Raw genomic sequence first — 72,089 nt, 5'->3', positions numbered from 1 at the left:
TTTAAATGGCCCTCTGATAGAGGAGCCACTCCAAGGACTCACAGTCTCACCTCAGCGCTTGTGAAATGAAATGTACACTAAAGGTTCTGCTTCTTTATATGCATTTACTACTTACTTTAGAGCTTACCTTACTACATTTACTACTTGCTTTAGAGCATACTTTCCATTGAGACTACGGTAAAGAATTCATAATCACAAATTCACACAAACCCCACAGCAGCCCTGTGAGGAAGATACAGTCATCATCTCCATTTTACACATTAGGAAGCTGGGATTCAGAGAACAGAGTCTAACTCAGGTTGTATGTCTCAGAAGTGGCAGAGACAGGATTTGAGCCTAAGCTTGCCTGGCTTTTAAACCACTTTGTTCTACTGTCTTTCTTTTGATGTTCTCTGTGCCCACTCATATTCTGGCATTGATATGTCCTAATTGGTTATTTGTTGATCTTATTGACCCAATAATGAGTCACTAGTGAACATTCATAGCCATGCAGGTGGTATGATCAGTAGTTTTAGACTTCACGTTGCAACATGTTTTATATTTTACCTGTTACTGTCAGTTGCTCTCCTGCGTGTCAGCGTGGCTGCTGAGGTCTCATGGAATGTTCCATGATGCCCTGGGTATGTAAACCATGCCTTGACCTCAGAGCAATGCCACCCCAATACATAAGAGCTGACATTGCTTTAAGGAGACATCTAACAATGTCCAGTGGGTTCTGTAGATGAAATGCTCCCACACCCGCACAACCCCTAGAATATAAGATGAGAGAGGATGCACATTCAATACTGGCCAACAAGGGAAAGACATAATTGTGCAGAAATATGTTGGCAAGCAATCTAAAACTGAGTGTTCCTCCTTGGTATTTCGGGAGCTCTCTGGTGTTCTCCTGGGGCCTTTCACTAGAGGAACACCTCTCACCAGCAAGCTCAGTGCTGCCTCAGTTTGACCACTCATAACCATTGTCGGTGGGAGGTGCTGAGGTCAGAAGAGCTGTCAGAGTCCATATATTTCCAAATGCCAGCCCCACAGAGTGTCACTTCCCAGGCCTGAGTTGGCTGCCCCTACATGTCTACCGTACATGGTCCTCCATGGGAGGCAGCAGAAGTGGTACTTGAGAGTGAGCAGGAACAAAAAAATCTCTCTTCTGAAATGTTATGCATTAATGTGAGAGCAGCTTCTAGCCCGGAAGCCAAGGACTCAAAGCCTTTGATTGGTGTGTGACCTCAGGAACCCAGGGCTGCCTGGGCTGGGTGAGGCTTACTCATCACAGACATTGTCACCGAAATCACATCCAAAAGGACACGGTTCTCTTCTAAGAACACCAGGTCATAGAGCCTGCAGAGCGTATGGTAAAACAGATTAAGAGGGTGTGAAAAATTTCCTGTGCCAAGACATTGGCCTCATTTTACATGGATTTGTACCCATGACTGAAGTCATTTCCTCTCAGTTTTGGCTGAGGAACTTGAAGACCAGAGCAGGGACCAGGGCAAGACTTCGGGAGAAGGGGCAAATTACATCTCATGATTTTCTCTGGTTGCTTGCTGATAAGCAAAAATCCATGCGTTCTGATAGTGCCCCAAAGAAAGGGATGTCTGGGGATGCCTGCAGGGCTGGGCGACAGGGAAGCCATCACGTGGTGCATAGCCTGGTTGGAGTAACAGGGCACAGGGGTGCAGACTGAGCCACGTTACTCTGCCACCGACTTCCCATCTCATCTATAAGGTGGGGTTGCTGCTGCTGCTGCTGCTAAGTCGCTTCAGTCATGTCCGACTCTGTGACCCCATAGACAACAGCCCACCAGGCTCCCCCATCCCTGGGATTCTCCAGGCAAGAACACTGGAGTGGGTTGCCATTTCCTTCTCCAATACACGAAAGTGAAAAGTGAAAGTGAAGTCGCTCAGTTGTATCCAACTCTTAACAACCCCATGGACTGCAGCCTACCAGGCTCCTCCATCCATGGGATTTCCCAGGCAAGAGTACTGGAGTGGGGTGTCATTGCCTTCTCCAGTAAAGTGGGGTGCAGTGAGTTGAATAGTAGCTTCCAACAATGTCAGGTCTTCATCCCTAGAACCTCTGACTGTTGCCTCATTTGGTGAAGCTTTCGCAGATGTGATTAAATTAAGGACCTTGAGATGAGGAGCTTATCCTGGATTGTCCTGGTGAGCTCTAAGGGCCATCATAAGTGTACTCATAGGGAGCTTTTATTTGACTCAGACACAAACGGAAGAGGAGAAGGTGATGTGACCACAGAAGCAGAGGCTAGAATGTATGGCTATAAGCCAAGGGATGCCGGCAGCTGGAAGCCTCCAAGGTTGGAACAGAAAAGGAAAATACCCTCATCTGAAGTCTTAGCAGGAACACAGCCCTCCAAAACCTTGATTTCAGACTCTGACTTCCAGAACTGTGAGAGAATACATTTCTGTTGTTTTAAGCCACCAAGCTTCGGTGATTTCTTAAAGCAGCCTCAGGAAATTAATACGTGGGGATTCTATTTGCTACCCCTAAGGGCTATTGTAAGAATTAAATGATTCAGTATGTCTACAGAGTTTGTAACAGTACCTGACACATTAAAGTGCTATAACAGCCTTTACCAGGTAAGTATCAACACTATTATTTTTAAATGGAGAAGAAACCAAGTCTCAGGGAGGTCCATGCAATACAAAAGTCTAATGCTCTTAATTGAGTTCAAGTCTCAGAACCCTAAACTCCAGCAGGAGCTTGAGGAGGTTCCAAGAGCCAAAGGTCAGAATAAAATCACACAGTCATACTTAAAACAGGCCAGGGGGCAGTCACCAATCACAGCCCCGAACTCCTGCTTCTGCATCGTCGTTCCTTCCATGGGAGCCGGGTCAAGAGCAGGGACCTTTCCTTCCTCTGAGCTCAACCACATCCTACCATCTGCTCTAGTCACATCTGAGGCCTGCCCTAGCCAGGTCCATAACAATAATAACTGCAGTAATAATAACAATAATAGCAGCCAGGCCCATAACAATAATAAAAATTTTTACTTTTACTTAAAGTGTGCCAGAATTTGAACTAAGTACTTTAGACCTTTTAATACACCTAACCCTTAATTGCTGTACCCATTTTACAGATGAAGAACTTGAGGTTCTGATGAGTTAAATGCCCTGCCCAAGACTGAATGGAATTCAAATCCAGGTTCATCTCTCCACCTGCCTTTCAGCACAGCAATCTTCCTCATCATGAGGACAGCTTAGAATATGGCAGGCACCTTGCCAGGGTCTCCACTTCTACTTTCTGAGTCCTCTTAGGATCCCTGTTTCACAGACGGGGACACTGATGTGCTATCAACACAAGCTGCCCAAGGTCGCCCAGAAGACTCCAAACACTTGACTCTAGAGCCCCAGCTCAACCTCTGGCAGGCTCCTTCCTCCTCCATTATAGCACCGGCTCCTGTGCAATCAGCAGCTCAGAATCGCAGAGGAACACTAAATTCATTCTCAAATCAGCCTTCTTCCCTCAAGATGAGTGTAGGCCAGCTAAATGGGAAGTCATAAGGCTGAGCGTGCAGAGAGTATTTCTAACTTTCAAGGACATTAAGTCCTTGAAATTTGCAGAACCAGGAAAGGCTTTGCAGGAACCAGCAATGATGGGTCCTCATGGGGCTGGTCAGGGCTTTCTCTGTGTTTCATCATAGAAGCAGCTCGTGGTGGTCGTCTTCATAGGAGAAGGTCACTCACCATGCTCCTTTCCCAACCCTCATAAGCCCAACTCCGGTGGGGATCCCCCAGCCCACTGGGATATCCATGCCCCTTGGACTTGAGCTTGAGGTTTCTCTTTTCGGCAGCCCTGAATTTCTACCTACTGACTGAAGCTTCTTTTAATCTTTCTCACACTTTTGTCTTTCCCAACTAAGACTAGAGCAGCTTAAGAGTGTATGGCTGGGTTTTTTATTTATTTATTTATTTATTTTAGTACCAGAAGAGGCTTGTAGAACTAGCTGGAGAAGAGTTGATGAGAGTTTGCTGATTCACCTGCGGGGTCATTGAGCATCTGCTATGTGCTAGCGCAGCTTACGGCATTTTGCATACATTGTCTCACTTCATCCCCATAGCAAACCTGTGAAGGAAGTATTATCCCCGTTTTCTGGCTCCAAGTCCTTTCAATGATGCTGAAGAATAAGGATGATGATGCTAATTACAAAGCCACTCGACACTGACCTCTGACTCTACAGCAGACACTGTTGTACAAGTTCTTCCTACTTGAACTCACTTAATCATCACAACTACTTCATTGGATATTACAATTATGATGATTAGTATGAATTATTGCTAGTCCCAATTTACTGATGAGGAAACTGAGGCCCAGGTGGGTTAAATAAGGTCCTACAGCTGGTAACTGGAAAAGGAATGAGTCATACTCAGGTTATTGACTTCTGGGATTGACTAATCATTGCACCCTGGCTGATTGCCTGTTTGTGTAAATAAAGTTGACTGGAACACAGCCATGCCCATTTGTTTTCTTACTGTCTGTGGCTGCTTTCCTGTTATAATAGCAGAGTTGAGTAGTTGAAGCAGAGATTATTGGTCTGCAAAACCTAAATACTTACCATCTGGCCCTTTACAGAAAGTTTGCTGACCCCTGGTCTAGCCCTGGAAAAGGAGGGCTGTGGCATTCTCTAAAAAAGCCGAATGCCACCTCCATCAGCATGTTTTTCCAAAACCCAAGTGGGTGGAGGCAAACCCTCAAGCCTCAGCATCAATTACATCTGCGCTGAAATCCTCTAGCTGATATATTGTCTCACAGCACCTTGAGTTGATTTATAAACTTAAGGATGACTGTTTCTTTCCTGGGGTAGAGGCAGGAGGTGGGGCATTTCTGTGTATGAAGGCCATTGTATGAAATACCACAGAACAGAGAAACCATCTCTGTCTCAGGTGAAGTGGGAGACTCTATCACCTCTCCTTCATCCCCAAAGAATTGTCAGCTCCATCCTCCATCATCCATGGAGAAATAACACTTGTTATGCCTCTAAAGTTCAAAGCATTTCCCATCTATTTCACATTTGCAGGTGATCATCAATATGCTGCTTCAGCTTAGCAGATACAGAGAGAATGCTTGGCTCTCCAGCATAGCCAGCTGCCTCCCTGGTGGGCAAGGAGGAGGGGGAGAAGGAGACTGAGGAGGGAAAGAGAGGGGGGACAAGGTGAGGGAAGAGGGGGAGGAGGAAGAGTGAGGGAATGAAATGGAGCTAAGACTCAATGCCTCTTCTGAAAACTGGGGGCCTCTTTGCTGTTTTTCAGTCACAAAGTTATGTCTGACTCTTTGCAACCCCATGGACTGCAGTGTCCTGTCCTTCACTATCTCCCAGAGTTTGTTCAAAATCATATCCATTGAGTTGGTGATGCCATCCAACCATCTCATCCTCTGCTGACCCCTTCCCCTTTTGCCTTCAACCATTCCCAGCATCAGGGTCTTTTCCAATGAGTCAACTCTTCACATCAGATGGCAAAAATATTGGAGCTTCAGCTTCAGCATCAGTCCTTCTAATGAATATTCAGGGGTTTATTTCCTTTAGGATTGACTGGTTTGATCTCCTTTCAGTTCAAGGGACTCTCAAGAGTCTTCTCTAGCACCACAATTCAAAATCAATTCTTCAAACTTTTTTAAGGTCAAATGCTCACATTCAGTATATAACTACTGGAAAAACCGTAGTTTGACTATATGGACCTTTGTTGGCAAAGTGATGTCTCTGCCTTTTAAAATGCTGTCTAGGTTTGTCATAGTTTTCCTTCCAAGGAGGAGGCTTCTATCACTATCAAATCCCTTATTATTATACACAGGAAGTGACAAATAGATTCAAGGGGTTAGATCTGGTTGACAGGGTGCCTGAAGAAATAAAGATGGAAGTTCATAACATTGTACAGGAGGCAGTGACCAAAAGCATCTCAAAGAAAACGAAATGTAAGAAGACAAAATGGTTGTCTAAGGAGGCTTTACAAATAGCTAAGGAAAGAGGAGAAGCAAAAGACAAGGGAGAAAGGGAAAGATATACCCAACTGAAATGCAGAGTTCCAGAGAACAACAAGAAGAGACAAGAAGACATTCTTAAGTGAACAAGGCAAACAAATAGAGGAAAACAATAGAATGGGGAAGACTAGAGACGTCTTCAAGAAAATTGGAGATATCAAGAAAACATTTTATGCAAGGATGGGCATGATAAAAGACAGAAACAGTAAGGACCTAACAGAAGCAGAAGAAATTAAGAAGAGGTGGCAAGAATACATGGAATAACTATACAAAAAAGATCTTAATGACCCAGATAACCCTGATGGTGTGATCACTCATCTAGAGCCAGACATCCTGGAGTGAGACATCAAGGGGGCCTTAGGAAGCATTACTTTGAACAAAGCTAGGGGAAGTGATAGAATTCCAGCTGAGCTATTTCAAGTCCTAAAAGATGATGCCATTTCAAATCCTTTAAGTGCTTAACTCAATATGCCAGGAAATTTGGAAAACTCAGAATGGCCACAGGATTGGAAAATGTCAGTTTTCACTCCAATCTCAAAGAAGGTGATACCAAAGAATGTGCAAACTACCATACAATTGTGCTCATTTCACATGCTAGTAAGTTTATGCTCAGAATCCTTCAAGAAAGACTTCATCAATACATGAACTGAGAACTTGCAGATGTACAGGTTGGGTTGAAAAAGGCAGAGGAATCAGAGATCAAACTGCCAACATTCACTGGATCATGGAAAGAGCAAGGAAATTCCAAGAAAACATCTACTTCTGCTTCATTGGCTATGCTAAAACCATTGACTGTGTGGATCACAACAAACAGTGGAAAACTCTTAAAGAGATGAGAGTACCAGGCTACCTTACCTGTCTCTTGAGAAATCTGTATGCAGTTCAAAAAGCAACAGTTAGAACTGGACATGGAACAATGGACTGGTTCCAAATTGGGAAAGGAGTATGATAAGGCTGTATGTTGTCACCCTGCTTATTTAACTTACATGCAGAGTACATCATGAGAAATGCCAGGCTGGATGAATCACAAGCTAGAATCGAGATTGCAGGGAGAAATATCAACAACCTCATATGCAGCGATACCACTCTAATGGCAGAAAATTAAGAGGAACTAAAGAGCCTCTTGATGAGGGTGAAAGAGGAAAATGAAAAGGCTGGCTTAAAACTCAACATTAAAAAAACTGAGATCATGGCAGCCACTCCCATCATGTTATGGCAAATAGAAGGGGAAACAGTAGAAGTAGTGATAGAATTTATTTTGAGGGGGCTCCAAAATCATTGTGGACAGTGACTGCATCCATGAAATTAAAAGACACTTGCTCCTTGGAAGTCTTTGCAACCCCATGGACTGTAGCCCTCCAGGCTCCTCTGTCCATGAGATTCTCCAGGCGACAATACAAGAGTGGGTTGCCACATTCTCTTCCAGGGGATTTTTTCCATCCAGGGATCAAATTCACGTCTCTTATATTGCAGGTAGATTCTTTAACTCTGAGCCACTGGGGAAGCCCTGACAAACCTAGACAGCATATTAAAAAGCAGAGTCATCATTTTCCAACAAAGGTCCATATAGTCAAAGTCACAGCTTTTCCAGTAGTCATGTATGGATATGAGAATTGGACCATAAGGAAGGTTGAAGAATGAATGATTTTGAATTGTGGTGCTGGAAAAGACTCTTGAGAGTCCCTTGGACCCAAGGAGATAAAACTAGTCAACCCTAAAGGAAATAAATCCTGAATCGTCATTGGAAAGACTGTTACTGAAACCCAAAGCTCCAATTCTTTGGCCACCTGATGTGAAGAGCCGACACACTGGAAAAGCCCCTGATTCTGGTAAAGATTGAAGACAAAAGGAGAAGGGGATGACAGAAGATGAGATGGGTGGATAGCATCACCGAGTCAATGGACGTGAATCTGAGCGTGAATCTGAGACTCTGGGAGATAGTGAGGGACCGGGAAGCCTGGTGCACTGCAATCCCTGGGGTTGCAGAGTTGGATGCGACTTTGTGAGTGAACCACAACAATCACCCCCCTGACTTCCTCAGAGTCAAGTGGTCCCACCTCCAAGTTCAACAAAGAGCCTTTTAGAACCTGGAGATAGAGTTCTCAGACTCCCAGAGCAAATTGTTTCCACAGAGTGTTTTAATAATGGAAGTTCTGCACATGACAAAAAGACTCTAATCTGCCTGCAGGGTCCATCTCCCACCCTTCTCTGGAACTGTCAAGGTGAGAGAAAATCAGATGTGCTATTAAAGGCTGACTTCCCTGAACAACTTCCCAGGGGCACCTCCAGGAGGGCAGTACCATCTAACAGCATGGACTTAGTGAGCACTCACCATTTAATACCATAATAACCCTGTGAGGAAGGACTGTAATCTCCACTTTACAAAGTAGGATGCTGAGGCACAAAAGGTAGAAGATCCAGCACTGTGAGAGAATACCTTTCCATTGTTTCAAGTCACCCAAGCTTGCAATTTGTTATAGCAGCCACATGAAACTAACACAAGGGTTTCACGCATAATCTGGCATGTAGTAGGGAAGGCCATTAAATCTCACCACACCAGACCAATTCAGATCAATTGGTAACACCTGAAAGTACTGAGTCTAGGCTCCTTGGGAAAGAAAAGCATAGCTGATTGTGTCACAAGTAAAGAAATAAGTGATCAAAGTGAAAGAGGAGAGTGAAAAAGTTGGCTCAAAACTCAACATTCAGAAAACTAAAATCATGGCATCTGGTCCCATCACTTCATGGCAAATAGATGGGGAAACAATGGAAACAGTGACAGACTTTATTTTCTTGAGCTCCAAAGTCACTGCAGATGGTGACTGCAGCCATGAAATTAAAAGACGCTTGCTCCATGGAAGAAAAGCTATGACCAAACTAGACAGCATATTAAAAAGGAGAGATATTACTTTGCTGTCAAAGGTCCGTCTAGTTAAAGCTATGGTTTTTCCAGTAGCCATGTGTGGATGTGAGAGTTGGACTATAAAGAAAGCTGAGCACAGAACTGATGCTTTTGAACTGTGGTGTTGGAGAAGACTCTTGAGAGTTCCTTGGACTGCAAGAGATCCAACCAGTCCATCCTAAAGGAGATCAGTCCTGGGTGTTCATTGGAAGGACTGATGCTGAAGCTGAAACTCTAATACTTTGGCCACCTGATGCAAAGAAATGACTCATTGGAAGAGACTCTGATGCCGGGAAAGATTGAAGGTGGGAGAAGGGTGAGACAGTTGGATGGCATCACCGACTCAATGGACATAGGTTTGAGTAAGCTCCAGGAGTTGTTGATGGACAGGAAAGCCTGGCATGCTGCAGTCCATGGGCTCGCAAAGAGTCAGACATGACTGAGCAACTGAACTGAACTGAAGGAAATAAGGGCTGCCATAGGTAACAAAAAAAGGCCTGTTAACATGAATACTATGTATTTATATTTCCTATAAGAATGCACACTAAAAAACTATTAAATTAAAAAACAAACAAGACTTCTGCAAACAGACTCCTCCTGAGATAGAGTATTGAGATTGCCAGAGGCTCATCTCCAGTCTTTCAGTGACCCTGGGAAGCTCCACCAGAGATTAGAAGCTCAGGTCTCTTCCTGCCCCACGGTTTCTGGTGGGGGCAGGGGATGGGGAAGAGACCAGTGCATTTCTCAGATCAATTCCTTTCTTTCCTCACCGTCCCTACAGTCATCATCTCAGCCCATCATCATCATCCACACCCTCACCATGGCATCAGCCCAGCCAGGCCTCCTCCTCCCAGGGTTTTCCCTTCTTCCCCTGCAGCTTCTCCCACACAAGGCTGCTGCTGCTTGTGTGAAATACCACCATCCTGCTGTTACTTTGCTCACAAACTCTTTACAGCCTACTCACTGCCTTCAGTATAAAACCTAAACCTTTCCACTTGTTATTAAATACCTTCATTCTCCCTTTATCCTAGTTCACCTCTACTTCAGACAAGCTGAGCTGACAAGATGAATGACTTGGGTGAAAGAGTCCAGGTATTTGACAAGGAATGACCCCAAGATGCCCAGTATAGTTTTTCCTGGTGTGTGTTTGAGAAAGTACCAACTATGAAGATGTCAGCTGAGAGAGAGAATTCAGGACTCCAACTGGCTTCCAAGACTGAGAAAAGTACCATCTCCCTGCAGATTGTCTGAAGAAAGTGGACTTCAGGAGTGCTTGATTCAGCCACTCAGAAATGTTATCAAGGACCCAGGTTCTTGTCAATTCTCCTTTCAGTCACTGTCAGGGCTGGTGTCCCCAGGTTGGTGTTACTTTATTTTCAGATGACAAACATTCAGAACAAGAAGAGAGGTCATTTCTTCTCATTACTCTAATTTAGGATCTGTAAGCTTTAACCAGAAGTCCATAGCAAATTTTCTTTCACCTCCTCTTGGCTACTTTGGTGTCACAAACCATTCTCTGATCTGGGAGCGGGATTACCCCTGGACCAGTCAGATTCACTCCTTATGGTGAGGCCATGTTCAGCTTCCCTTCAGGTTGATGCCTGGGTTGGGGAAGGGAAGGTAATCAAAAGCAGGGGTCTGTTAGGAAGATGCACATGAATGCTGGTGAAGGTTGAGGTGGGAGTTCAGGGTAGGCGGCAGCCAGTGGTACTCATTCAGTTCAGTTCAGTTGCTCAGTTGTGTCTGACTGTTTGTGACTCCACGCACTGCAGCACACCAGGCTTCCCTGTCCATCACCAACTCTTGGAGCTTGCTAGAACTCATGCCCATTGAGTCGGTGAGCCATCCAACCATCTCATCCTCTTCTGTCCCCTTCTGCTCCTGCCTTCAATCTTTCCCAGCATCAGGGTCTTTTCCAATGAGTCAGTTCTTCCCATCAGGTGGCCAAAGTTTTGGAGATGCAGCTTCAGCATCAGCCCTTCCATTGAATATTCAGGAGCAATTTCCTTTAGGGTGGACTGGTGTGATTTTCTTGCAGTCCAAGAGACTCTCAAGAGTCTTTTCCAACACCACAGCTCAAAAGAATCAACTCTTTGGCACTCAGCTTTTTTTATGGTCCAACTCTGACATCCATACATGATTACTGGATAAGCCATAGCTTTGACTAGACTGACATTTGTCAGCAAAGTAATGTCTGCTTTTTAATATGCTGTCTAGGTTGGTCATAGCTTTTCTTCCATGGAGCAAGCGTCTTTGAATTTCATGGCTGCAGTCACCATCTGCAGTGATTTTTGGAGCCCAAGAAAATAAAATCTGTCGCTGTTTCCATTGTTTCCCCATCTATTTGCCATGAAGTGATGCGACCAGATGCCATGATTTTAGTTTTCTGAATGTTGAGGTTTTTTTTCCATTTATTTTTATTAGTTGGAGGCTAATTACTTTACAATATTGTAGTGGTTTTTGCCATACATTGACATGAATCCGCCATGGATCTACATGTATTCCCCATCCCGATCCCCCCTCCGACCTCCCTCTCCACCCGATCCCTCTGGGAGAAGGCAAGGGTAGGATGTTTCAAGAGAACAGCATTGAATGTTGAGTTTTAAGCCAGCTTTTTCACTCTCCTCTTTCACTTTCATTAAGAGGTTCTTCAGTTCTTCTTGCTTTCTGCCATAAGGGTGATGTCATCTGTGTATCTAAAGTTATTGATATTTCTCCCGGCAATCTTGATTCCAGCTTGTGCTTCATCCAGCTGGGCATTTCACATGATGCACTCTGCATATAAGTTAAATATGCAGGGTGACAATATATAGCTGTGATGTACTCCTTTTCTAATTTGGATCCAGTTTGTTGTTCCATGTCTGGTTCTAATTGTTGCTTCTTGACCTGAATACAGATTTCTCGGGAGGCAGGACAAGTGGTCTGGTATTCCCACCTTTTGAAGAATTTTCCACAGTTTGTTGTGATCCACACAGTAAAAGGCTTTGTCATAGTCAATAAAGCAAAAGTAGATGTTTCCCTGGAACTCTATTGCTTTTTCTATGACCCAATGGGCAATTAATGGCACTCATTACAGAAGAATTAAAGGCAGAGCCTTGTTTTACATCTTTGAGAAGCTGCCCCATCTCAGCCACATCCATGCCAGTCTAAGGCACCATCTTCTCTTGACCTAGCCATTGCAATAGCTCTTCTGTTTTCCCCACATTCTCTCTTTACGCTCCCCCCTCCAATCCATTCTTTACTGACATCAAGTCACATTTTAAAAATGTACACTGAATCTTGCCCAAAAGCCCTGCATGGTTTTCCATTGCTCCTAAGACAAAACCCAAACCTACACTGACTTAAATGGACCTAAAGGATCTGGCTTCTGCCCACTGCCAACATCAGCTTTGGTCACTTTCTTCCCTCCCTCACTTGCTGTATCTTTATGCCTTGAAATCTGTTCTCTCAACTACCTTCAACCTTGAGGGAACTCCTTTCCTTCTTGAGCCCTTTCATAAGCTGTTTCTCCTTCCAGTCTGCTATCTTTGCTTTACAAACTCTCACTGAATGTAATGCTTTATGTCCAGAGTCAGTTTCTTCTGGTATTTGTTCTTGGAGTATTTGTTCCTTTGTCTCATTGATCACAATTGTAATTACAAAGATTTTTGTGCAATTATTGATTGACTTTAGAAATTGAAAGTGTCAGTTGTTCAGTTGTGTCTGACTCTTTGTGATCCCATGAACTATAGCCCGCCAGGCTCCTCTGTCCATGGGATTCTCTAGGCAAGAATACTGGAGTGGGTTGCCATTCCCTTCTCCAGGGAACCTTTCAGACCCAGGGGTTGAACCTGGGTCTCCCACATTGCAGGCAGATTCTTTACTGTCTGAGTCACTAGGGAAACCCATTGTAACCATTATGAAGGCAGGGACAGGTTTGTTTCCTTCTTTGCTGTATCCTCCAGAATCTGGCATGCAGAAGATGCTCAATAAATAATGGAATTATTTAGGACTCTTGAGGTGGCAAGCAATAGAAACTCACTGCATTATTTAGATTATAACCTCAGCTGTTATACTAGATAGCCAGAGTCCCAGAGTCTCAATAAAACAAAAACTTCTTTCTCTCACATGTCTTGGTGTAAACATCCATGGGCTGACGTGGCAACTCCATGATGTTACACACCCAGGCTCTTTAGGTCTTTGCTCTACCACCCCCTTGAATGCTGCCCCTATCTTTCTGATGTGAGGGAGCTTATGGCCTCATCAATATTCCTGTAAGCAGGAAGAGAGAAAAGTAAAGGGGCAGGGGAAGATTTATTCCTTTTGTTCAGGGATACCACCCAGAAGTTACAAGTTTTCTGCTTACATCCATTGACCAGAGTGTGGTCATGTCATCACTTTATTGTAAGGAGGCAGGCAGAAATATGGTCTTTAATTTGGGCAGCCACATGGACAACCCAAAATCAGAGGTCATAAAGAGGAAGGGCAGAATGGATATTAGTAGAAAATTATCACTACCTCAAGCAAGGGTTGGCAATTTATTACCTCACATAATCCCTAAAACTTGGTTAATAACCAAACCTCATGAAGGATGGGTACACTCTGGGCTTCAGAACAAGGAGAACTAGAACAGATTCTCCTTTTCTCTTCAATTCAGCTCTCGTTGCCTATCACTTCTTTCTTAATGCGACAGTTCCTGAATTATACATCTTACAATGTTCACAGTCAGAAAGCGACTGGATCTCTATATCGGCTCCTGGGAAAGTCCAGTGCCCACTTTGAATTAAGCAATTGTGGTCAAAGAGATTGGGTGCTGCAAGAACATTGTCCTAAAACTAAGTGGGTAAACACAGATGCCTTAACAAGACATAAAGACAGATGAAGGGAACGATAAGTGAATTTGCACATCCTTACCTATCATCTGGTATTTCTGGCTAATATTCATATGTCAATACCTTGAAGGCTAAAGCCTCCTTGTGATCCCATTCCTATTTCCCCAGATGCTGAGATCATTCAGTGAACACTTGTTGAAGCAGAGTCAAAGAATCAATACTTGACATTAAAGTCAGGCAGTACCATAAAAATGATCAGTGGACTAAATACATAGTGAGGTGCAAGAGTGGGAAAACTTAGCAACTGTGCAATGGAAAAGCTAATGGTGCGCTTGGAAAAGCCCCAAGGCTGTGGTTGCTGAGTTTGCGCTTTGTGTCCAGCTGATAGGAGGTCTTCAGGGTACAATAAGGGCAGCACGTGCTAATTGAGGCCAGAAATCGTGTTCATTACCAGAATGTTTCTGTGATCCTTTACATCTAAATGAGACCCAGTGGGGTAAGTTTGGAACATGATTATCATGGATTTTGCAAGATGGCTTATTAACATAATTCCCCTAATTAGGAATCAAAGAAGCTCTTGTTGAAAATTTTCCACTAAATATTACAGGGCCATAATTCCTGCATCATTAGGTGTCTAGTTCTGAATTCTAATTGCAAACCTTCCCCTGTGATCTGTGAATGGCTCAGTTCTAGAGGGATTTCTTTCATTTAATCAACTTTTACCGAGCTCCTACATATTTAGTAATCTAGGTGTTGAACATAACAGAGGTAAGAGAGAGTCCCTGACCTCAGGAAGCTCACAGTCTAATAGACGGGACAGAGAAGTAGACAGGTGATTGGAATTCCAAAGATATATGTGTGTGCATGTAAGGGGCTGCAGGTAGAGAGGGAGGGAGGGAAAGAGAGAGAATAAATGAAAACTCTGTTTTGGAAAAACCTAACAGTTCTCAGCTTGATGGAGGGAATTGAGGTGGGGAACAAGGGTCAGAGAAAGCTTTCTGAACTAGGCTCATTATGTGAAAGTAGGAAGAAAGGTATTTCTGGCTGGGGACTAGCATATACAAAGGCCTAGAGACATGAAGGACAATGTGAGGACCAGGGACCCACAGCCAGGCAGTTCAGCAATTCCGTAATTATAGCAAAACAAGCAGTGGAGATAGACATGTCTGTATTGGTGGGTGAGGGTCAAACCACTACACACCTTGGAAACCATGGTAAGGCAGTGTTTTCAAAGGCTAAGAGGGAAAGTGAGAGACGGAGGAGAATTATGATAAAAAACACTTTAGGTATGATGCCTGGAGCATTATCCTCCTAGAAAAGTCCCTTCTTCTCACTACAGAGCCCTATCAATCCTCCGTCTTGTACCCGCCATCTTGTCATGCCATAGTCCTTGACACTGATTACTACTTGATCTCACAGTTGATCAGTTTGGAGGAAGATTACCTGATTCAAGCCATACCAACCAGGCTTCAAGAACATTCTAAAGTTGGGTGTAAAATGTTGTATGCATTTTAGGGGGACCAAACAGTCTTTGACTTTTCCTAGGCTATCAAAGGATTCCACCAACCTCTCAATTACTGAGGCTCAAACTAGGAGATGGGGGTGAGGGAACCACACAAAAAGGCTCACCATTTGCCACTTGTGTGAGCAAAAGAAAAAGAGAATGTTTTTACAAAGCACAAACTACTCCTAGGCCCTCTGCTCCAAATTTTGCTTCTGGGCTTTTCATTATTTGAGTCTCATGCCCACCTCACTTTTTTCTGTCTGACAAGATACAGTGACTATCATATGAGAAATGGTGAGATGGACTATAATAAATACATTGCTTAAGCAAGGAAAGTTGACAGGAATATAAATATGGGGCATGATATATAAAGCCCCACACATCCCAGTGGCTTCATTTATTAAAATCTTGCCATGCTAAATTTACAAAGAGGACTCTTGTCTGTATGGGTTCTCATAAAATACTGCTTGTTGCTATTGCTTATGTTCAAACCCTCCTCGATTTCACTATTAGCTGACCTTTTCCTATGTAAACCTCAAGGCCTAGCTAGAGTTCACCAGGGATTCGGCATTTATGTGTGTTCAGGGTAGGCTGTGGAGTTGGATTAAAGTGAAGATATGAAACTCTGGTCAAGGTTAGAATGAGAGTTAAATTCTAGCTGCAAGAATCGTGGTCTCTGAGTAATTCCCACCACTAGCCACTCATCTAATCAATCTTGAGCCAGATCCCAAATCAGCAAAGTTTACTTATCTAATTAATATTTAATAAACATGTGCTCTGTCCTGAGTATGCCAGTACAGAATGAATAGGCCACAGCCCTTGGCTTGTAAGTACTCAGACTAGTATGAAGGAACCAAATGTACAAATGCATAGTTTTAACATATTGTGATAAGTGGTGTAAGTGATTGAAGAGGCAAATAACCATAACAGTTGAGAGTCTGCGGTGGGCCAGGCACTGTGCAGTTTGTATGCCACAGTCCTGTATTTACATAAGAATCTTCACTTTAGGATTATAGAAAATGAAACTCACAGATGGAAGGGACTTGCCTGAGTCAAAGAGTGAGAGATTTTTTTTTTTTTTAATTTGAGTAGAGTTGATTTATAATGTGTTAATTTCTGCTGTACAGTAATGTGATAGGTTATATACATATATATATATAAACATATATATGTGTATTCTTTTTCATATTCTTTGCCATTATGGTTTATCACAGGGTATTGAATATAGTGCCCTGTGCTATACAGTAGGACCTTGTGGTTTATTCATTCTATATGTCATTTGCATCTGCTAACCCCAAACTCTCAACCCTTCCTTCCCCTAACACCCACCCCTTGACAACCACAAGTCTGTTCTCTATGTCTGTGAGCTTGTTTCTGTTTCACTGAGAGTTTCAATTGTGTCATATTTTAGATTCCACATATAAGTGATACCATATGATATTTTTCTTTCTTATTCTGATATTTCATTTAGCATGATAATCTCTAGTTCTATCCATGTTGCTACAAATGGCATTATTTTATTCTTTTTTTATGGCTGAGTGGTATCCCATTGTACACATGTTCCATGTCCTCTTTATCCATTCATCTGTTGATGGACATTTAGATTACTTCTATGCCTTGGCTGTTATAAATAGTGCTACTATGAACAAAGGAGTGCATGCTTCATTTTGAATTATAGTTTTGTCTGGATATAACAACAACAATGGTAATTCTATTTTTAGTTCTTTTGAGGAACCTCCATACTGTTTTCCAGAGTGGCTGTACCAACTTACATTTCCAACATCAGTTGAGGAGGGTTCCCTTTTCTCTACTCCTTCTTTCTCCAACATTTGCTATTTGTAGACTTTTAAATGATGACCATTCTGACTGGTGTGAGGTGATAACCTCATTGTAGTTTTGATTCACATTTCTCTAATAATTAGTGATGTGGCGAATCTTCATATGCCTCTTGGCCATCAAACAAGGAGATATTTGAATCCAGGTCTGTCTAAATCTAAATGCTGTGCTTTATTCTCTGGTTCTTTTTCACTGTAACCCTCAAGATGGGTGAGGACTTTGTGCAGGGTCAGCACCAGGTAAGAGCTGATGTACTCCAAGGTGCCCCCACTTGCTGCTTCAACTCCTTGTTCCTACTCCGCCCCTTCCATAGATCACATTTAAGGGCGGTTGGCATTGCCCTTGGTCCGTGCTGATGAAAATCTATTGGTTACCACCTGCCCACCATCCATTCCCCTTTCTTCTTTTAGTGTAACCCTAGTATCCCTTCCCCTCTCTCTATCCCTCGGCTCAGATGGAGCTGATCCCACCCATATGACCCAACCCCAGGCAAGCACAGCCATGGTGACTGATTCAGGAGTGAGTATGCAATCCTGCCCAGCCCAGATGGAATGAATTTGGGGGCTATTGCTGGAATTGCTAGGAAGGAAGTACTGTTGACTTGGGTTGCCAAGGATAGGAGTGTAAGCCTCAAGCTGTCCTTGGCCATTTCTGCCTTTCTGAGGGGAGAACTTGCTGTAGAATTAAGTCAACAAAGAGAAGACTGAACCAAGAAATGGAAAGAGCCTGGTCTTGATTCCCTTTTTAGTTCATTTTCAGTACTGGATATAGCCATGCCCCAAACCTCACTACCACAGACTATCCAGGTTCATGAGGCAGTAAATGCCCATTTTAGCTTAGGCTAACTTGAATTAGATTTCTGTTATTTCAGTCAAAAGAGTCCTAATTAGTACATCCCACGTGTCTTATCTCTGATCTCCTAGAGGCTGGAGCTGAGACTCCCATAAGCCTCCCTTCTACCCCCAGCCCTCCAGCTCTCCATCCAAGCCACAGAGTAAAGAATTCAGTTGGTCTCATATCCAGAATTCTCTGTCAATTCACTCCTTCATTGTCCTCTGTGAACCTGGAAGAAAAAATTGAGAGCTGTCTCCTTGTATGGCTTGAGGAAAAAACTAAATTGGGCATTTAAAAATTTATTCTCCTATGTGAGTTTTTAGCAGAAAAGTGGATGGTGGACAGCTGATCTCATAATAAATAAAATGTCCTCCCATTATAGCACTAAATAAATAAAAGTGGATATGAAATTTTCTGTGAAGGATGATTAAACCATGAGCAGATACATGGGGTGGGGGTGGGGAAATGGGTTTAAAACATACTGCTAACTACAAAAAAAGAAAAGAGAACTGATGGAGATTTATCACAGGCCACCATTTAAATATATTAAAATCACATGCATTATAGACATATCAAAAAGCATTAGAGCAAGTGCTTGTGAGGGAGAGGGAGGGGAATAGAGAATGGGAATGAACAGGGTGGGGCAATCAGTAAAATGAGAGGAGTATTGCAATGATGATTCTGGAAGTAGGAGTATCTCAGCTCTTTGCATCTGAGATTATAGACAGGAACAGAAGGAGGGAGGAAACTAGGGGGAAACACTCCGAAATATTAGCAGTTGTTGTATAGTCAGGGAGTTTTTGGCTACCAGGAAGAGAAACTCATGCAAGGAAGCTAAATTAAAAGGAGACTGGTCTTATGGACACACCTGTTGACAATCCAGGCTGGCCTCAAAGAACTGTAATCTTGGTTATTCTTTCACCTAGCCCTTTATCAGAGCCACATGTTCCCTCGAATCTGCCTCTTATCGTATCCTCCTGCTTCACTCCCGGCAGACCAGCTCTGTTCAGTCATCAGCCCCCACAGGACCCATTGTGGAGGCCTCAGTGGCCCATGTGCCTCTGCAATTCAGCAACTCTCACTTTCCCCGGCTCATGGTCTCTGTGGCTCTATTCTAAATCAGGATGGGCAGATGTGACTGGCCCAGCTTGAGTCAGCTACTTACCCCTGGTCTAAATGGTGCTGGTGATAGTGAAGGGGAGTGGGGAGCATGGAAGGGAAATGAAAATGGGCCTGGAAGCTGAGATAGTGGGAGGAAAAGATTAGTATAACTTGTGCAAGACTGTCCCTCGGTGCTGAGATTATGGGTGATTACTTTCTTTATAATTGTTAGCAGGATCCAGCTTTCCTAAAATGCATGCGTTATAATGACTAGAGTTTAAAGGGACAAGCTCTGAAGTTAGACAAAACTGGGTTCAAATTCTTGGGTTTCCACCTCCTAGCCATGTGACTGAGCAAGTTCCTTCACCTCTCTGAGCCCTTCTTTCCTCCTTTGGAAAGTAGGTGGAGTGGTAACCCTCTCATAAGCTCTTGTAAGCATTAAATGATACAGCAAAGCTAAAGCATTGAGTGTCTCATTAATAATAATCACTCAAAAATATTCTTCTACATTATTGTTCAGTCAGTTCAGTTGTTCAGTCGTGTCTGACTCTGTGACCCCATGGACTGCAACACGCCAGGCCTCCCTGTCCATCTCCAAATCCCGGAGTTTACTCAAACTCATGTCCATTATTGTTAGCGTATGTGATTTTTATAATTACAAACTCTTAGCCAAAACAAAAACCCTCATGTCATATGTCAGTAGTCACTGAACTCTGTTGCTACTCTTATTCTCCTGCCTCCTTCCTCCTTGGAATAAAGAATTTATCTGTGCTGAAAATGGTTGTTGGAAATCACCGCTGTATACCATGTCCCCCCCTCCACTACACATGTAACCAATGAATCAAGCTTCCTCTTTCTAGTAGCCCTGGCTTATTCACCCTAATTGATCATTATAAGGCATGCTCAGGGGTCCCTGGGCTCTTATGTTAATTGACCGCACACAGACCTCAGGCGGAACTCCCCAGTCCCCCAAAGAGTGAGCAGACTCTACCCCCTCCCGCACCCACAGTGCATTCTGGGAGCCTTCAGAAGGGAGAAGGTCAGCAGGTGGTGCATCTGATCAATTAATTAGGAGCGTGGTGAGAGGTTTGACTCCAAGCCTAGCTAATTGCATAATTAATTCTCTACCCATCCTCCATCCCAGTTCCCAATTCAAAAGGCCATCCCGGCCTGCCACCCATGTTTGTTGCCGGGGAGATATGAGCCCTGCTCAGATCTGTCCGTGGCAGAGGCGGTCCCTTCCCCTCCTCCTGCCCCTCATTTCTGAGGCTGAAAAAATGGACTAGGAAAATGTCTTTGAGAGCACTCAGGAATGAAAGTGGACCAACTTCCTTAAAACGTTGTGCGAGGATTATAGGAAACAGCAGAGTGAAAAGGAGCTTTTCAAGGGGAAAAACCTCAACCTGCTTCAATAAGCAAAGCCTGTTGACCTAGTCCTCAGAGATTGTTGTGCCAGACACCTGGTTCTTCCTCTCCTGCCCATATCTGTTATCCTCCTCTTTACATAGGAACCCTGCTTTTGCTTATGGCATCCACATGTGAAACCAAAATAAAGTGTCTTTCCCAGGCTTTCTTGAGTGAGGAATGCCCCAGGACAGTGAGATGTTGGGAGTAGACCTCAGAAAGGGTGACCCCGCACCAATAATAAAGGGGGACATAGAGGAGGGAGCTTTTGCCTCCAGCGCTTCACCTCCTTTTTGCTTTCTTGATGATAGATGCAATGCCTGAAGGTGGAGCGATGATTTTGCAACCATGAAGAAAAATGCCAACCTCTAAGGATGACTGAGATGAAAAATGGAGGGAGTCTGGGTTTCTAATGGCGCTGTGAACAGCCATAGCAGCCAGGACTGCCTCTCAGGATTTGTTGCTATGTGAAAAAATAAAGCCCTTTTTGGTAATCTGTTGTGAGCAGCTATCACCTGCATTTGAAAAAAACTCCTGACTGATACAGATGTTGACATTAGCCTAACACATAGATGAATCAATTTATAGTAGTGATAGTAGCAATAATAACAAAATACAATGAGCATATGCTATAGACAGCATTGCCAGGAAGATTGCATGAGTTAAAGTAGTTAGAACTCTTAGTACAATGACAGGAACATGGCAAACATTCACATACCTTGGATTTTATTAGAACTTGAAGTTGAGAGGGTTTATAAGACTTATCAAGAAGTCTTTAATAAGACTTATCAAGAAGTTGGAAAAGTAACCAATAACCAAGATTTGGGAACCACAGAAGTGATTACACTGATTTCAGGCTCAGGAACTTTCCCCATTAGGCAGTGTCCTGGACCTGCCTCTTATAAACTGTGTGAGTTCAGGCAAATTACTTAATCTTTTGGAACCTCAGTTTCCTATTCTGCAAAATGGGGAAATTACGAGGATTAAATAAGATGTGCCCATTGGTTATTACTTGTGGTTAATTCCTCCTAGAGGTGGACAGGAATTTCAAAGAGAATCTCTCAGGGCATTGAGAAAGGTTAAAAGACAACCTCCCAGACTTTCAGCAAGGGTGTTTTCCAGCAGACCCCATGAAAAACAAGAGGAGGCATGCAGCATGTTCCTTGCTTTGGTAAATTTTCTCAGAGAGGCAGTAAATTACTGAATCCTTGTTTCAGCTAAATCAAACATACTGCAAGATTCCATTGGCATTTAATACTGATATTATAGCCCCCAGGAATAACAAGTGAAAGTAATTAAGTTTAACGATTCCAACGAACCCAATAAGCTTGATTGCAGTGTGTATGCCTAATTATCTTCCTTTTTTTGTTGTGTGTGCATGGTATAAATAAGGCCTATTTGTTAAAAAAAGAAAAGGCACTAATTTTAAGATGCAATAGGAAAAGTTGCATCTGCAGCACCTTTTTCTGAAGGGCTCGCTGGAAACCCTGAGTGGGGAGAAAGTCACTTGGTTTGTCAAAGTAGCAAAGGAGGGATGATGTAATGCTCAAGTCTCTAAACTATGGGACAAAACCAGCTTTCCCAGCAGCAGAGGAGGAAACCGAGGAGGCCTCTATCTTCTAGGGGACTCTAGGGCCCCTATCTTCTCTTCATGAAGATACAGGAAAAACAGAGGTGAGTAGAGGCTAGATGCATACTCTAAGGGAGGTATACAGCCCTCCAGCCTTGAGTCTGTTCTGCTCACCTGGAGAGATGCCCCAGTGGTAGATGAATCGTCGGCCCCAATGCCTCAACACTTCCCGTATCCAGGTCTTTGACATGTGACTTTCACTGCTTTCCATTAAAAGGATGAAACATATTTCCCCACCCCTTCACTTTGAGTTCGAACATGTGACTTGCTTTGGATAACAGAATGATGTGTAAGTGACAGGCTGCCAGCTACAAGCCTAGGGCTAAAGAGACCTTGAATGTTTCCATTTACCATCTTGTGTTTCTGCCATTGCCATGTGACCATGTTTGGATGAACCTGCTGGGCCCAGGTGGAGAAGCAGAGACACGTGGAGCAGAGGCATTGAGTCAAGCCCAGCCAGACCCCAGAAAAGTCTCAAATATGAGATTTAAATAAATATTTATTGTTGATTTATATATTAAGTGCCACTGGGATTTTGGTTTTTTTTAATGGAGTATAAGGGCATCGGTACAACAATGAAAACCTTGAAATGCTTTGAGAATTTTGTGACAACAAGCAATTTTCTGGGAAACAGTTTCCCAGATTTCAGGGGATTCTGATAACTGTGTCTGACTCAAGGGAAATCAGAAGCCCCTTGAAACAATTAACCACATCTCTCTGTACTCAACCACAAGCTGTAAACTCCCAAGGCCTTCTTGACTCTTCTCTTTAATTTCCACTGTCTTTTCCCAGTTCCAAGTTCAGTAACATCACATTAGTAATGATGGGATTATTTATACCATACAAATTGATGAAAGCTACAAAACCCGGATTTTACCCCCAGAGAGCCAGTTTAGCATACCCATGCCTCCAGCAATCTGCCAATCAAGTCATCTTGCTTCTTTAGCAGCAACAGAGTCTCTTGGACGTAGTCTTTTCTCCTCATTCTTGATTCCACTGTCCTTGCTCAGGGCTGCCTGGAGCTGCAGATCAAATGTCAGAGTCAAATGATCTATGTTCAAATCCCGGCTACTTACCAGTTGTTTGATTCTAGTTAGTTCTTAAAATATTCTAATCTTCCTTCTCCACATGTGTAAAATGGAAATAATTAAACAGCATTTAACTATTAGAGTTATTAGAAAGGGTCAAAGAGACAATCCAGACTTAGCAGGCGCCAGTGCATCTGACACCTCCTAAACACATAAGAAGTATAAAGAAGGCTGAGAACTGAAGAATAGATGCTTTTAAGTTGTGCTGCTGGAGAAGATTCTTGAGAGTTTCTTGGACATCAAGGAGATCAAATCAGTCAATCCTAAAGAAAATCAACCCTGAGCATTCATCAGAAGGATTGATACTTTAGCTGAAGCTCCAATACTTTGGCCACCTGATGTGAAGAGCCAACTCACTGAAAAAGTGATGCTGGGAAAGATTGAGAGCAAGAGGAGAAAGGAGTTGACAGAGGATGAGATGGTTGGATGGCATCACTGACTCAATGGACATGAGTTTGAGCAAACTCTGGGAGATAGTGAAGGATAGGGAAACATGGCGTGCTATAGTTCATTAGGCTGTAAAGAGTCGGACACAACTTAGTGACTGAAAAACAACAAACACAGAAGAAATGACAGCTCTCACTACTTGGTTCACGTTCACACTATTTTTGGCATTGGTTATTTGCAATGCCTTCCAACTGACTTCTTACTTGTTGGTCTTGCCCTCTTTCACTCCATTCTCCCCAAAGCAGACACAGTAAATTTGCAAAAACATAAATATGATCAAAATCTTCCAGTCACTCTCCTTTGCCTTCAGGAGACAGCCCCAATTAGCAAGTGGGAAACTTGGAGCCTAGAGAGGTTAAGAAATTTTTTCAAGGTCATATAAGCCATGAATAACATGGGTCTGGAATCCAGGCTCTGAATCTCCACATTCGGCCCTCTTAACCACTATACTATCCTAAGAATCAAAGGATAGATGGGGAGGAGGAATGAATGGATGAACATATGGAGTAAGAAAAAGAGAGAAATATTGAGGATTGGATGGAAGCCTAGACAGGTTGGCAGATTCTGGAATGAAAGGATGGAAGGAGGGGTAGAGAATGGAAGGATAAACATAGAAGGATGAATGGACTGAAGGATGTATAGATGTAGGGATCCTCCTAAACTGCTTTCTATCCTTCCTTTCGGCCTGGTCTTTCCTAGCAAGGCATCCTCTCCATGGATATCTACCTGGGACATCTACTGGGAAAGTAGCAAGTCCTGTGAGCTCTTCCATTTCTTAGCTCCTTGTTCCCTTTTCCTCCTGCCAGCTCACTTTGTCCCTAAACAAGTCTCCCTTGGTGATCAGCTTCCAATGAACTGATCCCTTCTGCCTTCTTCCAGAAGCTCAGGCTTTCCTGAGCTTCTGACCAAACTTATCTTAATAGTTAATATATACTAGATACTTAATGTATGCTAGATATATAACTATCTCATTTAATTTTCATGACACCCTTACAAGGTAGGTATTATTGTTTTCTCCATTTATGAAGATTAAGAAACAGAATCACAGAGACCTTAAATAATTTGCCTAAAGTTGCACAACTGTAAATCATTGGATCCAGGATTAAACTCAGACAGTTAGACCCCAGGGCCCATGCTCTTGGTGAATGCATTATGCTGCTATGTCTCCTTAGCTACATCAGCTATTAGCTCCATTCTTCATGTTTGGATAAATAAGCTCTTATCAACCCATGAGAGTGAGATTCACATTATCTCTTCTGACCTTACCTAGGACATTTCTCAGGCACCTGCCAATTTATACAGTCATAAACATCTATTGAGTACAGGGCTTCCCAGGGGGTGCTAATGGTAAAGAACCTGCCTGCCAATGCAGGAGACATAAGAGATTTGGGTTCTACCCTTGGGTCAGGATGATCACCTGAAGGAGGGCATGGCAACCCACTCCTAGTATTCTTGCCTGGAGAAACCCAAGGACAGAGGAGCCTGAAGGCTATATAGGGTTTCAAAAAGTTGGACATGAGTGAAGTGCCTTAGCATGCACATATAGAAAACATTGCCATTACCAAACCAGAGCAATCTGGGCCAAAGATACCTCCCACTTGGGATTAAAGGGCCTCTGACATCCTGCCTGAGAAAAACACTCCTGTAGGTGGGATGGCCAAGTTGGGACAAAAGATTCTTATGGTCAAAGAATCTGACCAGCCTGGATTCTGGCCCCTATCTGCCATTCAGTTACACTGTGTGACCTTGGGCAAATTACATTTCCAAGCATTGGTTTTCTTATCTGCAAAACAGGGGAAATAATAGCAGCTAATATAAATAGTTGCAAGAATTAAATAAGATAATGTGTACAAAGAGCTTGACTTGATAAAAAATATACTGATGATAGCTCTCATGTTAGTGGTTGTCCTATTCCGACTATAGCAACTTCCTTCTGGGCAGATAATCTGCCTGGAAACTTTCTAACCTGTGCTAGATTGTAGAAAAATATCCCTTTACCATTAAGACATATAAAACAGTATAAATACTACTTAGGAAAGAAGATTTTGTATCTTCCATGTGCCTGTGTTTTTTAAACAAAGTGAAAAAAACTCAATCAACTTTGACCAAAGGCCCCAGACTCCCACCTTGTTGCTACTTTTCTCTGCTCCAAAGTCCCCAGCTCTTGGCAGAGTATCAGCTGGGGGAGTTCCTCCCTCCTCCAGCTTGATTAGCTTTCCCTTGTTAACTGACAGGGTTCAATGCAATTTAATTTCATTGGGAGGAAGTGGTTCAGAAATCAAGGTCATTTAATTTCTGAAAGGCAAATAGAGGGTTGCCTTTCCCAAATGATTTTTCTGCCATTTATTCCCCTTAAAATGAAAAGTACAGTGGTTAATACAATGACTTCAAGGTCATGCTAGATCACCTTTGCAAATAGGAGAAGAATTCTTTCTACAGGATTTTAATTAGGTCGAGTACAACTAATTCTTCCTTCGCTACTTATTCCATTTCCTCTCCTTTCTGTAATTACTGCCAGTGTAACGCTCCTCACACACACAGATGGAGCTGAAGAAAGCCATACGACTATCCTTTATTTCTCCTTCACACAAGAAAGGTGGGAGTTATCCACTGCATTCAATCTTCGTAAATCTGAGGACTATAGTCCTAACAGCCTTACACATGTGAGTGTCAGCATCATTATAAGAAGTGGGGGGAGGGGGAGTGGGTGGGTTCCAAATGTGATGCTAACACTGGGACATACAGGTCTCCCTTTTACCTGGTCCACTCAAAATGATTAGGCATCAGAACAAAGCAAATTAACTCACGTGCATGTTGTCAATCAATAAACATGTATCTGCCTATCAAGGGCTTAGAAGGGTGTTAGGTATATAGGAGTCAGGGTTGCAAGGGAGACTGAGGAGCTTAGGTTTGGTGAGACAGACAATTAGCAGGTAAAATAAATCAACAATACATTACTTGGTTCTAGAATGGCAAAGGCACTGTTCAGAGACAGAGTCAGAGCTGGGATTCAAACCCAAGTTTCTCTGACTCCAGACTCCAAGACAAAAATGAGAGAAAAGCAAAGAGAGAGATCATACAGGTTGTCTGGACAGTGAAGAAAGCTGGAACAGAACTTTTAGGTATCCACAAGCCAGGTTCTGTGACAAATGTGTCTCCTCAGACACCTGTAACACCATCTTAATTTTAGCATAGCATTTTCAGTACCTACTATTTTCCTGCTTTGATTGTTTGCTTTATCAGTCTACTCCTCTCTCAAATGTGAATTTCAAAAGAAGAAGGCCATAACTGGCTTGATTACTGCAGATTAGTACCTAGTTCCCTGACTGGCACATAGTAGGTGATCAACAAGTATGTATAGAATGACAGATTGCATCACATTTCCCAGGAGCCAAGGGGAGGAGGTGCTCCATAGCAAACTCCAACAAGGTACTCTTCATTCCTGCCTGGTGCCCCACTGTATCACCAGCACCTAGGACAGTGCCCACAGCAGAAGGCAGCTACTCAAGGACCACTGAATAAAGGAGGGAGGGAGGAAGGAGAGAGAGAAGGGGAAGAAGGAAAAAGAGAAGGAGAAGGGGGGCAGGAAGAGGAAGAAGAAATAGAAGGAAGAGGAAGAAAGGGATGAGAAATAGAGGGAGGGAAGGAAGGAGGGAGAGCGGTCAGCTGCAGCAGGACACTTGCACGTTTAGTAGTAAGCAGATTGAAGTTCAGTTAAATTGTTATTTCCCCTCACTGATGGACAAAGCCATCTTGCTAGAGACTGAGCCAAAGAAAACTCACTGCTCTGAATCCACTCTCAAAAAGACCCAGTTGCCTGACTGGTCCATATCCCTGATGACTATCCTCTGTGCATATCACCCTCACCTGGCCCTCTGGATCTTGCAGGTGTCATCCCCGACTTGGATTCCCTTTTCATTAATTTGTGTTTTCCTAAGGAATATTTATTCACGTAGTTTCTGTTTAGGCAATTATTGAAATTATGTCTAATTATATAATGACAGTAAATAATAATCACCTAGTTGCAACATGCTCTGCTTCTATTATGGGTGAGGATTTTATGCAGTTTACTAAGAAATTTTCTAAGGTAGGAATACTGATTAGGAAGAAGGGATGGTGTCATTTTGAATATTTGTTGAGCTATCATTATTCCTACCCAATTGCTATGAGAAAGGCCCTATATATACTTTTTAAAAGCCAGCTCTAGGGCTGTACTCTTTGACTGTTACCACAATTACTATTAATAATAGTTACTCTTAATTCAGTGTTTACAATGTGTCCAAACCACTTTAAATACAGATTAAAATTCAATGCAAACTTTTGTGCTTTCAAAGACCAGGAAATTACAGTAAATGACTGCAGAAGGCTGGGTTGGGGATCGACAGGGAGCAGTGGGGTCTGTGATGAACCGCAGCGTGCTTGCTCTAAAGGAGACAGCCATCACTCAGCTTCAGCTGAGCATTGCCTTTGGAGATGTGGGAATGGTGCTGCCAATTCTTCTGACCTTTCAGGAGAAGCCAGAAACGTGGATTTTCATGTGAAATTTCCCAGATTTTTAAACTACTGTGTGTGCCCACAGTCTGTGTGCTGCCCATTCATAATCCCTCAGCCTCAGGCATTTTCCATGAGAAGTTTCTGGGCAAGACTAGGCTTTGAGCAGGGGCTGTATCAACTCTGTTGACTGTGGCATGAAAGAAGGGAGGGGAAAACTGCACCGGGCCAATCTGGAGGCTCTAAGAGGCCATTTCTCACTTTTATTTAAAATCTTATGGAGGTAATTTCAGAGAACAATGAAATATCAGAAGCCTGGTCAGAGTGGAGAGGTGCGTGAAGGGGATGGATATAATAGCTGGCAGCACTGATAAGAAGAGCCAGAAACAGACGAGTCAGAGGCACGAAGTCCTTCTCCAAGGTCTCCACATGTCCCTGGGGCTGGCCAAGAAGCGGTGCCTGGCTGCCCGAGTCAGAGCCCCCCAGGACCAGTAGGGACAGAAAGAGGTCAATCCCTCTTGTGTGACAGGGGAAGAGGACATGCATGTTCTTCCCACTTCTGTTTAACTGTCATAACTCAGAGCAGTCTTATGTTCAAGTTCCAGTATCTTGATATTCCCTCCACACAATATCCCTAAACTTCCCCTTTGTGACATTTGTTATGCATGTGGTTATCTGTTTATATTAGATCTTTCTCTTTCTCTTTCTCTTATGAATATGGGAATGGGGATTTTTATCTGTCTTGTTTAGTACTATGTCTTTAGGACCCACAGAGCTTGACACATAGTAGGGCCTGAATAAATAATGACTTAAAAATAAGTGAATGAATAGTTGTTTGACCTTGGGCATGGGTTACTTAATTGCACAGGTTACTCAATAATATGAAACAGGGAGAAAAATAGTGCCTTTTAGAATCACTGTCTTCTCTGTGCTAGAACACACAGAAAATTTATACACTGTGTGTTTCATCTGCTTTCCACAACAGACATATTAGATCAGCAGGATTTTCATCTCAAACTTGTACTAAGGAAACACAGGCTTACAGCAGCTAAATGACTTGCTCAAGGTCATGGAGCTAGGAAGTGACACTATGGAGATTTCAATCTGGATTTTTCTGAATTTTCATCTTCTTCCCCACAGGATCTTAGAGTAAGAACATCATTATAGCAAACTGGTGGGAGCCAAAGCAAACCTCATAAAGAGAGGCATTTGTTCTGGTCTTGAATGGTAAATGAGGATCTGAAACCCAGAGGAAACAGAAAACATACTCTAGGTGGAAGGAACAACTTGGCCAAAAGCCTAAAAATATCAGGTCCATTCAAGGAATGGTGGGTGCTCATTTTAGATAAAGGGGAATCCTGAGTGAGGCTGAAACCACATTGTGAGATCTCTGAATTCACTCTTCCTCTCAACAGTTATTTAGTGAGTGCCTGCCTCCTGGATGGCACCATGCTGAGGAGACGGAGACACATACCGTGACTTCTTGTACCCACAGAGCTGACAGTCTAGCACTTGGCAATACTGACTCCACAGCACTGTGGCAAGGACCAAATGAAGAAGCAGGCAAGAAATTACTTGGAGGAGCCAAACTTTGCTATGTAAATTCTCTCCTCTGTTCTGCTATGTCAGTTAGATGCTTCAGGGCGATTAAGTCAAAACTCAGTTCAAACTGGCTTTCCCAGAAAGAGAAGTCATTGACATGGGCAAGAGGGAAGCTGGAGAGTAATCTGACTCTGCTGGTGCCAGGGGCTTTATCCAAAAAGCAGACAACTTCACCATGACTCTCTGCTCAGCTCTCCTCTGTGTGGGGCTTCATTCTCAGACAGCCTGGCTCCTCTCAACAGCTCCTGACCTCATACCTCAGTTTCACATCCCACTAAGTTGAAGCTTCTCTTTCTCCATAGCTGAACCTGAGTTCAGCTCTCATTGGCCAGAAAGTGATCACTTGATCATCTTGGAACCAATCACCATGCCGGTGGGGATGGGATATGCTAATTAGCTTACACTAATTGGGGCCTTCTTCTCCACCAATGAAACAAAATACAGAGGATAAGAGTTAGAGAAAAGTGACTTTACAAAGAAAATCCTGGAGATAATTTTACCAGAAAAATGGTACATTCTGGGAATCAAAAGCATAGCAGGGACCTCCCTGGTGGTCCAGGGGTTAAAAGTCCACGTTTCCACTGCAAGGGCCTCAATACCTGGTCAGGGAACTAAGAATCTGCTTTGGGGGTGGCCAAAAAGATTTTTTTTTAAAAAAAGTATAGCAGTGCACTATTATCAGCGTGAGGTTTGTGATCTTAAGAAATCTCACATTATCAAAAATCACATTATAAGTACATCTCACTTGCACGGCCAAATTTCTGGGGGGCTTCGGCAGAAATTTCAATAATGAGGTTGTCTTTTTTAAGATAGATGTGTTATTTTGTCATTGGAAGCTATAAAACTGATGAGACATCATTGAGTATAGCCTTGGCAGCACTTAAGATCAGATCTAAATCAATGAACTTCCAGAATGGTCATTCTGGAACCACAGGAGTGGTGGCTGAACATCAAATCACCAGGAGAGCCTTTAAAATGCTGTTGCCCAAGCCTCACCCACACTGATTCTGATTTAATTTGTCTCGGGTGTGGTTTGCTGGTGAGTATTTTTTAGACAGTAGTTCTCAATTGTGAGACCTGGAGAGTTTTTTAAACTCCATTTGTGTCCAACTCTTTGCAACCCATGGACTGTAGCTCTCCAGTCTCCTTTGTCCATGGAATTCTCCAGGCAAGAATACTGGAGTGGGTATCACTCCCTTCTCCAGAGGATCTTCCCAACCCAGGTCAGGAATCCCGACCCAGGGATCAAACCCAGGTCTCCTGTATTTCAGGCAGATTCTTTACCATCTGAGCGACCAGGGAAGCCCTTAAACCCCAAAGTTGAAGCTAAAACCCAAACCAATTATTGATACATCAAAATTTATGAAGGTAAGACCCAGACAGTATACATTGAAGCTTCCATGAGCATCATTTTTGGTAGCAACCAAGAGCCCCTGGAGGAGGATATGGCAACCCACTGCAGTATTCTTGCCTGGGAAATCCCATGAACAGAGGAGCCTGGAGGGCTGTAGTCTATGGAGTCACAAAGAGTCAGACACCACTTAGTAACTGAGCACTCACACAAAAGGAACATAAGTAACATGTCCCCAGCAAGCAGATAACAGCTCTTAAAGCAGCTGGGCATTCCTTTGCAATATATGTGGTGATTTTTTCTTCTTATATCCATGCTTTTGGGTTCCAAATTTTGTTCCCACTATGTGCACTAGAGGTCCAAATTAAATAAGTTGTGCCAATTAACTTAATTGGTGATATCAGATCCATTTCCCACTATAAAAACTTGTGTGGCAGAAGCAGCTGGGACCCAAACTATTTTCATGGCTCACACATGACATATCACAAGCCAGCATTGTCAGTGAGTCAAGTCAATGATTTGCACTGAGCTAATATTTAATAAGGGCTTAGTTTGTGACAGACACTGTTCTAAGAAGTTGACATAGACATGACTTATTTAATCTTCAGAAAACCCTGTGCTATCATTATCCCAATTTTACAGATAAGGAAACCCAGACACAGAGAGATTGAGTGGCTGAACCAAGATCCCATGGATACCAAGAGGTTGGGCCAACATTTGAATCTAAGCAGCCTGGATCCAAGGAAAATACTCTTAAGCTCTACATTATAGGGAAATTGTCTGGAACTTAAAAGGAATGTTCAGTGTCTTTACTGTATGTGACCCTAGTGAGCACATGCACAGCTTGAAGGGACTCTCCCCTGTGTTCTCATTAGGCCTCTGGACTGCTGGCCCTTCAGATCAGGTCCACAGGGTTTCCTCTTTTATTCACTTGCTCGAATAATATGTTGAAGGTTAAAAGATGCTGCAGGGGAAGGAGGCATAAAACAGGGGATGGGTGTCCACCACTCTCATCCTCTATGTCTTTGCTCAAGGAGAATGTTGTCTCTGCACCTCTTTCCCTATTGACTCTAACTTTGCCTTCAAGACTCAGCTCAAGATTAGTATCCCCTTGGAGAAACGTCTCCCAGTCAACTCCTCACTCCAAGGTTTTCATTCTCTTTCAAATGAAGTGTAGAGAAACCAGTTCTCAGATTCAGTTCAGTTCAGTTTAGTCGCTCAGTCGTGTCTGACTTTTTGTGACCCCATGGACTGCAGCACACCAGGCTTCCCTGTCCATCACCAACTCCCGGAGCTTGCTCAAACTCATGTCTATCGAGTCAGTGATGCCATCCAACCATCTCATCCTCTGTCAGCCCCTTCTCCTCCCACCTTCAATCTTTCCCAGCATCAGGGTCTTTTCAAATGAGTCAATTCTTCGCATCAGGTGGCCAAAGTATTGGAGTTTCAGCTTCAACATCAGTCCTTCCAATGAACATTCAGGACTGATTTCCTTCAGGATGGACTGGCTGGATTTCCTTGTAGTCCAAGGGACTCTCAAGAGTATCACCCAATACCACAGTTCAAAAGCATCAATTCTTCGGCACTCAGCTTTCTCTATAGTCCAACATTGACACATGACTATTGGAAAAACGATAGTTTTGACTAGCCAGACCTTTGTTGGCAATGTAATGTCTCTGCTTTTTAATATGCTGTCTAGGTTAGTCACAGCTTTTCTTCCAAGGAGCAAGCATCTTTTAATTTCATGGCTGCAGTCACCATCTGCAGTGATTTTGGAGCCCAAGAAAATAAAGTCTGTCACTGTTTCCATTGTTTCCCCATCTATTTGCCATGAAGTGATGGGACCAGATGCCATGATCTTAGTTTTCTGAATGTTGAGTTTTAAGCCAGCTTTTCACTCTCCTCTTTCACTTTCATCAAGAGACTCTTTACTCTTCTTTGTTTTCTGCCATATGGGTGGTGTCATCTGCGTATCTGAGGTTATTGATATTTCTCCCAGGCTAGCATTTCACCTAATGCACTCTGCATATAAGTTAAATAAGCAGGGTGACAATATACAGCCTTGATGTACTCCTTTCCCAATTTGAAACCAATCCATTTTTCCACGTCTGCTTCTAACTATTGCTTCTTGACCTGCACACAGATTTCTCAGGAGGCAGGTCAAGTGATCTGGTATTCCCATCTCTTTAAGAATTTTCCACAGTTTGCTGGAATTTTCCACTGTTCTCAGAAGAATTTTCCACAGTTCCCAGATTAAGAGCTGAGATTCAGGGAGAGGGATGCATTTGTTTAACAAAACCACCTTGATGAACAATCTTGGTTGTGGAAAGATAGTCCTTTGACTGTTAATCAGGGAAGGATTAGGATGTTCAAACTGAATATCTCTGTATAACTATGAGGGAGGCATTTAGAAGCTGCTGGGCAAAATGAATAGTAAAAAAGTGGGGAAATTCTTGGAGATGAAGGACCGTATTATGACTGCAGGACAGGAAACTTGAAGAATGATGTTGGCCCATGAGAATTCCCCTCATACTTTGCTAGGTCTGGCAGAGAGGTCTTACAATAACGATGTCCTCTTAAGCCATCAGTTGTGCTATAATTGAACCCCTTTTATTGTCTCTCTCCACCCACTCATCCACCCTCCGAAATATATTAAGCGAATCTTGACTTTTCTCATAGTTGATTGGCATTTTGCAGAGGTGGGGGAAAGAGTTTTGTTGAACATGGGATGATGAAGAGAAGAGCACAGCCACAGAAAGCAAAAGACAAATGCACCTAAACTTGATGGAAATTAGAAGTGGAAATTGGAGCATAAGACATAAAGTTTAGGAAATTCATGGGGAAAACTAATCCAATAGTGAGAGATGCAGTTAGAAATATGAGTCAGTGTTATTTAGTTCTCAAAAGACAAGGCAACTTCTGCTATTATTTTGTGACACAAGGTTCTTCTTCAGGTTGGATTCCTCAAAAGCACTAAACTCTCCTTTGCAAATTGCCAACATTATATAAGAAACCTCAACAAGCAACTTTTAAAAATAATCTTGATTCTGGCCATATTGAACCAGTTAAATCTCTACAAACAGTTTACATTTTCACTCCTGTACAGATTTTTATGTTTGTCCATCTTCCTGAAACATGTTTGCCCATAATCTTTGCCTATTTTTAATTTCTGCTATTCTTTTGGATCTCAACCTTAGCTGTCACTTCCTGTGTTACATTAGTGAGGATGTTTTAGATTGCCAGGAGAAAAACAAAATTTAACTCAAAATGACTTAAACAACAGGATATTTACTATTAAATTACATTAGATACCTCCTATGTATCATTCTGAAGCTATCAGTGCATTGAGTTCTTCTTGCCCATGGGTCAGAAAACAAAGAAAGGAGTGAGTGTCAGTGAGGCCACTTGATTATTACATAAAGAACTAGGGGCACAACTACACAATGGGGGCAGGGAGAATTCATTGGAGCTTCTTTTCACACTTCCATGCCCTGAGATTATAGAGAATTGGCAGTTTCAGGAAACATGGCCCAACAAAGGCAAGGCAACAAAGGTTCAGCGTAATCCAGCATGGTAGTCATGGTTGAAGATGATGGATATGAATCAAGAGCTCAACCAGCTGCAACAGCAAGGATCATAGTTAGTTTCAAAAACTCTCTTGTCTTGAGTCTTTGCAGCTACCCACCTTGAAAAGAACTCTGTGATTAATCAGACATATCTTTTCTCTCAGGGAAGAAGTAAGAGTATCTTGTTTTCAAAAGTGGAGGTCAAGAGGAGATCTGATTGATGCAAGCTGTAGAATATATTAGATACCATATCACCGGAGTCCTTATATCCACCACTGAGACTCCATCAATATTAGGTGCAACCTGACTACACCTCAACTCATCCCTGCACCTACACCACACATTTCTCATCTCCTTCCCAAGGTTTCCATGTTAATGCTAAGCTGTTGGACACTGTAGAACCTGGCTGGTACCCATGCATGCAAAACTTAGAAGCCTGGGGCAATTAACACACCACAGGAAAATCCTTGATTGACAAGAGGTGAGAGTTGGTGGAGAAACTATCCATCCTCCCGCTCTGATGCACTGTCCTGAGATGCAGTTTACATGGTTTCTTAGAGGACCATCATGCTCAATGGCAGCCAACTTGATAATGCGTTCTCATACTGACACTTCCTCCTTCCTGGCTTCATTCTCTCTGTTCTGCACACATGTTTCCTGATATTGTATCACCTAACGAGGTGCATATTAGCCCTTTGTCCCACGATCTGCTTTTTTGAGCAAACCAAAGATAACAATCACCCATAACAAGAAGTATGGAAGTAGGAAGTTCCAGAGTTCAGAAGGATAGGTGCCCTTTTTATCTCTCCCGTCTCTTTTTCAGTGCATCGGGTTTTGTCCTCGCATATATCCTCTCACGGTTTAATAGAGCTCCAAGTAGTAGAACCTACTCCAAGTACCAGAACCTCAAACAAAAATATACAAATTCTGAAAGAGGGGAAGAGAGCATAGATCTTCTTTTCTGGATGGGAGTTAAGCCTCCTAGAAACTCCCCAGACTTCTGGGAGATATCATCTCACATCTCATTGCCAGAACTACATCCCATTCCCATTCTTAACTGGCATGAGGAACTGAATTTCTTAGTTCAATCATGATTCATCCCTTGGTATTGAAGAGGACGCATCCTCCCCTAGGTCATGCTCCCATGAAAAAGAGATGAATAGCTGTGGGCACCGTGGTAATTATGTCAAACACTTATTAACTGACCCAAAAGCCATTTTCAATGTTTCTTCACCGTTGCCCACCTCCCACTGTACAGGCTAAACAAGCAGCATATTGACTCTCCAGCTTCCTTTGCAGCTAGGGAGCCATGTTACCTATTTTTAGACATTTGTATGTAAAAAGAAGTTTTGTAGGGTATTTCTTCTAGGTCCTCCTTGATAAAAGTATAATGACTTGAGAAAAACTTTTTCTTTCTCTCTTGCTCCCCCTTTGGTCACCTCTCTGGTTCATTTCTTTAGACTTGACCATATGAAGATACGATTCCGAGAGCTCTGGAAGCCATCTTGCCACCATGGGGCAATAAGCCTAAGCCTGAAAGACTAAGAAACTCTTAAAGGTGGAGTACAATGATAGAAAGAACTTTAATACACCCTTGAGCCACTAAAACTGCTCTGGGATTGCTTTCCTCTGGATTTTTTTTTTAGTTATATCAGATAATTGTCTTTCTTATTTAACCATTATTACATAAGTATTATGTTACATGCAGTTAGAAGCCATTCTAACTGATAAATCAGGCATTTCTAGAAACTTCCCCTGGACCCCACAGAGTGTATTAGCTACCCCTTTCCCTTGATAGCCAAGATTACTGCTATCATGGCTATTACTGCTGTGCCCTTTCATTGTTCAGTTAAATAGAGATTCCTATGAGTTATCTAAATTCTGCATGCAAACGCTGAGCCGCAGTCACAGAGAGTGTAACACAGGATTCCTACACAGGTCAGTGGGCTGGACTAAGTAGCTCCCATAGTCTCTTACACCTTTGAAATCTGTGACCCCAATTCCTTTCATATAAATGTCCCTTTTCCAGGTATAAAAATCGTTTTTAGTTCGATTTATGTCATGCCAAATTGTTAGTTTGTATTTCAAAATGGGAGAAAGCAACACAAAAATATGACTTGGAAAAATGTTCCTATTCTGTTTGCAATGTGGAGAACTATCAAACTAAATTCCACTTTGCAGATGATTTGGGGATTACTTGTTATTCTGAGCAGGCCTGTCCCCATTTTCCTTCAGCAGTATGGAGAATGGATATGAAAAACTGTGTGTAAACACTTCTTTCTTTTGAAATGTTATTAATAAAGTATTTCCTGTGGCTATGGCTAATAAGTCACTTGTTTCCTAATTTTTCTGTATTGATATGCTCTTCAGGGAAACTTAGAACCTCAAATCTCTTCCTATAGTGTAGTATTTATAGAGTTCATTATAGTCTATGATTAACAGAGGAATGGCCTTTAGCGAAGAACAGAAAATTGAAGATTAAATAACTGGCCAAATATTTACCTGCAAACAGAAATATTTTATAAGGAACAAGGACATTTTAACTTTGTAAATGTTTAGAAAATGTTTCCAATATTTTGTCTCTCTTCACTGAGTGATTTCTTGGTGGTCGACCAGAAAGCAGGGCAGAGAATGACACTGGCTATCTTCCAACTCTATGCCAGGTACTCAACGAGTCACTTTATAGGTATTATCTAATTAAATGCTTTTTTTTTTTTCCATTTAAAAAGTGCTTTTTTACAATTACATAAGTAGTACACAGTTGTAAATTTTTTCAGCAATTCAGGGTCATAAAGATGAAAAAGTGTAAGTTCTCCTTCTTTTACCCCTCAATTCCCTTAACATTCCTGGAAATAATCACCACACACTTTGATACATATCCATCCAGACTTTTCTGTGTGTTTTCATAAATGCACATATTCTTTTTAAAAATTTTATTTAATTGAAGGATAATTACAATATTGTATTGGTTTCTGCCATACATTGACATGGATCACCCATAGGTATACATATATCCCCTCCCTCTTGGGCCTCCCTCCCACCTCCCACCCTATCCCACCCCTCTAGGTTGTCTCAGGACCCCAGTTTGAGTTCCCTGAGCCATATAGTAAATTCCCACTGGCTATCTATTTTACATGCTAGTGTATATGTGTCCATGCTACTCTCTTGATTCATCCCACCCTCTCCTTCCTGCTCACTCTCTGTGTCCATAAGTCTGCTCTTTATGTCTATGTCTCCACTGCTACCCTGTAAATAGGTTCATCAATACCATCTTTCTAGATTCCATACATATATGTTAATATATGACATTTGTTGTCCTCTTTCTGACTTACTTCATTCTGTATAATAGGCTCTAGGTTCATCCATTTCATTAGCACTGACTCAAATCAACCCTTTTATGGCTGAGTAATATTCCATTGTATATATGTACCATAGTTTCTTTATCCATTCATCTAGTGACAGACATATAGGTTGTTTCCATGTCCTAGCCACTGCAAATAGTGCTGCAATGAACATTGGGGTACATGTGTCTTTTTCAATTATGATTTCCTCAGCGTATATGGCTAGTAGTGGGATTGTTGGGTCATATGGTAGTTTTATTCCTAGTTTTTAAAGGAATCTCCATACTGTCTTCCATAGTGGCTGTATCAATTTACATTCCCACTGTAAGTGCAAGAGGGTTCCCTTTTCTCCACACCCTCTCCAGCATTTGTTGTTTATAGAGATTTTTTTGTGAGGACCATTCTGACTGGTATGAGATGATATCTCATTGTGGTTTTGATTTGCATCTCTTTAACAATCTTGCCTGGAAAATCCCATGGATGGAGGAGCCTGGTGGGCTGCAGTCCATGGGGTCGCTAAGAGTTGGACACGACTGAGCGACTTCACTTTCACTTTTCACTTTCATGCATTGGAGAAGGAAATGGCAACCCACTCACTGTTCTTGCCTGGAGAATCCCAGGGACGGGGGAGCCTGGTGGGCTGCCATCTATGGGGTCGCACAGAGTCGGACACAACTGAAGTGACTTAGCAGCAGCAGCAGCAGCAACAATGAGTGATGTTGAGCATCTTTTCATGTGTTTATTACCCATCTTTATGTCTTCTTAGAGAAATGTCTGTTTAGATATTTTTCCCACTTTTTGATTGGGTTTTTGTTTTTCTGGTATTAAGTTGCAAAAACTGCTTGCATATTTTGGAAATTAATCCTTTGTCAGTTGCTTCATTGCTATTATTTTCTCCCATTCTGAGGGTTGGTTGTCCTTTCACTTTGTTTATAGTTTGCTTTGCTCTGCAAAAGCTTTTAAGTTTAATTAGGTCCTGCTTGTTTAGTTTTATTTTTTTGTTATTGTTTCCAATTAATCTAGGGGGTGGGTCATAAAGGACCTTGCTGTGATTTATGTCATAGAATGTTCTGCCTATGTTTTCTCTAAGAGTTTTATAGTTTCTGGTCTTACATTTAGGTCTATACTCCATTTTGAGTTTATCTTTGTGTATGATGTTAGGAAGTGTTCTAGTTTCATTTTTCTACGTGTAGCTGCCCAGTTTTCCCAGCAGCACTTATTGAGGAGACTATCTTTGCCCCATTGTATATCCTTGCCTCCTTTGTCAAAGATAAGTTCCCATAGGTGCATGGGTTTATCTCTGGGTTTTCTATTTTGTCTCATTGGTCTATATTTCTATTTTGTGTCAGTACCATACTGTCTTGATGATTGTAGCTTTCTAGCATAGACTGAACCTGCTCCATTCTTCTTTCTCAAGATGACTTTGGCTATTTGATGTCTTTTGTGTTTCCACACAAATTGTGAGATGTTTCTTGTTCTAGTTTTGTGAAAAAAAATGCCACTGGTAATTTGATAGGGCTCACACTGAATCTATAGATTGCATTTGGTAGTACAGTCATTTTCACAATATTGATTCTTCTAACCCAGGAACATGGAACATCTCTCCATCTGTTTATGTTGTCTTTGATTTTTTTTTTTTCAGCAGTGTCATAGTTTTCTGCATACAGCTCTTTTGTCTCCTTAGGTTAAGTTTATTCATAGGTATTTTATTCTCTTTGCAATGCACATATTCTTACATGAATAAACAAACCATATTTCATGTATTCTAGAATGTACTTTTTTCAAGTTGAAAATCTCTGAGATAAGAATGCATCTTACAATTAAAAGCATTGTGTGGTGGCCAATTTCTCTCTTTCTTACTGGCACTTACAATAAAGGTGCATCTTGAAATAAGTGGCATTTGGGAGTAACATAATACCTACTGTATTTTGCTATATATACTATATAGTGCTTATACAATTATATATTAATAGATGTATGATTGTGTGAATTGCTATGTACAGCTTTCAGTACACATGGGTCAGCCTCATTCATTTTAATGTGTGTGTGAGCTACCATTGTATGTATGTGTGTGCATGTGTGCATGCTCAGCCCACCAGGCTCCTCTGTCCATGGGATCTCCAAGGCAAGAGTACTGGAATGGGTTGCCATTTCCTCCTCCAGAGGATCTTCCCAACCTAGGGATTATATGCACATCTCTTATGCCTCCTGCATTGGCGCTCAGATTCTTTTACCACTGAGACACCTGAGAAGCCATTCTTCTCTGAGAAGAATCTGCTGAGAAGCAGGTATGTACCTGTTTTATTTGGCCATATCCCTTGTAGATGGGCTTTCAGATTATTTCCAAATCCTCCTGGTAGAAAACAGTGTTGCCCTGACCATCCTTGTCCCTAAATCTTTGTAATAAAAAAAATTTTTTTAAACAGAGGGATTCCTATCTCATGAGTTTTCCTAGTTACCCTATATTGTAGGAAAACCTTAGTTACTCAGATCTCAGTGAGACACATGTTCAAATCCTGGCTCCAGGGCTACTATATTGAACAACTCAAGGGGGTTCAAACTGTCATCTGGGTGAGGAGTCAGCAAAATTTTCTATAAAGAGCCAGATAGAGCCAACACCTGAGATATGTGTATGACTCAGTTTCTTCACCAAGAAAGTAAATCTATGTTACAGTCTTTGTGAGAATTAATGCAATGCTACAGGTAAAGCATTTATAAGTGCTTGGCAAACGCTATAGCTATTTTAAAACTTTTATTTTTTTTACTGAAGAGGAAATTCACAGGTAATAATTCACAGAGGCAAGACACAAGCCAGGTAAGTCTGACTCCAAAATGTATGCCTTTCCCACAGCATCTAGTGCCTCAAAAGGTAGGATCTTTTGCAGAGAGACTGAATTCAGAGGGGTAAAGGCTTTTATAAAGTCCTACTATGTCAGTGTCAGACATAGTGGACTTTGACTCTTAGAGAGTCCAGCAAATATACCACCCACCAGAGAAGGCAGCTTCTGTGAGACCCATCCCTTTGGGCTTGCTGACATACCCAACCAGTGAATTTTCCTGCTATTTATGCCAATTCAATTTGATCATAGTTCTATTACCTGGATGCAAATGCAGCCACAGAGGTGTTGATAAAGCTGTCACAACAAGATGGAAATAGTAAGTCTCATTACTATTAAGAAAAGAACAAATCCATAAATAAGAGATTATCAAGTGAAATTAGATAGTCTCTCCTCCAGCTTCTAACAAATGTCATGTGCAAAACCATGTCATTTTCCCAGGCACCCTCCCTGCCAGACAGATGTATAGAATATGAATTGTGTGGGGAGGGAAATTGATATGCAGAACAGGAGTTGGCAAAATAATTAGAGCTGTGAGGCTCCCTTAGTCTTGTGGTTTATTTCAAAAGTCACCAAATGTACAATCAGAGGTCCAGACCAGACCAATTATGTAATATATCAGTCCTTGAAAAGAGCCTCCAGATGATGGACAGGGGATGGTACTGTCCACTGAGGGTGGAGGCAGAGCCAGGCCTGCCACACTGCACAGGTAAGAGCCACCTTCCCAGGTGTGGAAAAGCCAGGACTGCCCCATTGGTGGCACAGCCTTGCTCAGGACAGTGCCAGGCTCCCTACCCACTCTGTCCACTGAGATCCCAACTTCCTACATCCTTCTCAGTTACCCCAACCACTTCTCCTGGCTGAGGCTAAGTCCAAAATGAAAGTTGTATTAAGTTCTTAAAACCTTATCCACTAAGAACCACTTGCAAACAGGGACCAGTTGGGTCTGGATTCCCCAGGGGGCCTCCAGCTCAATCCTTGGCTATGGTAGGGAGTCTAGAAATGCTTATTGATTAGAATTGACTAAAGCCACCCACAAAATAACCTTGGTGGGATAGGAAAGAGAAGAAGGAAAGAAGAGAAAAGAAGGAGTGAGGGGAAGAGAGGAGAAGGAAGACATGAAGGAGGAGGGCAGAGAAAGTGGTGAAGATGCTGGAATGTGAATTGAGCAGATTGAGGCAATAGACGAGCAGAGAGATGCAGACAGGGAGAGGAGGAGACCGACAGAGCAGAGACAGAAGGCAGAGGAGGCTAAGGTGAGCAGAATATGAGGTGAGCAGATGGAGCAGGGAGCTGGGCAGACAGAGAGAAGAGGGAGGTGGGGGCAGTGAGACAAGCAAGCAAGGACACGTGGGACAAACCCATGGAAAGTAAGAGAGGCACAGAGATGCTCAGACCCCACAGATAGGAACAGAGCACAGAGATGGAAAGAGTACAGCCAAGGCCTGAGGAGGGACAGAGAGACAGGGCAGGACCAAGGACTTTCTGGGTTGCCCAAAGGAATCTGCACGCCTCTAGTTTTATCTTTTTACTGAACTAATTCCATGATAGAGAAATGGAAGAAGATTCTGAAAACCCATTACTTGGTAGGTAAGAAATGTCCTTCATCTCCAGACTTGCTGCCAGTTCTAAGGTGGTGCTGGAGGCCTGGGCCTAGGTCAGGACTGACCCTTCTGGGCTCCAGGCTCCTCGAGGTAGTTAAGTTGTGACCAGGAACTCACTCTGTCTACCCTCATGGAATTCTAACAGGATCAGCTCAAATGACACCATGAACGCCCTCCAAAAAGTATATCACCCTCTGAGATAATCCAGTAATAAAGGTGGGAAGTTGGTTGAATTCTGGTTAACTCATGTTCATTCTCGTTCCTCCCTCCCTCACCCCCCACCCCACTGTCCTTCTCTTTCCCATTCACCGCCATCCCCACCACACACACACACTAGCACATCTGATTTCTATTCCAAAGGGACCTTGACTTCAGCCCTTAGGGCATGAAATATTCAATCCACTTGGACACTTTTTAATTAATCTAGGGTTTGATTCAGGCCATTGCTCCTTGATGCCTCCCTCTGTAACCCCTTCCTGGATCCAATTAGCTGACTTTGAGTACTGCCCTGGAGACGGAGACAAGACATGAGTACCTCCTCTCCTCTCCAGGAACTGATTTATTGAGGCATCTGCAACCTTTTTTTTTTGCCATCTAGCCATTCATGCCTGGAAGAGGCAGCAAGGCAACAAGATCTGTCCTACACAAGAGTCAAAGATGACTTCTAAAAGAATGAGAAAAGAAAAACTGCAAACCAAAAGCTACTAACAGCTCAGGTGGCAAATATCCAGATGATTAACAGGCTGGCGGCATCAGAGATAGAGATGTTCCATCCAAATTCCATGTTGTTCTCACCTGACTTTTTTCACCAACCCCACCTTCCATACAGACTCAATTATCACAAGATTCATTTGCACATGTTGACATTTTGCTCTGTTAAAAAAAAAAAAAAAGGCTTTTCATTGCTATTATTATATTGTACTAGTGAGTTTTGTCTGACAGGTTGAGTCATAATAAAATTAAACAGATTGATGCATGTAAGACTTTTAGCACAGTGCCAAGCACATGTTAAGTGCTGGACGAATAGCCAGTATTTTGATTAATTTTAGTCATAGTCATTATTACCATATTCATCTTGCGGACAGGCCTGGTGTTTTGTTCTGCCTGTAACAGGTCACACAATATTGAGCACTAAGGTGGTTCTTGGTAAAATTTTGCAAGAAGCTGGGGACTGTTTTGACAGTAAGCATGGGATTCCCAAAGAGTCTATGTGTCCCACAATGGTCTCCCTTCTTTCCTAAATTCCTATCCAGTCATCCAACAAATAGTTACCAAGCACCTGCTGAATGACGCATCATACTAGCTACTGTGAAGTCCAGGTAAGCAAGATAGAAAAGGTTTCTGCCTTCAAAATGGTTAAGCCACAGGACTAACCATCCATGTTAATGACCATGACAAATCTTTATACAGCACAGTCGGATATTCTCAGATCCTTACCTGCACTGACATACTTAGTCCTCACAATTTGTATTTGGAGGAGGAACTTATCCAACCCTCTTTTTATATTTCACGTAGATAGACAGATAGACTGAGATCCAGAGAGGTGGATTAACCTGTCAAAAGTCACACGGAAATAACAGCAGAGTTGGCAATTTGGCTCCAGGGTCCACACAGCTAACCACAGGCTGCTGCATCATCTGGTTCATGGTGCTTATTTCTATTAGTGACCATTTCCCTTTGTTTCAGTAAGTAGATTAGAATATCCTTAAACTCTGTAGAGAGAGGAAGCAGATTAGTGATGACAGGGGCTAGGAAGAAGGGGAGTGAGAAGGGATCACTAATGGGTATGGAGTTTCCATTTGGGAACATATAAAAGTTCTGGAACTAGATAGTAATAATGATGCTTGCACAACATTAACACCATTAAAATGGTCAATTTTATGTTATGGAAATTTTACCTCTTAAAAATTTTCTTTAATCTGTAAGTGTAGAGTGGTCTTCTATCTTTCATATCCCCACAACAACTAGAATGTAAAAATTCTTGGCAAACATTTTGTGATCGGTTGACTGATTGCTAGTGGGTCTTAGAAATGGAGCTTGCTTCGTTTCTGTTATCATCACTCTTGTGATTATGCTAAACAGAGCCCTTTTGGAGCCCAGAAAGCTCTGTCCACTTAAGAGCAACCAGACCACATATTGTAATGATTCTGAGGGTGAGGGAACAGGTGTTCAGCACCAGGGCCTGGGCTGGGCTGGGCTAGACTGAGGAAGGTGCTTCTCCAGAAACAGTGAGACACCGGGGCAAGTTAACACCAAGATGAGGCTGAGAAGGCAAAGTTCAGAGCCAGAGGAACAGTACAGGTTTGAAGTCTGAGGGACAAATAGGGGCTAAAAGCAGAAAACAACCTCAGGGTCAGGAATTGAGAGAATCTGAAGCCTTTGGGGAAGAAAACAATAATAATATAAAAATAACAGTAATAATGAATCAAACTCTTAGATAGTGCCTTCTACATGTTAGATACTAACTCAAAGGTTTTCACATATTAAATCACTTATCCCACATTATTATTATCATTAGCCCCCATTTTACAGGTAGAGAAATTAAGGCAGAGAAGGTAAGTAACTTGCCCAAAGTCACACAGGTAGCAAGTGGCAGAATCTGGATTCTAAGCCAAATGGCCAGGAGCCACAGATTGACTCAACCACAGGACTTAAGCAGTGAATCTTGAGTTAAGACTCTGGTCCTGCTGAGAGCTAACTGCTGGCCTGATGAGATGAAGGACCCCCTGGAGCTTGCGGTTTAAGGATACAAATTAAATGCAGCCCTCGGGGCCGTGACTCACAAGTTTGAAACTTACTCTTCTACCTTGAGCAGCTAGGCAACACATGTGCCCACAGTTCCTGCCTTTTCCTCCCTGCTTCCATCGGTGGCAGGAGGGAGAGGCTACAGGTCCTCCTGCCTCGAGCTGCCCACGTGGTGATATTTAATTAATCTATTCATCTGATCTTCTGGTTTGCTCAGTGGCTCCCTTCCCCTGATGCTCCCTGAGGTTTGCATACAGTAAAATTCAGCCCTAATTAAAATTGTTGAGACACCAGCAGTCTCTAATGTTAATAAAACATCAGAATGAGACAGTGTTTTTTTTTTTAACAAGATTTTCTTAAAAACGTTGAAAGGGGGATAGAATGAGCCCACGTAGGAAAGAAGAAAGTTAACAACCTCCCTCTTCAAGTGTGTGATGGTGGCATTTCTAATTCTCTCTTCTGATCTGGGGCTGGAGGCCAATCCTTTGTAGCAGAAAGAAACCTAGGATCTGTGTCCAGAGATTTCTTGTCCCAAACTTCCTGTTTGGGATCTAGACTTCAGCTAATTATATCCCCTCTTAGAGTCTTAGTTTTTCTATCTGCAAATGAAGATTCGAGACTAGATTTAATAGTCTATAGTTTGAGAACATTAAGTTGTCAAATCCTTGTATCCTTGAGCCTGACAGGACAAAGTTACAGGACCATCTGCCTCCCCAGACACTTGCCTCCCTCCACCATCCTGAGAAAAGGGCCACAAGAAATTTTTCCACTCAAGTCACTGGGCTTTGAGTGATATAGGCTGCCCCTAGTCACAAGAGACTGAACTACAGATTGGAGTCCTGATTCCAAGTAGCACTGGAAACCTAACTAAGAGTGCCAGTGAGGTGCCTTGGCTCAGAATTCTCTACCCTGGGTGGATCCGGACAGAGCTAGCCAGATTCCCTCTTCAGGGGCAGCTTATCTGTTCCCCTGCTCAAGCAGAGTGAAGGAGAAACACCATGGACACCAGCCAGACAAACCTGGGTATAAAATCCTACTGGCACCTTCCTGCCATGTAGCAGCTATGTTGTATACCCTCTCTGAGCCTGTTTCATGATCTTTACAAGGATAATAATTCCTTTCTTTATCTCATTTGATAACTTACATCAACTACATAGCATGGGGGGGTGACATATATTAGCCCCCAGTTACAGGTAGTTGGTAGCAGAGGTTACCACTGATGGCAGCAGATAAACAAATAGGAGAGAGAGAGAGAGGGAGAGGGAGAGAGAGACAGAAGGCAAAAGCAGAACATACACAGGGAAGGCAAATCACATAATGCTTGTATGGGGTGAAGTACCCTTATGGGGAGCTCTCAGCCCACTAGTCCTGGTGGGATTCCAACCCTTTTTCTGCCATTAAGCATGTGACACAGGCCCAAGCCAATCAGAGCCTCACATTCTCCTGGCCATTGTGATTGGTCCAGACGAGAGCATCGATTAAAGTTAGCCCACTCCCAGACGCCTAGTTGTACCCAGCCACACCGAGACACAGAGCTCAACTGGTCCTCCAGTGTCTATGAGAAGTCAAGTCCTGTGGATTTTTTAATGACTTTCAAGGACTTATAAATTTGCTGGGCAGGTCATGGGAAAGGATCGCATCACAAAGCAAGTGGCTTTCCACAGTATGGTCACTTTCCTCTCTTGTTGCTCCCTGCCTCCCCAGAACAACCATGGAAATCCACCCAGGTACTGCCAAGATTAAACTTTGGCTCCAAACACCACCAAAATGTTTTCCCAACAAAGGTAGCTATTGCTTCCAAAAAGCAATTCTGGTTGAACCAAACATCCTCTGTCTCTCTTCCTAAGTCAAGTACCAAGTAAGCCCTCCATCAACAGAAGACATTATCATAGCAGTTCCTGGGCAGGAGATAAGATGGTTATTTGCTGCCCCTCATTTTTCTGGGAAGATGCTCCCGTTCCTGGTTTCAATATCCCAGGCTTACAGAGCAAAAGGCTTTCCATGCTGGTTCTCAGAGCAGAGACAGCGTGATGTGCAGTCCTCTCATTCAAGTTATGGTTTGCTGGTCTCACTGCCACCAGAATTGACAAGGTTAAACTTTCTGCATGAGAACTGGAATTAATAACACAGCAATGGCTTTGCACCAACCATGGGTTCCCCCGTCAGTTAATAGAATGATTCATTTGAACTGCTATGAACTGCTTCCCTCTTCATAGATGGTGAGGGGCCCACTTCTCCCCCCATGCTAGTCCTTCCATTTCTAGGGAAAGAGTAGTGAGGCTTATTGAATTCTAATACATCATCATGGCAGCATGGGCATCAATAAAGATGGACGTGAGAACAGAATGTGGAGCCCCATATCCATCCTTCACAACCACCCCTTCCTCCTCCTCTTCTCAGCAAATCTACTCAGCAGCACCCCCCCACCCCACCCAGGGGAGTGGAGAGTTCATTATGAACACTAGCCAAAAGTCAATAAAAACAAGGCTGAGATTTCAGTCACTTGATGGCTGTCTTCACCATCAACAAAGTAATTGCAAGTTCTCAACCTGGTTTGTGGGGTGAAGATGGGTGACAGGGGGCTCAAGGGAGCTCTGCAGCCAGAATGATCTTTCCATAAATCAAATTTGATCATGTAAAGCATCTCCACCTCATATCAAACTCTTCAGTGGTTCCCTGTTGCTTCTGGGATAAAGACCAAAGCATTTACTATCATTCCCAAGGCTCTGCAGGGTCTGGCCTCTGCTGACCTGTCTAGCCTTTTATTCATGCCTGTGCTTTCCCACTCTGGAGTGGTTGCACTCCAGTCACTTAGAAAGACTTTCATTCTTTCAGTGGCTTAGGGGGCCTTCAGATCAAATATCACCTACTCACTCTGGAATAAATCCTGCTTTAATATAGTCTTATAACCCCTCACACTTGCCCTTCATTGCAATTTTATATTTCCTTATCTAATGATTTTTATTATCTTATATTTCTGTATCTAACAATTAGGTTGATGTCCTGTCTACCCACTGGTAAATAACTCCATGTTCTGTTCACCAAGTATCACCAGTTTCTAACGCAATGCCTGGTACAGAGCAAGAACGCCGTAGATATTTGCTAAATAAATGTAGGGGTAAATGGGTTATAAAGTAGGGCACATTCCAAGAGCTGGAATCTGGAAGTGGAGATAAAACTGAGAGCATGTAGAGCAAGGTGGGAGAAGAGGCAAGAGAGGTAAATGGAGCAGATCCCAGAATAATCATTATTCAGCACCTACTGTATGCCAGGGGATACAGCAGTGAGTAAAACATATAGCACGCTCTACCTTTATGAACTTTATGTTTCAGGTCATTCCTCTTCTGTGTTGCGGGATACTCACTTGTGTTGCAACATTGATCTTGGAAGTATCCCCACTTGTAGCATTATTCTAGGTTGTGGAAAGAATAAATTGCACACATAACCAGGTGTAAAAAACCTTCCACAGGCAACCTCCAGAACTGTGGCGTGGTGTGGGGGTGGGAGTCTCATTCACAGGAAGGCCAATTAAGCACTTCAACACATCCCTAAAATAAACCCACTCCACAACCTGTTGTTAAGAAGTGAGTGGCTTCTGGATTGGGTGGACACTTGGGGCATGTAGACTAAGTTGCACACAATAGGATTGTTTCCCCCCTTACACACTCAAGACCCTCACCCCTACCAAGCAGTTCATCTCTTGTCTCTTCCTCCCACGCTGCCTCTCAAAATTCCTTCTGCTCTGAGCAATTCAGCCTTCATTTTCAGCTTGCAAATTTCTCTCATAGTGACCATTACCTTCCTTCAAATGTGCTCCTCGGTTTATGCTCCCATACAAACACTGTTTGAAATTGGTGGCCCACCTATGGAATTCACCATTGTACCACAGCCCACAGGATGTCACACATGGGGCCTTGCTCCTCACACTAAGGACTTCAGCCTCTGTCCAGAGGGCCATGTGGGGCATAGAAAGTCTTCAGTAGGGGAGTGACCCTGGGCAGACCTCCGTGCCCCCGGCCACAGCACCTGAGACTTTGCCTCAGCTGCCAGGAAGAATCCAGATGTCGCTGTGGGTGTCCTTCTTCTGGCATTAATTAAAGCTTTGCCCAGGGCGCAGATGCAGAGGAGCCCATGGGGTCCAGCCCAGACAGGGAGCAGCTGGGTAGGCAGCTTTCAGCTCAGCAGGCCTGCCCTGCCCCAGGGGTCTTCCTGCTGGAAGCAGAGCTGGAGTGGCCTTGGTGAGAGGTATCTCTGAACTGAAAGGGAAATGCTTCCACTTCCCATCGAAGAGGGAAACGGTTGTTTCCTTGAGAAAAGCCTCTAAAATGAAATCACCCTTAGGATCCCTTCTCTCTGATTTCCTTTCAGGACTGAAGCCTGCAGTCAGCAGCTCTTTGACAGAGCACTCTGCCAAAGAGCCATGGGGCTGTGCAACATGGCAGCCCCACTTCCCACCTCTTGCATCCAACCTCTCCAGGCTGGGACTAATGGGCCCAGAGAGTCGTCTGGTAAGAATCATAATTATCAAAAATAATTGCAGCTACCATTTATCAAGAATTCATCAAAGCAATCTGCTTAACATACACAGTAATCTGATGAGATTAATAATCTGATAAAACAGAGATTATTGTCACCATCTGACAGATAAGGGAACTAAGGCTTACATCTACTTTCAAGTCCTGGTGTGTGTTTGCTCAATTGCTCAGTCGTGTCCAACTCTTTGAGATCCTATGGACTATAGCCTGCCAGGCTCCTCTGTCCATGGGATACTCCAGGCAAGAATACTGATGTGAGTTGCCATTTCCTCCTCCAGGGAATCTTCCTGACCCAGGAATCAAACCCACGTCCCCTGAATTGGCAGGTGGATTCTTTACTACCGAGCCATGTGGGAAACCCTTCAAGCCCTGGACTCCCAGTTAAAGGCTGTGTGATGCTGAACAAGTTACTTGCTTAACCTTTCTGCCCCAGTGACTTCCCTGAATGGAGAGACATACAAAAGTCTCTCTGAGTACAGCCTCTACCCTTACCCCCAGGTCTCCTACCCAGCCTCAGGGTGGCTCACAGACCATTCTCCGGGATGGGGCAGCAGTTGAGGTCTGGCCCTACAGGAACCCTAGGAGAGTGCGAGGAACTGTCCCACTCTGCAAATGATGAAAGTTTGATGCTTAGGCAAAAATACAGGGTCCTGTAGAATCCTCTCTGCCCATGTCTGGCAGCAGGGAATTCAATTCTGCATTAAATAAAAACCTACACCACTCTCCAGGTAAAAATCCTAAAAGGTGTATCTAACCCATTTGTCATCTGGTTAAATACTCCACCACTGACTCCCTTTCGATTGCAGAACTCATGGGTAGCCAGCCGTAAAAAAGCAAGCCAGCAAACTTGAGGCAGGAAGAGAGCAGAAAGAATGTATGATGACATGGAAATTAGTAGGAACAGATAGCTCAGGAAAAGAAGAAAACCCAACTTCAATGAACCTGGTCTCAAAAGAGCAATGTTGTGGGTCACATGAGGAAACAGCAGGAAACATGGTAATGATGGGCAACCCTGGAACCAGGGCCTCAAATGCAGTCAGGCCTCTCTAGCTATCACTTCCATTTCTCTCTGAAATTTGGACTCCTTGTTCCCATTCACAGAGGCCTTCACCCTGAGGGAGTACAGCTGTGACAACTAGACCTTTACTGCTTCTTTAAGTAACCGAGGAAGGAAAGGTGGGCTCTCTTACTTCATGTTGACTTAGAAATTTTGCAGGAAAAAACAGATAGTGACCAGATTTAAAAATAAAAAAAAGCCATCTGCAACAATCAAGATAGTTATAGAATAGAACCCCAATACGACAGTGGTTTAAAAAAGTTAGCTCTTTTTCTCCAATGCAGTAGTTCAGATATAAGCCAACCAGGGTCTGTGAAGTGACTGTCTTTTGTCCAAGACCCAGGTGCCTTGCATCTTTTTGCTCTGCCATGCCTTGGTATCATTCTCAGCTGCATGGTCTAAGAATGCTCACCACCACATCTACAATCCAGCCAGCAGAAAGAAGGAAAAGGTAAGTGAAAGAAGCAATAGTTGGTGTGAAGAGCATAACTCAGAAGTTATATATGTCAGTTCCACTGACATTTTATTGGCCAGAACATAGCCACATAGCCCCATGTAGCTGCAAGGAAGCTGAGAAATGTAGTCTTCTATCTGGGCAGCCATGTTCCATACCCAAAACTAGAGGTTCTGTCCTTACTATAAAAGGGAGGTTATACATCCAGGATGACTCCCATTTCTGCCAGTCACCCAAAGGCAGGAAGATTCTGGAAACAGAAACCAGAATATGACCTGGAACTAAGAATATATCCCCCTCCCCATCACCCTTCTCTGCTTCTCTTGGATGTCTGATTCATTGCCCTCTCCCTCTCACCCCGCAGCTTCAGCCCGTTCATGCCCAGGGATGTGAACACTATGGCCACCTCACCATTTCTAGCCTTCTGCATCCAGTGAAGAAAAATAAGACCAGCCAGGCTCCAACACAAATGGAACTTGGGATGAGCATTCACTGCCAAGTTAAATGAATTTATGATTTAACTCTGGGCCAGAAAGGGGCAAATAAGAACATAATGAGGTCAGGCTATTAGCTATGAGAAATAAATATAAAGTTATGTTAACAAAGGGAATATTAAATCCTCATGCAGATCAGAAGGAGGTATATGTGGCAGGGGTGTTTTTTGGAGATAAATTAATTCTTGGGGTGATGAGATTAGTTTCACTTTAAATACTCTAGGGAACAACCAGCTGTAGAAATGCAGAGTAGAAGGAAATGTTCCAATCTATCTACAGGAAAAAAAGCAGTCCCCAGAACTCAGCTGGCTGGCCCTGAGTTGGAACTGCTCTCTACAGACCTCAGTAACCAAGGCAGAAGAGAAGAGCCCTTGACAGGCAGAGCCTAAGACTGGAAATCTGCCAGACATCGGAAGAAACTGATGAGTGCGGCGACTTGAATATTTGAGTGGAGTGAGGGCTGGATTCAAGAACGGGAGAGAAGATACGGGGGTTGGGATACTCCAAAGGGGTTGGGGGGATAAAGCGGCTGGGCTAAGGAAGGATGGGAGAGAAAGGAAAACATTAGGATTGGGGGCATGGGGGAACATCCATACAGTATATACTTCAAAGTCGAGGCCCTGGGGCATTCTGAGTGGTGCCCATGGTCAAGATGCAAAGACTAAGGTCCAGCTGCCCCAGACACTAATATTTTGGTACTTAGCTCCTGAACCTGAATCCTTGAGCAAACAGCTGCTCAAATTTCCATCAGAGTCTAGTGTACAATTATTCAGTTTGGACACAGCAGGCAAGTTTGTCTCCAGAATAAGGAAGGAAATGGCACCCTCCTGAGCACCAGGCATCAGAACATTCCTGCTCTAGACTCTGAGGTGGAGGGTGGGGTGCACCACTGGGGGCTACTGAGCAGATATGGGGTACCCAAACCAGACGGGATGTAGAAGCCAGATACCCAAATGGTTAAGTTAGCTAGAGACCCACTGTATGAGCTTGCTAAGGTTGCCATTGATGAAGCACCTTAGGCTGGGTAACTAGACAACAGACATTTATCTGCTCACAGTTCTAAAGGCTAAAGGACCATGATCAAGGTGTCAGTCAAGTTGGTTTCTTCTGAGACCTCTCTCCTTGGCTTGTAGATGGTCATCTTCTCCCTGTGTTTTCACATGGTCTTTGTTCTGTGTATCTGTGTCCTAATATCTTCTTCTTATAAGGACATCTGTCACATTGGATTAGGGCCTGCTACAATGACCTTATTTAATTTCAATTACCTCTTTAAAGACTATCGCCAGATGGTCACATCCCAAATTTAGGACTGGGGAGTTAAGGTCTTCAACATATGAATTTTGGAGGGACACTTCAGCTCATAACATCACCTGTAATCACCCATAAAGGGAGCTTACTCTGTAGTTTCACATGTCAAAGCCACAAGGAAAGACGGACTAAACTCTTCACCTCTAATTACAAATTTGGGGAAAGTTTGGGGTTAGTCCACTTTGGGGTAGATGTCCATTGCTGGTCCAACTGGCTAAGCCCAAGGATGTGGGCTCATTCAGAACAAACATGGCTTTCAAGACTCTGCCTATGGATGATGGCAGCAAGTTGTTAGCCTGTGGCCTTGACAGATATTCCATATTACCTATCAGAATAAACTCAGTAAAAGCATATAGAATCCTTCACTCCCTACCCTTTTCATTGCTACCTCTCTGCCACATACTCTGTGACCCCTGCACAAATTCTGCCCTTCATCTCTGCTAAATGAACAATGCCATGACCTCACCTCACTGTTTTCCTGCCTTCAGGCCTTTGCTCAGGCTGTTCCCTCCATCTAACCAGCCTTCCTTCTCCACCCTCTTTGTCTACCTGACAAACTCCCACTTATATTTGTATTTCAGAGCCCATCTGAAGCATTCCCTTTGGAAAATCTTTTCTGACTTCCTGTAGATTCATCCTCTCTCTTTTGTTTCAAACTGGATGTACTTCTTTAAATACCCTTAGAATGCTCAGTCACAATTTTTGTTAGATTGCTTTTCTTTTGAAGCAGACTCTGGATTCTAGGTTGTTAGAGAAAATTCACCTTATCTATCCCAAAGTCTAGCACAGTGCTTGCCTGATACTCAAAACTATTTGTGGAATAAATGAATGAATGCATGTTTTAACTGGGCGCAATAGGATACAAAGAAAGCATAAGTCTCTATCCTTTAGGAACCTCCAAGTGATTATGACAAACATTACATGGGTACTGATTATAGAAATAAAGATATAAACCATGGGCTAAGGAAGAACAAAAGGAGTTGCCATTTAAACTGGGAGAATTATGGACAGCTCCTGGGAGGAGGTGATTTTGAGTGTCACAAAGGATTAGTAGGAGCTTGCCAAGTGGCGTTAGAAGGAGAGGGGAACTAGAGAGACAAGGCCAATAGGATAGAGCAGGGACAAGATATGGGGAAAGGACCTTCCCAGGCTTGTAGGTGCAACATGGAGCAGTTACAGAGATAACATAGGGATACTGAGTGCGGAAAGCATCATCTGGTATTCTGAGAAATGGTGGCCCCAGTCACACCTGGGCCTTTGAGCTGTTCTTGGAACAAGCTGAGATGATAAAACTGTTTTGTGTGGTACTCATGGGGCCACCAGCTCCTCAGGGCATCCACCTAGAATCTCTCTCCCTCCATGGACATCCTCAGGAGGAAGGGAAAGGCACTTGAAGTTGCCAACAGTCTTGAGCCAAAGAAACCAAGCCTTCAGAGTCTGGGGTCTGCATTGACCTCCTTCGCAACCTCCCTCAAATGACAGAGGGGTGGGGTGGCCCCTCTGAGCCTGGCATAAGACATTCACCTCTCACCACCTGCACATAATAGAACATTTTCTAAGCCTCTCTCATTTCACTGCTCTGCTAGTCACCAGCAGGTCATTTCACCTCTCTGAGCCTCAGTTGTTCATCTAAGAAAAGGTGATAATGGCCCCAGAGGTTTATTTTGTGACGTATGTAGGTCAAACAGTTAACCATGATTGACATCTAAAAGGTACTTAGGTAACAGTGGATTAGAATTAATTTCTTAAATAAAAATGTGCTTGTCTTTCCTCCCCTGCTCTAGAACCATAGGCTTCTGGAGAGGATTTATGCCCTATACTGTCTAGCATATATTTTTGCTCAATAAATGTATGGTACATTAGTGACTGCCGAGAATCCCAGAATTTTTAGACTAGGAGATACCTAAGAAATAAGCTACCCCAAACCCTCATTGGGCTTCTCTGGTGGCTCAGTTGGTAAAGAATCTGCCTGCAATGTGGGAGGCCTGGATTCTATTCCTGGGTTGCGAAGATCCCCTGGAGGGGGCGCATGGCAATCCATTCCAGTATTCTTGCCTGGAGAATCCCCAAGGACAGAGGAGCCTGATGGACTCAATCCATGAGGTCACAAAGAGTCAGACATGACTGAGTGACTAAGCATAGCACATTTTACACAGGGAAGAAATGGAGACCCGGGTTCAATCCCTGGGTTGGGAAGATCTCCTAGAGAAGGACATGGCAACCCACTGCAGTATTCTTGCCTGGAAAATTCCATGGACGGAGGAGCCTGGTAGGCTACAGTCCATGGGGTCGCAAAGAGTCAGACACGACTGAGCGACTTCAATGTCATGTCAATGTCAACTCCATCCCATGTGTCTTTACCCACAAAAATGGAATAGCTATTGGATTTTCATAGGGATTAAATGAGTAAATACACATGAAGCATTAAGACAGTGTCTGGCACATAATAACAATTAGTAAATATTAGTACTGTTACAAGATGATTGAGATGGGCCCAAAGGCACATAATGAAGTAGTGTAAGTCTGAAGAAGAGCCCTGTGTTCTTCCCAGTTTATCACTGTCCCCATTACATCTCACTGCTTCCAGAAGCTCCTTATCACTAACTACTTCCTGAATTCACATGTGGTATGGAATTCACATGGCATTCTCGTGAACCAACAGGGCACAAACAAAACCTTGTGTGCACCAGGAGCTAGGAGAAAGGAGCAGTGTCCTCACAAGACACTGAGTCAGACTTGTGAATGTCTAGGAGTCTCTGGTGGAGGCTTGGGTCAACAGTTTGGCCTCAGGCCAAACAACAGCGAGGGAACACAACCCCACCCATCAACAGAGAATTGGATTAAAGATTTACTGAGCATGGCCCCACCCAGCAGAACAAGACCCACTTTCCCCAACAGGCAGTTTCTCCCATCAGGAAGCTTCCATAAGCCTCTTATCCTTATTCATCAGAGAGTAGACATAATGAAAACCACAATCACAGAAAATTAACCAAACTAATCACATGGACCACAGCCTTGTTTAACTCAATAAAACTATGAGATGTGTTGTGTAGGGCCACCCAAGACAGATGGGTCATGGTGGAGAGTTCTGACAAAATGTGGTCCACTGGAGAAGGGAATGGCAAACCACTTCAGTATTCTGGCCTTGAAAACCCCATGAACAGTAGAAAAGGCAAAAAGATATGACACTAAAAGAGAAACTCCCCAGATCAGTATGTGCCCAATATGCTACCAGAGAAGAGTGGAAAAATAACTCCAGAAACAATGGAGAGACAGAGCCAAAGCAAAAACAACACCCAGTAGTGGATGTGACTGGTGATGGAAGTAAACTCCGATGCTATACAGAACAATATTGTATAGGAACCTGAAGTGTTAGCTCCATGAATCAAAGTAAACTGGAAGTGGTCAAACAGGAGATGGCAAGAGTAAACATCTACATTTTTGGAATCAGAGAAATAAAATAGACTGGAATGGGTGAATTTAATTCAGATGGACATTATATCTACTATGGTGGGCAGGAATCCCTTAGAAGAAATGCAGTAGTCCTCATAGTCAACAAAGAGTCCAAAATGCAGTACTTGGGTGCAACCTCGAAAATGACAGAATGATCTCTGTTTGTTTCCAAGATAAACCATTCAATATCACAGTAATCCAAGTCTATGCCTCAACCTCTAATGCCAAAGAAGCTGAAATTGGACGGTTCTATGATGACATACAAGACATCTAGAATTAACATCCAAAAAAGATGTCCTTTTCATCCTAGGGGACTGGAATGCAAAGATACCTGAAGTAACAAGCAAGTTTGGCCTTGAAGTACAAAATGTACCAGGGTAAAGGCTAACAGAGCTTAGCCAAGAGAAAGCACTGGTCATTCTCTTCAACACCCTTTTCAACAACACAAGAGATTACTCTACACGTGGACATCACCAGATGGTCAATACCAAAATCATATTGATTATATTCTTTGCAGGCAAGTTGGAGAAGCTCCATAGTCAGCAAAAACAAGACCAGGAGCTGACTGTGGCTTAGACCATGAACTAAAATTCAGACTTCAATTGAAGAAAGTAAGGAAAACCACTAGACCATTCAGGTATGACCTAAATCAAATCCCTTAGGATTATACGGTGGAAGTGACCAATAGATTCAAGGGATTATATCTGATAGAAAGAGTGCCTGAATAACTAGGGACAGAGGTTCATGACATTGTACAGGAGGCGGTCATCAAGACCATCCCCAAGAAAAAGAAACTCAAAAAGGCAAAATGCTTGTCTGAGGAGACCTTACGAATGGCGGAGAAAACAAGAGAAGCAAAAAGCAAAGAAGAAAAAGAAAGATATACTCATCTGAATGCAGAGTTCCAAAGAATAACATGGAGAGAAAAGAAGGCCTTCTGAAGTGAACAGTGCAAAGAAATGTAGGAAAAGAATAGAATGGGATAAACTAGAGATCTCTTTAAGAAAATTAGAGATAGCAGGGGAACATTTCATGCAAAGATGGGCACAATAAAGGACAGAAATGATATGAACCTAACAGAAACAGAAGATATTAAGAAAAGGTGGCAAGAATACACAGAAGAACTGTACAAAAAAAGATCTTCATGACTCACATAAAAGGAATGCTGTGATCACTCACCTAGAGCCAGACATCCTGGAATGTGAAATCAAGTGGGCCTTAGGAAGCATCACTATGAACAAAGCTAGTGGAGGTGATGGAATTCCAGCTGAGCTATTTCAAATCCTAAAAGATGATGCGGTGAAAGTGCTGCACTCAATATGCTAGCAAATTTGGAAAACTCAGCAGTGGCCACAGGACTGGAAAAGGTCCGTTTTCATCCCAATCCCGAAGAAAGGCAATGCCAAAGAATGTTCAAACTACCACACAATTGCAATCATCTCACATGCTAGCAATGTAATGCTCAAAATTCTTCAAGTGTGGCTTCAACAGTATGTGAACCAAGAACTTCCAGATGTTCAAGCTGGATTTCAAAAAGACAGAGGAACCAGAGATCAAATTGCCAACACCCGTTGAATCATAGAAAAAGAGAGAGTTCAAGAAAAACATCTATTTCTGCTTTATTGACTATGCCAAAGCCTTTGACTGTATGGATCACAACAAACTGTGGAAAATTCTTCAAGAGATGGGAATACCAGACCACCTGACCTGCCTCCTGAGAAAACTGTCTGCAGGTCAAGAAGCAATAGTTAGAGCCAGACATGGAACAATGGACTGATTCCAAATTGGGAAAAGAGTACATCAAGGCTGTATATTGTCAACCTGTTTATTTAACTCCTATGCAGAGCACATCATGTGAAATGCCAGGCTGGATGAAGCACAAGCTGAATCAAGATTGCCAGGAGAAATATCAATAACCACAGATATGCAGATGACACCACCCTTATGGCAGAAAATGAAAGGAACTAAAAAGCCTCTTGATGAAAGTGAAAGAGGAGAGTGAAAAAGCTGCCTTAAAACTCAACATTCAAAAAACTGAGATTATGGCATCTGTTTCCATCACTTCATGGCAAATAGATGGGGAAACATGAAAACAGTGACAGACTTTATTTTCTTGGGCTCCAAATCACTGCAGATGGTGACTGCAGCCATGAAATTAAAAGACACTTGCTCACTGGAAAAAAAACTTTGACCAACCTAGACAGCATATTAAAAAGCAGAGATATCACTTAGCCAACAAAGGTCTGTTCAGTCAAAGCTATGGTTTTTCCAGTCGTCATGTATGGATGTGAGAGTTGAACTGTAGAGAAAGCTGAGTGCCAAAGAATTGATGTTTTTGAACTGTGGTGTTGGAGAAGACTCTTGAGAGCCCCTTGGACTGTAAGGAGATCAAACCTGTCAATCCTAAAGAAATCAACCCTGAATATTCATTGGAAGGGCTGATGCTCCAATATTTTGGCCACCTGATGCAAAGAACTGACTCATTTGAAAAGACCCTGATGCTGGGAAAGTTTGAAGGCAGGAGGAAAAGGGGATGTCAGAGGATAAGATGGCTGGATGACATCACTGACACAATGGACATGAGTTTGAGCAAGCTCTGGGAGTTGGTGATGGACAAGGAAGCTTTGAGTTATGCTGTAGTCCATGGGGTCTCAAAGAGTCGGACATGACTGAGCAACTGAACTGAACTGATGGATCACTTAGAGCCAAGGAAGGCTCCAAAGCAGGAGATGGGAACCTAGCCAAGGTGAATAGGAGGAATGGAGGCAGAAATGATGCGGGAAAGAATCCATGTATGTGTTGGAAATTATCATTCATTCATTTATTTTAAAATGTTATAGGCCAAGATGTATGCTAGAGTCATAGATATCCATTCATTCATTCAATAAAAATTTAATGAGCACCTACTAGGTACTCTTAGGTACATCTCTACAGTAATAGAGCCCACCGTATTAACATACTATCCATTTGTTCACATCTTGTTTTAAAATTTACTTATTTTTAATTGTAAGATCATTGTTTTACAACATTGTGTTGATCTCTGCCATACATCAACATGAATCAGCCATAGGTATATGAATGTCCACCCCCTCCTGAACCTTCCTCCCACCTCCTACCCCTTCTCACCTCTCTAGGTTGTCACAGAGCGCCAGGTTTGGGTTCCCTGCATCATACAGAACATTCCCACTGGCTATCTATTTTATACATGGTAATATGTGTTTCAATGCTATTCTTTCTATTCATCCCACCCTCTCCTTCCCCCACTGTGTCCACCAGGCTGTTCTCTATGTCTGCATCTCCATTGTTGCCTTCCAAATAGGTTCATTGGTACAGACTTTCTAGATTCCATATTTATGCATTGTTGTTGTCCAGTTGCTAAGCTGTGTCCAACTATTTGCGATGCCATGGCATGCCAGTCTTCCCTATCCTTCACTATCTCCCAGAGTTTGCTCAAACTCATGTCCATTGATTTGGTGATATGTGTGTTAATACGCAGCATTTGTTTTTCTCTTTCTGACTTACTTCAGTCTATATAATAGGCTCTAGGTTCATCCACTTCATTAGAACTGACTCAAATATGTTCCTTTTTACAGCTGAGTAACATTCCATTGTATATATGCACCACAACTTCTTTATCCATTCATCTATCAGTAGACATCTAGGTTACTTCCATGTCCTAGATACCATAAATAGTGCTGCAATGAACATTGGGGTACATCTGTCTCTTTCAATTACAGTTTCCTCAGGGTATATGGCCAGTAGTATAGATTATTGGGTCATATGGTAGTTTTATTCCTAGTTTTTTAAGGAATCTCCAAAAAATAAACTCAAAATGGATTAAAGACTTAAATGTAAGTCCAGAAACTATAAAACTTTTAGAAGAAAACATAGGCAGTACACTCCTTGATGTAAAATACAGCAAGAACCTCTATGATCCACTTCCTCTAGTAGTGGAAATAAAAATAAACAAATGGGATCTAATTAAACTTAAAAAATTTTGCACAGCAAAGGAAACTACAAACAAGGTGAAAAGACAACCCTCAGAACTGGAGAAAATAACAGCAAATGAAACAACTGACCAAAGATTAATCTCCAAAATATACAAGCAGCTCATGTAGCTCAATGTACAAGTGTGCGCATTCTCTGTCATTTCAGTCATGTCTGACTTTTTGCAACCCTGCTGACTGTAGCCTACCAGGCTTCTCAGTCTATGGGATTCTCCAGGCAAGAATACTGGAGTGGGTTGCCATAATCTCCTCCAGGGGATCTTCCCAACCTAGGGATCGAACCTACATCTCCTGCATTATCAATGGATTTTTTACCACTAAATCACCAGAGAAGCCCTGTAGCTCAATACCAGAAAAACAAATAACCAAATCAAAAATTGGGCAGAAGACCTAAACAGACATTTCTCTAAAGAAGATGTATAGATGGCTAATAAACACATGAAAAAATGCTCAACATAGCTCATTATTAGAGAAATGCAAATCAAAACTACAGTGAAGAATCACCTATGGTCAGAATGGCCATCATCAAGAAATCTACAATTAATGCTGGAGAGGATGTCGAGAAAGGAAACCCTCTTGCATTGACAGTAAGAAAGTTCATATCTTTATTTATTCTGTAGTTATTCATTGAGTGCCCACTTGGTCACAGGTATTGTGTTACCATTTCACATGCATTGCCCCTCCCCTACTTGTTCACTCACTTCCTCATTAATTCCTTATTTAATAAATTCTTTCAACAGTTGTTTATAAGAATCTGTGCTATCCCAGACACTTGGTTAACTACTGATGAAAGATTGAAAGCTCTAGAAAGGGGAGAGAAAGGACTTTCATCTAGGATGGGGAAACCACAAGGGAAGCAAAAAATTCTGAGCTTTATGGAATCATGATGCAACCTGCTTAGTGGTCAACACTTTGTGGAGAGAAGACTCTCCAGAGAAGCTAATAGGCAGAAGCTCATCTTCCCAAAACCCCAAGGTGTCAATGGTGTGAATGTGGATGACAAAGTCTGAGGTCTGAACTAGGACTGTTAGGTGATTTTCTAATACTTGGTTGCAGAGAACTTCAGCGTTTAAAGCATCTCTTGGATTTGGGACTCTGTTAATTGCTTTGTGGAGGATGAATTTCAGAATTCTTGGGAAAACTGACGAAACAGCTTCTAGACTGAGCTTCTTGGAATGACTCCTAAAGCCACACAGCAAAATTGAGCCCCAAAGGAACCTCCATTCCCACCATACTAATCTACAGCTGGAGATCTTAGCCATCTCTACTATGTGCTGCACCAGCAAGGGTGCTTCTTAACTTGCCCCCTACTTAACTCAGTTCTGAATCTGAATTTCAAGCAAGAGTGTATGATTTTCAGAAGCCTTCTTTGGGAGATGTAGTTTCTCTCTTTCCAGGAACAAAAGAAGGAAGGAAGCTGTAGTGAGAGTGGATCGAACCAATCCACAGCCTTCCTCATATAGGACATTAGTTGTAAATCAGTGATAAAATAGGTGCTGAAATGAAATCTAACCCTCTAAATTACCATCAGAATATACTGTTCTACTGGTGTTAAAAGCTTCCCCTTTAAAGGTTGGCTGAATAAAGGTATCCTAATGATCCATTCATTCCGGAGTCCAGCTGAATCAGAAGTTTTGTGGATAGGGACAAGGAATCTGTGTTTTTTAAAATTATTTAGTAATCCCTCCAATCAGCCTGATTTGAGGCCTCTGAGAATAGCTAATTCATAAAAAATGATTAATTCTTCCAGTTATATGTACATCTCAACAGAAGACAGTTTCCTCGGAAGAGTAGATTATCTAATGTCAGAGTAAGACTGTTAAAGGAAGACAGCTTTCTATTTCCAACAAATGAACCAAGTGGGCACCACTCATTTCACATATGTCAAATCTTCTCTCTAAGGGGGTTTTTGGAACTTCCCCCTGCATTTAAACAAAGAATGCCAATACTATCAGTAACTAACAATAAATAGTTGCAAAGTTTCATCTCAAGAACTGAAATCAGACACACATGAAATAAAGTCTCTGTCCTCATGTTGCAGGAAGGGGGACCCCTCCCAGGGCCCGAAAGCGGGCTCTTGTCTAACACTCAGAAATGTTAGTGTTTCTGAGGAGACACACGTGCTGACAAAGCAAGAGATTTTATTGGGAAAGGGCGCCCAGGTGGAGAGCAGGAGGGTAAGGGAATCCAGGAGAACTGCTCTGCCACGTGGCTTGCAGTGTCGGGTTTTATGGTGATGGGATTCGTTTCCGGGTTGTCTTTAGCCAATCATTCTGACTCAGAGTCCTTCCTGGTCATGCACACCTTGTTCAGCCAAGATGGATGCCAGAGAGAAGGATTCTGGGAGGTGGTCAGACATGAGGTGTCTCCTTTTGATCTTTCCTGAACTCTCCTGGTTGGTGGTGGCTTATTAGTTCTGTGTTCCTTACTAGGACCTCCTGTCGTAAAACAACTCATGTAAATGGTCACTATGGTGCCTGGCCAGGGTGGGTGGTTTCAGTTAGTGAGCTCCCCCTAGCACTTATAATGCTAACCACCTCACAGACTAGACTAACAGGTAACCAGACAGTCATAATAACTAGTTAGGGGTGCAAGTCGATGTTCTGATTTGGGGCTGGGGAGGAGTTGTGTGGACACAGTGAGAAGGAAATGTCGGCATGGATCCCTGCCCAGCATGAGGCATGCCCTCTTAAGGAAAGTGTTGTCTCAGCTGAGGTTGGCCAGGCACAGAGGCCAGGAAGATGCAAGCGTGCTTCAGGTGGAGGGACACATATGTGCCAAGGCCTAGAGCCCTGAAAAAGTCAGACACGTTTGAAGAACTGAACAGTATTCAGCATGGCTGGAGCACAGAAAACGAAATGACTGATTCTGAAAGTGGTGGCCCTGTACAAAAGGAGAGAGAGGGAAGCAACATCAGCCAAAACCTTGGAAGAGCAGAGAGACCTGGCACAGACTGTCCAGGGACAGAGCAGCGACCATCCAGTGCCCAGAACTGGCAAGCAGCCTCAGCTAACTGGCTATGATTGAGCTGAACCGGCAGGAGTAAACGGTGAATCCAATAGGGCTGCAATGAAATCACTATCCCAGCTTCACGCCAAAGGAGCATCTAAGAAGCAAAAGCTTTCAGTGGCTTTGCTAGAGGAGCCTGAGCACAATTCTTACTGCAGGGGTTTGTATTTAGGAGCCCGCAGCACAGATCATGTCCTTAAACCAAGCACATTGGTAACACAACTGATCGTCTAGCCCATCAACACTGTATGATTCCTTTCAGTCTCCTTTCCCTTTCTTGCCTCTGATCCAGGCAAAAAGGACACTGGAGACCCATACACACAGATAGACATACGCACACATGTAAATGCCTAGAAGCTCAATTATAAATGTCTTGTTCTCATTTATTCCTCCCACTGAGCCCTGTGCTCAGCCCTCCTGACTTCTGGTTCCCCTTTCTTTCAGCTCACCTGACCATCCACATTCAGCACCAACCTCCCCAGTTATGCCTTGACCACTCCCTCTCTTATCATGATTTGATTTTTTCTTCCAGTTGCTGCTGCTACTGCTGCTAAGTCGCTTCAGTCCTGTCCAACTCTGTGCGACCCCATAGACGGCAGCCCACCAGGCTCCCCTGTCCCTGGGATTCTCCAGGCAAGAACACTGGAGTGGGTTGCCATTTCCTTCTTCCAGCTAGGCAGTCTTAAAAGCTGCTTCGATAGACCCTCTTCCAGTTTAATCTGGAGAGTGTTTTGTGATGAAAAAATGATGTGTCTTGGATCCCTTCCGAGCTGTAGGACCTCGAGAGAGTGATAACCTCCCTGAGCCTTGATTTCCTCACCTGTTAAATGGGACCAACAATGGCTGCATCAGCGTTGCAGTGAAGATCAACTGGGAATCCCTACAATACCTTTACTGCAGTATCTGGCATATAAAAATGCTAGAAAAGTAAAGTGTTTGTTTTCTTTCCCCTCGGCAAAAGGAGTGTTTTCTCATGGCCAGCAGTCTGAAATTAGGTAATCATTATGATCATGTTTTCTTTTTTCACTTCCCCAAATTATGTTGAGAAAGCAGATAAGTAGCACTTGTTTAGAGTTTCTTGCATTTTTAGCTTTTCTAAGAATAACCATTGCAGCACAAAGAATAATGCATATTTGATTTCTCCCAAGCTTGCTCTCAGAGAGTTTGGTGTTTAAATGTAATCAGTTGTTTTGCCATTTCCTTGTTTCTTTGTTTTGCATACTTTCATTCTGCCCAGAATTTATCTTTAAATTATCACAATGGCAATGATGAATGGAATCTAAGCACAAAGAGTTTAAACATCACTCAGTAACGCCATGACTGTAGCCCATTATTCTAGTGATTCTCCACCAGAGGTGGCACTTCCCTGGCAAAAGCCATTTGGAAATGTGGGGAGCATTTGGGGTTGTCATAGTAATCAAGCAGACACCATTGACAGCAAAAGGAGCTGTTTGCAAAACAATCTGCAATGCGCAGGATTTGTCCAGCCCCAAATGCCTGTGATAGTGACCCATTGAGAAATACCATATAAAGCCCAATGAGGCCACACAGAGAAATTCTGGGGGGACTGAGGCTAGACACTAGGATTATTTCCATCCAGAGCAGCTTTTCAATTTAAAGAAGGTCTTTAATATATTTAACAGACATGTAACAGATATGAATTTAGCTCTTATTCTATGAATTAAGTAGACAAAAACTGTCACAGTACTTTATTTTCTCTAAGTCAAATTTGAATCCCAGCCTCATCCCATTGGCCAGGTGGGAAATTCAATTCCAGTCATTATCAGAGTTTCTTCTCACTCTCCAGGACTAGGAAAGGTCCTCAAAGTTCTTAGAAAGAGCAGAGTACTCTGGGAGCCACTTCACTTCTCAGAGTCAGGCAGCTCTACTATGATGGGTCTTGCTTGGCCATGGGACCCCAAAGGATGCTGGAAGCCCAAGGTCTAAACACATCTCCATGGGTGAATCTTGACCATCACCCTGAGGTCTTGACTCCCCAAGGCCTCATTAAGGGATTAGCTTCTAGCCTCACAGAAGCTCCCCAATTTCCTCTACTTAGAATTTATTCTTCTCTCTGCCCTTCTCACTTCTGCCCTACCCCCAAAAAGAACTTACCTCCCCATCCTCACTTTTCAGGGCCCATCTAGTATTATCTCCCCCAATAAACTTTGCAGTAAAGCTAGAAGGGGGTTCTCCTTCCAGGCAAAGACAAAGGGGTGGAAAACACGTTATTTTATCTATTCTAAGATGTAAATCTTTTCCTGCCTCTGAACATCTCTGAAAGTCTGAGGCATCGCTATTGATGCCATCTTACCATTGGTCATTGGCAGTCAAGACCCAGGTAACATTTCCTGTGCATGTCCAAATTGATTGTGGCTCCAGATAGCAGGTCTGGACACCTGCAACCCTTTGACCTATCAATCACAAATGATTGAGGACCACCTAAGAAAGGGATGTGAGTCTTGATTGTTATCTGAAAACTTTCATTGCAGTGACCTGATAAGATCAGGAAAATGTCGGCATTGAAACTTGTAGAATGAATGTCATAGGTTTGGAAGAAAATCTCAGAGACAATGTTGGAGCTGTCTTCTAGGAAATGCTATATCATCAACACTCTGAACAGCACAGAGGCTGACTCTATGTGGAAAAACATAGACACTGTTGATCACAGAGGGCTCTGAGTTGAAAAATGATTCACAAGGATTGTGCATTGTATGTGAAGAGGTTTTAAGACCATCCTAAACCATTTTCTGTCAAAATTTTATTTTCGATATATCCATTAGAATTCCGTTAGAGTGATACATGTTCAAATTGTTGTCTCATAAAGACTAACAGCCTTTTTTTTCCTCACAAATATAAAAGTAAAATTCTAATGACAGGCATGTGTCGTAGCTTAATTAGTAATGTGATGTTTTTTTCCTTAGTGAAATGAAAAACAGTGCTACATCTTAAAATCAATTGCATCTTAAATTCCTGGAGATAAGGTACCAGGAGAAGAAAACACAAATGAAGACTTCATTGGATGATTCAGCAACACACTGCACACCAACTGAGACACAGAAGACCGTAGTCTGCAATTTCTGGATTCTAAGCCCCAGAGCCCCTCCCTGAGCTCCCAAAGTATTGCTTATGAAGAGCAAAGACAGGGCTGTGAGCTCCAACATGGCAAGTCCTTGGCAAGGGATGCAAGGACCTATCCATTAAGTGGCCTCAGAAACCCTGGAAAGATGTCAAGTGGACTAGCTCTCAAGGTGATGGTTATCCTTTCTGAACACCACTTAATGGCTCATGCCTTCCCTGATCATGCATCCATTTGGAACCTGCATGATTGGTGCCTGACATCCTGAAACATCTCTTGTATCTGCCTTTCCCCTAAACCTTACAAGCATAAGAGGCACAGACTTCAGAAAGGACCCAAACAGATCTGCTTTCACATCCCAGCTTTCGGATGTATTAGTCATGTGTTGTGGACAAATCACTTAATCTTGTTGGGGCTCTGTCCCTCCCTGCTTTCCTTTCTTCCTTTTCTCTCTCCCTTCCTCCCTTCTTTCTTAAACAAATACTATGTGTCAAACACTATCCTAAGCACTTCGCAAAACAAAGTCATTTAATTCTCGGAACAATCTGTAAAGCAGAAACTACTATTTTCACCATTCTTATTTACAGACTGGGATATTTCAGCATGAGGGATTTAATAAACTCACCTGTGCCCACACAGCCAGTAAGTGGCTGAGTGAGGATTCAGACTCATATTCTGGGGACTTCCTTCCTACACTCTGCTACACTGCCACTCTTGTCAGCAAAAAATAAAAACCAATAACCATCTCTGGGTTATTGGGGTGCTTAAATAATAGAAATAGATTCCCTGGCAAAGAGTGAGGCTTTAATAAATGACAGTCATCAATTTCATTCTCCAAGCTGCTAGTCCTTTAGTTCAGATAGAGAATAATAATAAATTCTACTTGTATTATTATACAAGTTTAGAAAATGTTTTCACCTTAATCATGCTCATTGGTCCTTATAACGGTCATACAATCCACTGTTTTGATTATAATAATGTTAACATATGGTACTTTATGTGTCCAAGGCATTATTCTGTGTGTCATGCATTTAGTCCTAAACTGACTTAGTTCTACAGCTCTGTGAAGTTAAGTATTAATACTATAATTATCCACATCACTGACTCAGAGGGGTGAAGTAATGTGCCCGAGGTCACACAGTTAGTGGAGCTGGAATGAAGCTCAGAGTCTGGTTTCAAACTCTGAGCTCTGAACCTCTACTCTGGCGGGGGGTGGGGGGAGGCTTGGGGTCCAAATATGAGGCAATTCAAGCTCTTAAACCCTATGATGAGTAACAGTCAGTAAGTGACAAAGCCAGAACTCAAACCCAGGGCTAGCTGTTTCTAGTGTCCCCAGTAGTGATTTTTCTGACCCTGCTACCTGCACATCCAAGTGGCCTAAGGGAAACAGCCTTGAGTTGACAGTCTGGAAACACAGGTTCTAGTCCTGCCAATGAAATAATTGGTCAACAGCTGAGTGGCCTTGGACAAATCCCTTTGCCTCTATGTCTGATTTAAAGCATAAGGGAGTCGGGACGGAGTCAAGATGTTGGAGTAGGAGAATACAGAGTTCACGTCTCCTCACAACTTGGCACCTATTAAGCACTGTTCTCGGACAACTGAGGAGACAAGAGGAACACCCATGAGACCAGGTAGGATGTGGGAGGGAGGGAAGAAAAGTGGGGACAATGGATGAGCTCCTCTAAGGAGTTGGTAGGCGGGCTCTTTACCACTAGTGCCACCTGGTAAGGCCAACATATGTTTTAATAACCATGTTTGTTTTTCTTTTCCTGACTTACTTCACTCTGAATGACAGACTTCAGGTCCATCCACATCACTACCAATGACTGAATTTCATTCATTTAAAAAAAATCTTTTGTGTGTGTGTGTTGAGGTATAGCTGATTAACAATATTATGATAGTTCCAGTTGAAAGCAAAAGGACTCAGCCAAATATACACATGTATCCATTCTTCCTCAAATAACCCTCCCATCCAAGCTATCTCACATAACATTAAGCAGAGTTCCATGTGCTATACAGTAGATCCTTGTTGCTTATCTATTTTAAATATAGCAGTGTGTACATGTCCATCTCAAATTCCCTAACTATCCCTTCCCCCATCCTTTCCCCTGGCAACCATAAGTTCATTCTCTAAGTCAGTGAGTCTGTTTCTGTTTTGTAAGTAAGTTCATTTGTATCATTTCTTTTTAGATTCCACATATAAGGAATGTCATACAATATTTTTCTTTCTCTGACTTACTTCACTCAGTATGACAATTTCTAGGTCTATCCATGGTGCTGAAAATTGCATCATTCCATTCTTTTTAATGGTTTAGTAATATTCCATTGTATGGAATATATATATATTCCAATGTATAAAGAATATATATACAGTACAGGAGATGTAAGAGATTTGGGTTCAAGCTATGGGTCAGGAAGATCCCCTGGAGAAGGAAATGGCAACTAACTCCAGTATTCTTGCTGGAGAATCCCATGGACAGAGATGCCTGGAAGGTTACAGTCCATAGGGTCGCAAAGAGTTGAACACAACTGAAATGACTTCACATGCACGCATTACAGCTTCATACATTCCTCTGTCGATGGACATTTAGGTTGCTTCCACGTCTTGGCTATTGTAAACAGTGTTACAATGAACATTAGGGTGCATGTGTCCTTTTGGATCATATTTTTCTCTGAATGTATGCCCAGGAGTGGGATTTCAGGGTCTTGTGGTAGCTCTATTTTTAGTTTTGTAAGGAACCTCCATACTGTTGTCCATAGTGGCTATATCAATCTACATTCCCACCAACAGTGCAAGAAGGTTCCCTTTTCTCCACATCCTCTCTGGCGTTTATCGTTTGTAGATTTTTTTTAATGATGATCATTCTGACTGGTGTGAGGTAATACCTCATTGTAGTTTTGATCTGCATTTCTCTAATAATTAGTAATACTGAACATCTTTTCATGTGTCTTCTGACCATCTGTGTGTCTTCTTTAGAGAAACATCTATTTAGGTCTTCTACTTATTTTTTGATTGGGTTGTTTGTTTTTTGTTTGTTGTTGTTGTTGTTTGTTTTTTTGTTTTTTGATGTTGAGTTGTATAAGCTGCTTCTAAATTTTGCATATTAATCCTTTGTCAGTTGCTTAATTTACAAATATTTTCTCCCATACTGAGGGTTGTCTTTTCTCTTATTTATGGTGTCCTTTGCAGAGCAAAAGTTTTTAAGTTTAATTAGTTTAATTTTCATTTGTTTGTTTTTATTTTCATTATTCTAGGAGGTAGGTAAAAAAATTCTTGCTGTGATTTATGTCAAAGAGTGTTCTTCCTATGTTTTCCTCTAAGAGTTTTATAGTGTCTGGCCTTAAATTTTGTGTTTAATCCACTTTGAGTTTATTTTTGTGTATGGTATAAGAGAGTGTTCTAATTTCATTCTTGTACATGTAGCTGTCAAGTTTTCCCAGTGCCACTTATTGACGAAGCTGTCTTTTCTCCATCATATATTCTTGCCTCCTTTGCCAAAGATTAGGTGGCCATAGATATGTGGGTTTATCTCTGGGCTTTTATCCTGTTTCATTGATCTATATTTCTGTTTTTGTGCCAGTACCATACTGTCTTGATTAATGTAGCTTTGTAGTATAGTCTGAAGTTGTGGAGACTGATTGATCCCTCCAGCTCTTTTCTTCTTTCTTAAGTTTGCCTTGGCTATTCCAGGTCTCTTTTGTTTCCATATAAATTATAAATTTTTTCACTGTTGTGGTTCTCTTTTGTTATTGCTGTTTCATTTTTATTGATATTTGTTCTAATATATATTTTTATTTTTTAAAATTCTTTTTGTTTCGATCCTTGCTGTTGCTTTTTCTTTGCTGTTGTTGCTGTTTTTTTCTGTACCACATGGGTTGCAGGGTTGTGGTTCTCAGGCCAGGCATTGGACCTGAACTCCTGTGGCGGGGAGGAGGGGGGTGGGGGTAGGGGTGGGGGCGGTGTTACAGAGTACTAGGCACTGGAATAACAGAGAACTTCAGGTCCCAGGGAATATTAATTAGTGTGAGGTTTCACAGAGGTCCTTAACTCAGCATGAAGACCTGGCTCCAACCAACTGCCTGCAAACTCCAGTACTGGACACCTCAGGCCAAAAAACCTGCAAGGCAGCCCCACCCATCAAAAGCAGTGAGATGACAAAAAAGTATGTTACAGATGAAAGAGCAAGGTAGAAACCTACAAGACCAAATAAATGAAAGGAAATAGGCAACCTGCCTGAAAGGGAAGTTAAAACTTCCCTGACATGGGAAAGGAAATGGCCACCCAAATTCAGGAAGTACAGAGAGTCCCACAAGCTCAAGGAGAAGCATATATTAATCAAACTATCAAAAATTTAAAAAAACACTAAAAACATCGAGGAGAAAGCAATAAATAACATACAAGGGACCACCCCCACCCCCATAAGGTAGTCAGCTGATATTTCAGCAGAAACTCCACAGGCCAGAAGAGAGTGGCAGCATGTAATTAGAATAATGAAAGGGAAAAAACTACAACCAAGATTATTCTACCCAGCAAGGATCTCATTGAGATTCAACAGAAAAATCAAAAGCTTTACAGACAAGCAAAAGCTTAGAGAATTCAGCACCATCAAATCAGCTTTACAAGAAATGCTAAGGGAATTTCTCTAAGCAGGAAACACAAGAGAAGAAGGAAATGACCTACAAAAACAAACCCCAAACAATAAAGAAAATGGTAATAAGAACATACATATAGATAAATACCTTCAATGTAAATGTATTAACTGTTCCAACCAAAAGACACAGACTGGCTACATGGATACAAAAACAAGACCCATATATATGCCATCTACAAGAGACTCACTTCAGATTCTGAACACATACAAACTGAAAGTGAGGGGATGGAAAAGGATATACCATACAAATAGAAATCAAAAGAAAACTGGAGTAGCAATACTTACATAAGACGGGCTAAATTTTAAAACACTGTTGTTATTGTTTAGTCATCCAGTCATGTCTGACTCTTTGCCACTCCATGGATTACAGCATGCCAGGCCTCCCTATTCTTTACTTAAAATAAAGACTGTTATAAGAGGCAGAGAAGAACACTACATAATGATCAAGGGATCAATCCAAGAAGACATAACAATTATAAATATTTATGCACCCAACATATGAGCTCCTTAATACATAAGACAAATGCTAATAGCCATAAAAGGGGAAATTGACAGTAGCACAATCATATTGGGGGACTTTAAAACCCCACTTATGCTAATGGACAGATCACCCAGACAGAAAATTAATAAGGAAACACAAGCTTTAAATGGCACAATACACCAGATAGACTTTATTGATATTTATATGAAATTCCATCTGATAGTAGCAGAATACGTTTTCTTCTCAAGGGTGCATGGAACATTCTGCAGGATAGGTCACATCTTGAGTAACAAATCAAGCCTTGGAAAAGTTAAGAAAGTTGAAATTGGATCAAGCAAATTTTTTCACCACAGCACTATGAGATTAGAAATCAATTAAAGGAAAAAAAAAGCTATAAAAAGCACAAGCTTTTTATAAAGGCTTTATAAAGGCTAAACAATACACTACTAAATAACCAAGAAATCAAAGGAGAAAT

At 42.5% G+C, this 72,089-nt stretch overlaps 1 long non-coding RNA gene across 1 annotated transcript; it reads left to right on the top strand.

Moving 5' to 3' along the window:
* Nucleotides 1-23,268: 23,268 nt before the first annotated feature.
* Nucleotides 23,269-42,904, top strand: LOC122433480. Its single transcript, XR_006267106.1, has 3 exons — nt 23,269-23,441; nt 40,842-40,846; nt 42,892-42,904. It is a non-coding gene; the product is annotated as an uncharacterized LOC122433480 (long non-coding RNA).
* The last annotated feature ends 29,185 nt before the right edge of the window (nt 42,905-72,089 follow it).

Source organism: Cervus canadensis, chromosome 32 (genome assembly GCF_019320065.1).
Source record: "Cervus canadensis isolate Bull #8, Minnesota chromosome 32, ASM1932006v1, whole genome shotgun sequence".
NCBI lineage: Eukaryota > Metazoa > Chordata > Mammalia > Artiodactyla > Cervidae > Cervus > Cervus canadensis.
This window is presented reverse-complemented; position numbering and strand designations above follow the sequence as displayed.